Source organism: Lucilia sericata, unplaced genomic scaffold, assembly GCF_015586225.1.
Source record: "Lucilia sericata isolate MDLA Ls3-8-SP2 unplaced genomic scaffold, ASM1558622v1 Contig000005F_arrow, whole genome shotgun sequence".
In the NCBI taxonomy this organism is placed as follows: domain Eukaryota; kingdom Metazoa; phylum Arthropoda; class Insecta; order Diptera; family Calliphoridae; genus Lucilia; species Lucilia sericata.
In genome coordinates, this window is record NW_023994046.1 from 1,041,618 (window position 1) to 1,113,706 (window position 72,089).

The 72,089-nt window shown below is 28.9% G+C and overlaps 1 protein-coding gene across 1 annotated transcript; it reads right to left on the reverse strand.

The window, feature by feature from the left end:
- Positions 1 to 3,953: 3,953 nt before the first annotated feature.
- On the reverse strand, positions 3,954 to 29,040 carry LOC119600688 (structural maintenance of chromosomes protein 5). The gene is made up of 16 exons (XM_037951119.1): positions 28,876 to 29,040; positions 28,436 to 28,817; positions 11,770 to 11,948; positions 11,451 to 11,697; positions 11,257 to 11,355; positions 10,051 to 10,335; positions 9,799 to 9,900; positions 9,533 to 9,741; positions 8,723 to 8,886; positions 8,478 to 8,607; positions 8,207 to 8,412; positions 5,180 to 5,397; positions 4,903 to 5,124; positions 4,608 to 4,832; positions 4,260 to 4,535; positions 3,954 to 4,209 (listed from the first exon to the last, which is right to left on the reverse strand). Exons 1-16 carry the CDS (start codon positions 28,920 to 28,922, stop codon positions 4,111 to 4,113), a joined length of 3,090 nt encoding a protein of 1,029 aa, XP_037807047.1. The 5' UTR covers positions 28,923 to 29,040; the 3' UTR covers positions 3,954 to 4,110.
- Between the last annotated feature and the right edge of the window lie 43,049 nt (positions 29,041 to 72,089).

Sequence of the window (72,089 nt, forward strand, 5' to 3'; positions counted from 1 at the left end):
AATAACGTAGTCAATTGTTAACGGTCTTTTAACAAATTAGAGCAAAGGATGAAAACGAAAAAAAATTAGATATTAAAGTCTATTTCGTTTCTGTGAACTCTGTAGAATATCAATCGATTTTTATAAACCCAAAAATTTATTACCATTTAAAAATCACTTTGAGCACTTTCTTGAACATTTTTAAATATACATAATAATATTTTCAAATGCATTGGCAATATTTTAAGTATTTTATACTTTCTGATTCTGTGTACTCTGAAGGATTTAAATATACAAAATTTGTTCATCAAAGATATTAACAACTTTAAATATTAAAAATATATAAAAAATTAGTTTAAATTTGTTAAACACCTCTTATACACCAATTAGCAGATAACAAAATAGTCTAACCAGCTATAATGTAAACAAGTTAGAGTGCTATATTCGGTTTTGCCGAATCTCAAATACCCTCCACCTTAAACCGGTTTCATAAATTATCAAATTTTATGACTTGATTCTAATTTACCTTAACATTTTATACTTACTTTCATTACGCCTTACAATATGCAATTAAAAACAAGTAAGAAATTATAGTCGGGCGAGGCCGACCATATAGTACCTTACACCTGTTACAAAAATAAAATGTGAATTAGTTTTCATAATAAAGCATTTAAGTTGAATTGTACCTTGCCTCAGATATACTTAAGCCATTTATTGTTGAATAAAATTGTGGACATTTGAGTAAAATTTTGAAGGGGCTAGGGTCAAATGAGGCCCTATAATTATAAAATTCATGCGGGTCATTAAGGCTAGTATAGAACTTGGTTTTACAGCTTTTTGTCGAGATACGAGTATATTAAACACCCAGCAAAAAATAATTGATGTCATACTTTACAAACTACATCTTAATCACATCTTAAAATGCGATTACATATTTTTCACTTTTATAAACCAAATATTTCCTTACAAATGAAACCCCAGTTAAAAGTGAGGAAATAGATGTGGAAAAGTCATTACAAATAACATATTTGAAGTACATCAAGATTTGGTGAAAGAGTAGTGAAATTTACATAAGCGTGTCATTAAGAGAATGTGTTTTATTTTTGACATCCAAATATCGGATTTTTACTGCTTCTAAAAATAAGATCAGATGTAGTTCAAAGCTGCCAAAAATGAACAACATCCCTCCAATGACACGCTAATGTAAAATTCATAGGTTTTACACCCGAATTTGAAGCACTTCGGGTTACTAGTTGTGATGAAAATTCTACATCTTTTTCCACACTTTTTTTGCTGGGCATAATTATGAACTTAAAAGGCCTATTCGGCGGGTTCAGTTGTATGGGGGCTAGGTGAAATAATGGACCGATTTTAACCATTTTCAATAGGCTTCGTCCCTGGGAAAATAGAAGATCATGTACCAAATTGAATTGAAGTATCTTCAAAATTGCGACCTGTAGTTTGATTACAAGGTTTACATGGACGGACGGACATAGCTAAATCGACTCAGAAAATGATTAGTAACCTCAGCCTTATGTAAATGCACTTACCCATCAAAAAAGAACTTCCAAAGAAGCGAAATAGAAGTAGAATTTACTCATTTCACTACTTTAGAAGTCGTTCTCAAGAAGTAATTTTTATGTTATTTTTCGGAAGTTATATGGAATTGATATGGTAGTATTATAGAATATTACTAATTTGATATAAATAATATTTACATTAATGAGAGAAATAGACACATTTTACATAAAAGCTTAAAAGTAATATTTTTTTAACTCACAAAAATGTAAAATCAAAAAATATAATATTTTCGCTTCTTCGAAAGTCATTTAACATCATTTCGACAGAAAAATCTAATTCTTTTGGAACTTCGTTTTATATTTGCTGGGTAGTAACTACATATTTTCCAAAAAATTTCATTTCAAGGACCCATAATATTCATATGTCAATAGCTTGTTGGGTCTGAGATTAATATTTCTCAGTGTTACACTCAGAATAACAAACCTGCTCCAGTGATGGTAGTGGAGGTTATAATAATCGAATTTTGAAAAGATACAGAAGATTTCCTTTCAGAAATCTAATTTTTTGAAGATAAATTACAAAAGTACTTATAAATTTTGCGACAATTAATGTTGTTTCTCAAAAAATTTAAATATTTTTAATAAAAAGATTGAGTTGACCTAGATTCGAACCACTTATGCTCCACTTCTCAATCCACTGTTCTACCCACAACACAACTGCTTTCCTTCACCCCTCAATAACTACCCAGCAAAAAAAGTGTGGAAAAAGATGTAGAATTTTCATCACAACTAGTAACTCGAAGTGCTTCAAATTCAGGTGAAAAACCTATGAATTTTACATTAACGTGTCATTGGAGGGATGTTGTTAATTTTTGACAACTTTGAACTACATTTAATCTTATCTTTAGAAGCTGTAAAAACCCGACATTTGTATGTCAAAAATAAACCACATTCTTTCAAGGAACGCTTAAGTAAATTTCATAGGTTTTTCATCAAAATTTTAAGTACTTCGAATATGATGTTTGTAGTGACTTTTCTACATCTCTTTCCTCATTTTTAACTGTGTTTTCATTTGTAAGGATATGTTTGGTTTATAAAAGCGAAAAGTATGCAATCGCATTTTTAGATGTGATTAAGATGTCGTTTGTAAAGTATGACATCAATTATTTTTTGCTGGGTAATATAATAAGTGAATATTTAAAAGTCCACGTGCTCCACCTGATGAACATCCCAGCAAAAAAAGTGTGGAAAAAGATGTAGAATTTTCATCACAACCCAGCAAAAAAATTTGAAGTTGTTAAAGAAGAAGGGATATTTTCATGATTTCTTTTGTACGTATTCTATTTAATGCGTTTTAAATACATGCCTAAATTCTAATAAATTTGTCATCAGTGAAGGCATGAAAAATGCACCCAAATTCACTCATGTAACTCCACTATAGGAATTGTAATATTTTACTATAATTTGGTATTCTCTTAGGAGATTTAACGAAAACGTGCATTTCATACAATAAATATTAAAAATTACATTAATTTTTTTATTAGATTTTTGTTTTTGTAGTTACCTACCTACCTAGTAATATTAAGTCCATTTTAACATTAATAAGAGAAGGAAAAAACCAAGACTGTTTAACGGATTTTAAAACACAATGGGTATTTTTCCTCTGCATGAATTTAAATCCAATAAAAATCAGTTAGTTATGTTTTATCTTATTTTATTTTTATCAATATCACACAAAAAAATTATTTAAATATTGATAATTAAATCGAAATACCATTATTAATGCATTTTTAAATAAATATAGTGCACCAATGAAAATTCGCTTGAGAATCATCGAATATTCATTGGTTATAAGAACTCATTTAAATGGCGAACTATTTTTCCAAATACGAACACATGCATGCCAATGACACGCTAATGTTAAAATCATGCATGTTTCCCCTAAATATGAACCAGTTCATTATCAGTTCAACCCAGAAGTGCTTCTGGGTTGCTTCTGGCAGTAACCCGAAGTGCTTCAAATTCAGGTGAAAAACCTATGAATTTTACATTAGCGTGTCATTGGAGGGATGTTGTTCATTTTTGACAACTTTGAACTACATCTAATCTTATCTTTAGAAGCTGTAAAAATCCGATATTTGTATGTCAAAAATAAACCACATTCTTTCAATGAAACGCTTATGTAAATTTCATTGGTTTTTCATCAAAATTTGAAGTACTTCGAATATGTTGTTTGTAGTGACTTTTCTACATCTCTTTTCTCATTTTTAACTGTGTTTTAATTTGTAAGTATATGTTTGGTTTATAAAAGCGAAAAGTATGCAATCGCATTTTTAAATGTGATTAAGATGTCGTTTGTAAAGTATGACATCAATTATTTTTTGCTGGGCATTATTAAAAAAATGCGTTGTGTGTTGATGTTATATTCTTTGGTTGATGTGTTTAAGTTACGTTACAAAAATAGACCCAATAGAACGATTTTTTCAAATTAGAGGAATCAAATTCGATTTTTTTTTCTCATTTGTGGTTAAAAAAGATTTATTATTAAAAAATTAAATTAGGAATCAAAGTATTTCAACAGTTTAAATAAATAAATAATACTGGTACGAGTTTACGCCTGAAAAGAAAACACATTTTGGGACTGAACCATTCTTCCATTATATACTACATGTACCGACATTCGTTCATGGGTCTTCAGATTACGCAGAAGCTAAAAATCAAACAATTAAATGAAATCTTAAAAAATACAACTACAAATACCTTTGGAGTGACGAAGAAATATTGAGCTCGTCCTATTTTCGTTGTTTCATCAACCAGCATTTCAAATACTTTTCGTTCGTTTCGAGCGTCCATACCTTGATTAATTTCATCTACACATCGGAAAGGTACATGTGTAATATGTTGCATTGATAACGTATAAACAGCTATAGCCACAGCTCTTTCCCCACCCGATTGCACATTTCGGCTTAGGGGCTGAAGAGCAACATTTTTACGATATTGTACCAATATTTCAATGCCATATGAATCAAAATCAAACTAGATAAATATATGCATATGTATGCGTGTTACAATGGAATGAGGAAATATTAGAAATATTAATTAACGTACCTCTTCTTTTCTTACCAATTTTACTTCACCCACATAATTCATGGACTGCATAAAATCGCTAAAATGGCTATTTATAGTCATAATAACATTGTTGATTTGGGGAAACCATTTATCAAATATTGACTTGATTTCAGTATAGTAATTTTGATCACCTAGTTCATTAGACGATATTTTTTTCTTCAAAGATTCCACATCATTTCTTCTTTCGTCATACTCTCGCACAATCTATTTAATTTAATGAAATCCAATTAATTAATATAATATAAAAATATGAATATTTAATTTGCACAATTACTTCTGCATCCAGGTTGTCCATGCAGTCTAAACGTCCACTAAAATCGTGAATTGATTCACGAAGCTCCTCAAGACTATCTGGTAAACTAAAATAGAAATCCCGATGAGGAAAATTTACATCACTTGGATCCATATTGTTTAATGCTAATTTAGCTTCGTTCAATTTTGTTTTGGAATCACGTTTTATCGCGTTACATTTGTTTTGGATAATTTCAACCCGTTTCTTAAAATAAAATAATAAATTCATAAAATTCTTGAATTTCTTTTATCAATAATACCTCTGCTGAATCCCTTTTTTCCTTTGCAGTCTGTATGAAATTAGTTAGCTCTTCATTCTCCTGTCTAAATATAGACATCTTTAACTTCGAATAGGTTTTATTAGCAATGGCCATCTGAAATGCATTAAATGCATCAATTTTTTTAACTTGCAGATGCGTTATATCCTTAAACAGTTTTAGTCCATTTGTCTTCAACTCTCGTTCCATTTCGGGTATAGCTATTGTCAAAAAACATACATATATATTATAATTATTTATTTCAGTTAATTATAACGTATAGAAACAACTGGCGAATTAAATTATTGAAACTGAAAGCACTGGAATCGAATCCGAAATAAGAAGCATTTTTTACAATCTCTGCAATAATCTGTATTATGGACATTTACGAAATCACTCCACTATTTTAACTACTTGGCTGTTTAAATATCTGTGACCAATATAATTTTTTGCCATTTTCAAATATTAATCCTTCCTTGAAACACAGCATGATTATCCGAATGAAATCTATTTATATCTTGTTCATTCTAGCATTTCTTAAAAATCTATGTGTTGGTTTAACAAATAAAGAATCATTTTACAATGAGATTCGGCGGATTTTCTTCGTATTCATAAATTTTTCAAAAAATAAGTTAATTCTATGAAAATTTCAGGCACACTTTGACACGTGATAACATTCCATATTAGGAAGTAGAAATAATGGCGGTTTCACAAAAAATTGAGTACTATAAATTTTTAAGAAAGTTAGTAATTGTGCCAATAATTTTGTTGGGTATTTTTTATCTCCTTTATTTAATAACAAATATGATAAATTGTAATGCAACAAAGTGAATTTAGAACTTATCACTATATCTAGTAAAATTGTCTCCTTATTAAAAATCTATGCAAAAATGTCATTAAATCAATTGTGAAGTTGTACTAGAATCGTAATTAGCTAAAAACTAATGCTTACGATAATTTTGAGAACAGGTTCCTAGTAAGTTCTACAAAACTTTTAGCCCAAGAACGTAATCTTCAGGAGTTTATTTACACTAAATTTCATTAAAATCATACTAATAATCTACCTCTAATTCCAATCAGTGGTATGAAGAGTATATATTACTTTGTCATTCCGTGTGTAACAACAAGAAATATTCATCTGATATCGTCAGCTGAAACGTAAACGGCCCTAACTAACCAAAAATTCAAAATAGATTTTATTGTTGATTATAAAGTATTGTATCAATACAAATATCCTTACAAATAATTGGACTTCTCCGACCAAAATTAGCGATTTTATTGACAAAAAGCAAAGAGCCCTATCTACAAAAACATTTAAATATTAAAGGTAAAAAGCCCAATTTATCCATTTTTATACAGGCCATTGTCAACTATCATAACAACTGATAGGTTTCACTATTAAACAATTTGTTTATTTACTACAAGTAAATCGCGTTGATAGAAATAATCTTTTCAATTTAAATAGTTTTTTGCTTCTCCTGTAAAATTTTAAATTAGATAGGGCCGTTTGCGTTAGATGACAATATATTCTTGATCCTTATGAAATTATGAGTATATTAGCTATGTCCGTCTTTCCGTCCGTCCGTCTGTCTGTGTAAAACACGCTCACGTTAAAACGAAGCAATGGAATAGATATTCACCTAAAACATTCACTATTATCCGGTACAGTTTGGTATTAAAAATCAGTAAAATCGGTCCAATAGGTTCAGAGATAAGAGTAAAAATTTCAAACAACCTCTAAAAAAATCTTGCTTTTTCAATTGGTTTTTTATATTTTTTACAAAAACTACTGGACATAAACTAATGAATTTTAACATACAAGAATCAGCTATGTGGAAAATCGGACCATACCCAGCAAAAAAAATTTTGCAGTAGTGCAAAGTGAATGCAAGTTTCATGACTTCTTTAATAACAGTGCTAATACAACTCATTCTAAATGCCTTCCAAAATTCAACCTATTCCGCAGTTAAAAAAATTCTTTGAAACTTCAAAAATTAATTCAGATTGTTATTTTAATCAAATGAAATTTATGTGTTATTAGTAATATTTTTGATTATTAATATTATTTTATATATTTCCCCTAATTTATTATAATATTTTCCTTAAAAATATTTAAAATGTCCTCCAAAAATACATACAAAACAAATAGCTTGAATTAATGAAACATCGTTTCCGAATCATTGAAATTGCTTTGCTTCGATTATTCGAAATTCTCGCATAAACACATGATATCCAATAACACGCTAATGTTAAAATCATGCATGTTTCACCTAAATCGAACCACTTCGTCATCACTTGCACCTCTGATTGAACAACATCTTTGTCATGTAATTTTACATACCAACCATAAAATTGGTCAAAAAGGAGGTTTAAAATTTGTTTTATAAAAAAAAAAACTTTATAAGCAGACTAGGTTTGAACCTAGACCCTTATCGTTGCCGATCCTATGTCCTGACCACTGCATCATTAATTACTCTTGCTCTCGTTTGTTAACTGGTGGTTTTTACATAAAAATACAATTTTCACTGCTAACGCGCGATCAAAAAAAACGCAAAATTTTTTAAGAAACAAAATCAATTGTCGCAATTTTATAAGTACTTTTGTAATTCCTCTTCAAAAAATTTGGTTTCTTAAAAACTGGAGGAAAACTTCTGTATCTTTTCAAAATTCGATTATTATAACCTCCACCACCATCACTGGAGCAGTTTTGTTATTCTGAGTGTAACACTGAGAAATATTAATCTCAGACCCAACAAATTTTGAGTCGATTTAGCTATGTACGTTTGAATAAATAGTGTTTAAATTTAGAGAATAAAATTAATTCTTTAAACCATTTTTTCCATACATGGGCCAATTCAGAAATCGCACTTTCTTCAATTTGGGTAATAATTACCACCCAGCAAAAATAAAACGAAGTTCTTCCAAAAGAATAAAATTTTTCTGTGGAAATGACTTCCGAAAAAGCGACGCATAATACCCTTCCCACTATAGTGGTGAAGGGTATAATCAATTAAACAATATCATACATACCAATTATTTCCTTTTTTAGTTCAGAGATTTTATGATGTTGTCGTTTCAGTTGGATAGATTTCTGTTCAAATTCCTTAAGTTTTCCTGTAATTTCTTTTAAAACTTGAATATGCTCCGTAGCACAAACTTCTTTTTTGCGCAATTCTGCTTCAATAGAAGCACGTTTGTTTCGTAGTGAATCACTTATAGGATTAAGTTCAGCCAGTCTTAAATTGTAACAAAACAAATATTTACAAATTTATGTATATTAAATTTAAATAAATATGAATACCTGCGTTTAATGTTATTAATTTCTCGCTCGTCTTTACTTGAGAGAAATCCTTTGCCCTTAATATGAGATTGCATAAGGTACTTTTCCCTATTGCCATATTTGGAAATAGTCAATTGATAACGCATATTACCTAAATATTTACAAATATAATCATTAGAAACATGTGCCTTTTATTAAGAGAAAAAGTATCAAATTGAATTGTTTATATTTGAATTAATGTAATAAAAATATTTTAAATTTTTTACCGCCATAATAGCATTTAATTTCATTTGGTATGTTATCGGTAAAGTTGCTGACATCATTAACACCGTATGGAATATTTTGTAAATTATACAGAGAGCATAAATAACCTAAGAGAGCTGGTGGACCATTTATTAGATCTATTAAATATGCGTTAAATCCATATTGTCTGAAAAAATAATATAAATTTTATGTTAGAGAGTTAAATACGTATTTAATTCAATATTGTATTTTTGTAAAATAAAAACCCCCGAGACAAGTAAATTTAAATTTGGGACGGACAATTCGTTTTGAAATATCAGGCCAAAATAAGGAAATATTGTGTTTAATGTTTGTATTGTCTCAGAAGTGATTTTTGATTATATCTTTAGAATTGTGTATATAGCTCAGGAAAAAAGGTTTTGCTGCGAAATTTTTGGTAGCTAAATAAAAATTGTCACATAGCATCTCCTTAGCATAGTTAGTAAGGGATTAAAAGTCACCGAAAATATCGTGTGCGCTAAACGAGATATCGCAGGTCAAAAGTTAAATTGGCTATGTGCTAATTTTCATTTAGCTATCTGAAATTCCCCAAATTGCTAATTTTTTGTCCAATTTTCCTGGGATATTAAGTAATAATAATTTACACTTTTTTACTTAATGTAAGTGTTTTTGGGGTTTAAATTTAAAAGGAATTCTTGGATTATAAAAACGAAAAATATGTAATCGCATTTTTAGATGTGATTAAGATGTCGTTTGTAAAGTATGATTTCCATTATTTTTTGTTTACATTTTTAGCGATTAAATATATATTTTTATAGTTAAATTATATTTACCGAATTTGTTCAATTCTTAATCTTGGAATAAAAATGGATTCATTAGGTATTGGTGCATGAAATACATTCACCATTAATTTTTTGTTGACACATAGTTCTGAAATAAGCGTCGAAACATCAGATGTCTTTTCGCAGGAGAATGCCAAAAGGTCGCGTAAGTTAATTGTGTTTTCTAAATATTTTGCAAAGTCAGGATTTGATACATTCAACTATAATTGAGTAGAGACATAAATAAATATTAATTTATTAATAATTTAGTTGCTTACCTCTATAATTAAAGGCTTGTAAACACGACCTTCGAACAGTTCCATATGTGAGTCCAACCATTGGATTGCTTCATATACATGTGGATGTTTTATTTTTAAATACTAATATAATAAAAATATATATATATATATATATATATATATATATATATATATATATATATATATATATATATATATATATATATATATATATATATATATAAAAGTGCATAAAAAAACAAAGTTATTTTCGTTAATTAATTATCAAACCTGCATTTTTTGTTCAGTTTCATTTTCTAGATTTCTTAGACGTGTTTTAAGATCCTGTATTTCAGGGATGCTATCGTTTATTTGATTCGATATACTTCTGAGCTCATTATTAAGACGTTTCGTTTCCAATTTATATTCATTTAATTTACTTTCGCTTTCAATTTTTCTCTGAGCGTCTACATCTTTATTTTCCTTTAAGTTTCTTAAATCCTCGGCGTATACTTCCAGCATTTTTGTTTCTTTAATTATTTCACTTTGTCTTTCATTTCTCTCACGTTTACGTTTCTGCAATTGTGGACATAATATGTTGTTAATAAGTTGTTATGGCTCATGTAATACAAGACTGATACAACTCCAAAAATATAATTTTATGAAAAAATCTTAGAATGTTTTATGACAAATCATGGAATTTAAAAAACACATGTTTACATGGAAACATACTTTAATCGTCTCTGAGCCAATTGGTATACTTTATGTTGGGTGTAGGACCAATATTAAACATTAGTACAAACGCATAATACCCACCCCACTATAATAGTGTAGGGTATAATTAAATCAAATTTGTTAAGTTTTTATATTTATTAAATATTCATGAAAACATGGTTTTTAGTTTATTGACATTTACAACAAAAAACGCTAAAACACTATATAAACGCTAAAACACAATATAATATTTTTGGTTTTAAAAAGTGTGTTATCTAAAATTTATAATATTTTATATGAAATAAAATATTGCGAATTTGGATTATGCCAGTCTTGTAATAAATGAACTAGAATCTGAACTCAAAATATCATGCCCGAACTTGACATAAATTTTCGGATTTCAGAAACACTTGCTTTTGATCAAAGATATTTATTAAAAAATGACACATTATATTCAAAATATGCACATTAGGGTCATAACTATTTTTGGGCGGTAAAATACCACAGCGCTACTTTATTTTTACTCAAATAATTTTAATAAATTTCATATAAAGTGGTACTATTGTCTTAAATTTGTAATATTATCGCCATTTAATGAAAATTTCGTAACATATTTGTAAAGAACAATACTCTTTATAAGACAGTGTAAAAAACTTGCAAACTTGTTACGTAAAATATTAATATTGGTCATTTAGAAAAATTTATATTTATACAAAACTTCATCGCTGGAACTTTTTTCATGAAAAATAATATTTAAAATAATAAATTTAATATTTAACAAACCTCAAATTTAGATTTTTCTTCATTTATTCTCTTTTTTAATAATTCTATATTTTTTATAATTTCTGATTTGCTTGCATCGGTAACTCTCAAATTGCGGTCCTAAAATTATAAATTACAAAGAAATTAAATAAATGTTAACTTGTGCAAATAGCTTTTATTTTTTTATAATATTTAAATTTAAATTTTGAACTTACCATTTCCTCAATTTCCTTTTTCAATTTCTCTGTTGTGGAATCAATCATATTCTTCTTATTAATTATTGCTTTATATTCCTTATCGCTTTTTTTGAAATTTGTTTTGGCCATTTGGAGATCATTCTCACATTCCGAAATCTCACTATTTAGCTTTTCTATTTCAAGCATTAGTTTTTTAGCGTTGCAGACATTTAATTTTTCTTCAATATCTTTGCGAGCATTATATCTTTCCAATTGTACTTTAAGCCTTAAAATAAATTGGTTTTAATTATTTTAAATGTTTGTATACATTCAGATGGTTTAATATTAAAATACATACTCTTCAACACGCAGTTTCGTTTCTTCTAATTTTTGAACCAAATTTTTATGCTCCGAAATTCCATTTTTTTGTTGATTTCTTAATTCTTTTAACTTTTTAAAATTTTCAATATCATCCGTTTGGCATACGGAGTTAATTGTATTCTGAAGTATTTCGGGAGGCTCAATTTTGGCAAAATCCTAAAAGAAATATATAATAAAATATTAATTTATAAAATTTTATAGCGAATATTTGCATTATTTATTTACACTAGTGGCCGAAATTAAAGCAAGTAATATTGTATTTAACTGCTTAAGAAATTAACAAAAAGATTCAGCTTAAATATTATGAACCGCTTTTATTGACTAAAGTTAATAATATTTAAGGATAAGATACTAAATTGTACGCTTTTTTCATATTTTTTTTCAAACATACCCAGCAAAAACCATAACCCAGCTAAAAATAATTGATGTCATACTTTACAAACGATATCTTAATCACATCCAAAAATATGATTACACATTTTTCGCTTTTATAAACCAAATAATTACAAATGAAACCCAGTTAAAAGTGAGGAAAGATATGTAGAAAAGTCAGTACAAATAACATATTCGAAGTACATCAAACACATTGGTGAAAACCAATGAAAATTACATAAGCATGTCATTAAAAGAATGTGGTTTATTTTTGACATCTAAATATTGAATTTTTACTGCTTCTAAAAATAAGATTTCGTGTTGGAATACTTAAACATGTTATCAGCGTGTAAAATGTTATAACGGATATAACTGATTGTAAGCAAAGTTGTTTAAAAGGTTGCATCGTGTATGCCTTGCATTACAATCAAGTAGCGTATATTGCACACAAATGTTACAATTTTAAAAACAATATATTACCCAGCAAAAAAAGTGTGGAAAAAGATGTAGTATTTTCATCACAACTAGTAACCCGAAGTGCTTCAAATTCGGGTGAAAAACATATGAATTTTACATTAGCGTCCCAGCAAAAAAAATTTGAAGTTGTTAAAGAAGAAGGGATATTTTCATGATTTCTTTTGTACGTATTCTATTTAATGCGTTTTAAATACATGCCTAAATTCTAATAAATTTGTCATCAGTGAAGGCATGAAAAATGCACCCAAATTCACTCATGTAACTCCACTATAAGAATTGTAATATTTTACTATAATTTGGTATTCTCTTAGGAGATTTAACGAAAACGTGCATTTCATACAATAAATATTAAAAATTACATTAATTTTTTTATTAGATTTTTGTTTTTGTACCTACCTACCTAGTAATATTAAGTCCATTTTAACATTAATAAGAGAAGGAAAAAACCAAGACTGTTTAACGGATTTTAAAACACAATGGGTATTTTTCCTCTGCATGAATTTAAATCCAATAAAAATCAGTTAGTTATGTTTTATCTTATTTTATTTTTATCAATATCACACAAAAAAATTATTTAAATATTGATAATTAAATCGAAATACCATTATTAATGCATTTTTAAATAAATATAGTGCACCAATGAAAATTCGCTTGAGAATCATCGAATATTCATTGGTTATAAGAACACATTTAAATGGCGAACTATTTTTCCAAATACGAACACATGCATGCCAATGACACGCTAATGTTAAAATCATGCATGTTTCCCCTAAATATGAACCAGTTCATTATCAGTTCAACCCATGCATTTACTACTTTTTTTGCACGTCTTTTTTTGCTGGGGTTTTATTGGAGGGATGTTGTTCATTTTTAGCAACTTTGAAACACATCTAATCTTATTTTTAGAAGCAGTAAAAATCCGATATTTTGATGTCAAAAATAAACCACATTCTTTCAATGACACGCTTATGTAAATTTTATTGGTTTTTCACCAAAATTTGATGTACTTCGAATATGTTATTTGTATAACTCTTTCCTCACTTTTAACTGGATTTAATTAGTAAGGAAATATTTGGCTTTTAAAAGCGAAAGTTATGTAATCGCATTTTTAGATATTATTAAGATGTCGTTTGTAAAGTACTAATTTCAAATTTCAGAGAGTGATAAATTTCTATTAACAAACCATTACATTTATTTCACATTTATAATAAATAAAACCACCACCAAAAAACGGAATAGTTTGTTATGATTTCAACATATAATTTTTAAAGTTCATTATAACCAGGCAAAAAAATTTTGCAGTAGTGCAAAGTGAATGTAAGTTTCATGACTTCTTTAATAACATTGCTAATACAACTCATTCTAAATGCCTTCCTAAATTCAACCTATTCTGCAGTTAAAAAATTCCTTTAAAACTTCAAAAATTAATTCAGATTGTTAATTTAATCAAATGAAATTTATGTGTTATTAGAAATATTTTGGATTATTAATATTATTTTATATATTTTTCCATATTTATTATATTTTCCTTAAAAATATTTAAGATATCTTCCAAAAATATATACAAAACAAATAGCTTGAACCAATGAAACATCGTTTTTTGAATCATCGAATTTGCATTGGTCCGATTATTCGAAATTCTCGCATAAACACATGAAACTCCAATGGCATGATAGAATCATGCATGTTTCACCTAAATCAGGGGTCGGCAAACTACGGCACGCGAGCCAAATGCGGCTCTTTGGATGTGGAGGTATGGCTCTTTAGTTTCATACGTAATTTTTTTATTTTATAAAAAAAATATATACATATATTAAAATCTTTCTGAATAGATTAACGAGCAGTGTTTGTTAAAACTCATAAAAAACAATTCGCATACGTTTCTACAATATACACAACATTTCAACTTTGTTTAATCCTTCTGCATGTGAGACAACTAACAAATGAAAGTTTAGAGTCGTTTGTGAAACTTTAAACAACAAGTTATGATCCAAACTTTCTAAAGCTATACAAACCTATCTCTCCTATTGAATTTGTTCCATGTACAAGTTAGTATTGTAAGAAAATGTTTAATTCTTTAAATTTTTAGTTGAAAAGTTCCCTATAAACGATGGGGTATCATGAGCGCTCCTACGAAGTGCCATTAGATAAAATGTAAAACATGATCATACATTCCGAAATTTTCGTGTTTTTCGAATTAAAAAATATTTTTTGGAAATTGAAAATATAGTAATTAAATAATTACTTAATAATGTAGAGAGTTTGGACACAGTTACCCAGGAAAAACTTACATTGAAAAGTAGTGAGTTAAAAAGCTAATAAAACCTATTTTCACTACTTCTTCATTAGCATTTTAAGTCATTATTTTAACATGGTGATGTCATTGGAGGCAAGTACTTCTACGCACGCTTACTAATAGGAAGTTAAAGAAGTAATAGCAATTTCTCTTACAAAACAGTTGTTGAGTAAGTTGTTTTGTTTTTTAATAATAAAAAGAGCCAGCTAGGATACGAACCAGGGACTTCGATTTTTTAGTCAAATGTTCTACACTGCATAGCTATTTTATTGCGCATCAAATAATGGTTTTCACATCAAAATTAATTTTGTTTTATTTTTTGTAAAACACAATACTTAAAACGACAAAAAAAATGGCAATGCCGAAAATAAAGTACTTCTATATCAGATTATAAGAAAGTTATTACTAGAATACTTCTAAGTAATGCAGACGGTAAGTAGTAGTCATTGAAAAGTAAGTGGTTATGGAAGTACAACCCATTACCGAATTTTTGGCTGGGTAAATACTAAAAACTTGTTCTATTTAAAAACTTCAATATTTAAATATTGCGCGTTTTAGAAACGTTTTACAGTGTATTATGGACCGACACATCCTTACAAAATTTGATAATGAGATTTTGGACCCTACTTGTTTGTGTTGATTTTCATCACTATACTTGTATTTTTCGTCGTTTTCGTGGACACTATATGGGTGGGTAGGGTCAATTCTGAATCCATCCTTATTAAATTTGGTATAGATATATTTGTTCCTATAAACTTGTTTATGACGAATTTCACCACTATGCTGGTATTATTAAGCATGTTATGAGCGTTGAAGTCATTTCCTGAAGAGGAATTTATATGGGGGTATGGTCAACAATGAACTGATCCTTACAAAATTTTGGAGAGAGATTTTCGTTCCTATAATACTTGTTTGTGTCGAATTGCGTCGCTATACTAATATGTATTATTAAATCAGTTATGAACGTTAAAGTTATTTTCCGAAGTAGACCTTTTAAAAGGGGATTTGTCAATTATGTTTTGTTTGTGTTGAATTTTGTCATAATATTGCTATTATTAAGACAGTTATGAACGTTAAAATCAAATTTGGAAGATAGATATTTGTTCTTATAAAACTTGTATATTTTGAATTTATATTATATATTTGATCGTTAGTCATTTTCTGAAAATGACCTAATATTGGGGTTGGTAAAATATTTATCTCGATTGCCGCCAAAATAATATATTACTTTATACTGTATTAGCTGCGTCATCAATTTTCGTGATTTTTACATTTCCTGATATGTTTCCAAATGCCTTTTAAATGATAACACTGTCGCCCTACTCTAATAAACTTCTATATTTTTATATAACGAGTGCTTAAAAAATGCATTCGAATGACCCATATAAATTCAAAAAGTATTTGTAGTCAAAAATCTATATGTAAGATTCCTTGCAGAATGTCCTGTAGATAATTAAACCAAGTTTATGTTTTTGAAGTGAATTCATAAAGTATTTGTAAAGTTTTAATAAACAACAATTTTGTGGCTCTTTTAAAACATATGTTTTGTAAACTGTAATTTTTGGCTCTTCCGACTCAAAAGTTTGCCGACCCCTGACCTAAATCGAACCACTTCGTCATCACTTGCACCTCTGATTAAACAACATCTTTGTCATGTTACTTTTTGCTGAGGAATTAAGCAAAATTGTATGAAATTGCACTTGAGGGTCTGAAAAAGTAGTTCGTTTTGTCCCGGGATTCGTAATAAGCGAGATGGTTGTAAGAGATGTTTTTTGTTTTAAAATATCAAATGTAGGGATTTGAGAAATACTACGTAATCAGAACTCTTTTGGACAATTTTTGCTAGGACCAATAGGTGAAAAGTTACACTCATTTAAATAAAACCCTGTATGACCAAAATGTCTAACTTTGACCCCCGCTAAGTCCGGCAGTTCTTGACCTATAGAGCTGACCTACTATCCAATAGTACTAACTATGGTGCAAATTTCATCCAAATCGATTTTTTGATGTATATAGGAAATTTAGTTTTGTAAAATTTGTGGGAGCCACGGTTTCTCTAAATACGAAAGAACATTTTCTTTTTTACAAATATATTGTAAACAACAAATAAATATAAAATGTTGTTTTTGTTTTCAACATGATACAACCATAGGAAGGTAGAATCAGTAGGGAAAGTTGTCAATTCTCTGCCTTGCGATATTTTTTATTCAAATTATTAAATTTTATTTTCTTCACAAAAAAATGTTCAATAATTTTTATTTGATGTTTTTTTATAATTTTTAATTTTCTTTTTTGTGACAATTCAAGGCATGTAAAATTGAGAACGTACTTTTCTACTGATTCTACCTTATTATTGTTTTATTATGGTTTTCAATATACATATTTATAAGAATGAAAATGTAGTTTCGATATTGTGAAACAGGCAGTAAATACAAAAATTCGTTTATCTTGGAAACTTTAACATCCATGTAATCATTTTGGTAACAAATTGGACTACCCATGAGGGGAGCGGCACCTCCCATATTAATTAAATACAAAAATACAAAAATATGATTGAATATAAAAATCCCTATATCTGAGAAACTATTTAAGCTAGAATCCTAAAATTTTATTTGAAGAACTTTGACATTTAGAGTATAACGGGCGGACTTTCAATGGGGGACTTGGCACCTCCCATATGTATTAAATACAAAATTTCCTTTATCTGGAAAACTAATAGAACTAAATTGTTAAAATTTTGCGCAAATTACTTTAATATTCATCTGAACATTTTTGAGAAAAAAGGGCGGAGTTTTATCTGGGGGAATGAACCCCCAAATGAATTAAATAGAAAAATGCATATACCTGAGAAACTATTACACATCCGAAAATCACTTAAATGCGCATAATTCATTGATAAATAAAGCTATCGGGCCAAAATTCGATTTCAATATGTTTTGTATATACATAAATCAATCAGCGAAATTTTTTCCGAATCCACAATTGGTCCTAACTCCCATAACTTCCGAAAATCACTTAAACGTACATATTTCATTAATTAATAAAGCTATTGGGCTAAAATTAATTTTCAATATGTTTTGTGTATATATAACTTATTCAGCGAAAATTTTTCACATATGTCCGTAATTATAGCACCCATATAAGGTCCACTTCCGAAATTACTTATAAGCACAATTTCATTGACAATCAAAGTTATCGGAATAAAATTCGACATGAATGTGTTTTTTGTATATATAAATCATTATACGGAATTTTTTCAGTATCGGTCCATAATTAGCTCCCATATAAGGTTCCCTTTTGAAAATCACTTAATATGACATAATTTATTATTAAATTATTATAGCCGGATTAAACTCAACATGAGTATGTTCTGTGTATAGATAAATAATTTTGCATAATTTTTTCGAATTGTCCCATTATTGGTCATAGTTCCTATATAAGTTAGTTATACGAAATTTTTTAGTATCGCACATAATAGGTCATATAATAAAAGGTCGTTATCTGAAAATCACTTAATACAAATGTTTCTGAACCTAATCAAAATTAGTTACATACAGACGTGCATAAATAAATAACTAAATTATAAATAGCATATTAATTACAGAAACAAAACACTAATTACGGAAGCTAAAACTTTAATAATTTATAAAAAATATTGGATTTTAATAGAAAGTAGCTTGCTGGTGGAAGGTATTTAAGATTCGGCATAGCCGAATATAGCATTCTAACTTGTTTTTTGAGTCTTTTTTATATAAATTAATTTTATTGCTTTGAATTACATTTAACAAGAAGCACGGAGTACATCCCCGAATTATAACCGATTTCATCGGGAGAAACAAATCGAAAAGGAGCAAACGTCCCCGCCAAGATGAATTTATTTCTCTTACACCAACCTTTCTAAATGAAGAAAATCGAATCGAAAGGATCCAAATCGAAAAGGAGCAAACGTCCCCGCCAAGATGAATTTATTTCTCTTACACCAACCTTTCTAAAGGAAGAAAATCTACCTCGAAACCTAGTGGCAACTGCAATGTAGCAATGCAGCAAAAAAAGTGTGGAAAAAGATGTAGAATTTTCATCACAACTTGTAACCCGAAGTGCTTCAAATTCAGGTGAAAAACCTATGAATTTTACATTAGCGTGTCATTGGAGGGATGTTGATCATTTTTGACAACTTTGAACTACATCTAATCTTATCTTTAGAAGCTGTAAAAATCCGATATTTATATGTCAAAATTAAACCACATTCTTTCAATGAAATGCTTATGTAAATTTCATTGGTTTTTCATAAAAATTTGAAGTACTTCGAATATCTTGTTTGTAGTGACTTTTCTACATCTCTTTCCTCATTTTTAAATGTGTTTTCATTTGTAAGGATATGTTTGCGAAAAGTATGCAATCGTATTTTTAGATGTGATTAAGATGTAGTTTGTAAAGTATGACATCAATTATTTTTTGCTGGCACCTTTGTCAGTAAATGGGACAGTAATATACCAGACTATTACAGGTTATGCGAAGATGAGTAGGAAGTAGAGATGATCGAGCATATAATTTGCCACTGTCCTAGGATGCAGAATCTCAGGCTGAAATGACAAGGGAATAGTTTGCATGGCGGACTGGGAAAAATTGCGGGATTTAACCCTCGCAGTCTACTAGGTTTTGTCAAGGCAATTGTTCACTTCTTTGGCTGCGCTTTATAGAGGGACATAGATTTTCTCTCATTTATTTATTCTTTAGGGTAATGACTTAGGAAATAGACCTGTTTTCACTCATCTATACTCTTTACTTATATTCTCAATTCTTTCTTGTCTTGTTGTAGTGCTTTGCTTCTCTGTATTAGAATCTTCACTTTTTGAAGGGAATCATAATGGACCTTATGATTCCATTCCATGATATAAATATGTATATCCTCCTAGTGGATATACATATTTATATTGTGTATAACCTTTCTAAACCTAATCGCCAGTGATGGTGGTGGGGGGTACAATAAAATTTTATATAATAATCAATGAGGGATAAAATAAAAATAAATATAAAAAACCAAATCAAAATTAAAACAAGTTAGAGTGCTATATTCGGCTGAGCCGAATCTTAAATACCCTTTACCATAAACAGGTTATATAAATCATCAAATTTTAACGATGGATTCATGTTAGGTTACGTGGGTTGCTAGCTAGCAAGCGAGTTCAATCGGAGGGCTCGTGGCCCATTGTGATACCCTTAGAATTACCATTCCCTAATATTTAGAGAATGGTTTCCCTCCCTAATTTCGTTGACTACTTGGTTCGTTCGGTCTCCGTGTAAACCAGCCGTTGCTTTTAATAAAACCGATCATGTTTATTATTGACGCATCTCTGAGACAGTCTAGATCATGGAAAAGAGCTCTACCAAGATAGAGAAGTCTGTGCTCTTGTAAAGCTGGGCAGTCACATAGAAGGTGTTGTACTGATTCCACATCTTCTTCGTCCAAGCAGCTTCTACAGTAACTATAATTTGGGTAGCCTATACGTTCCGACATATGTTCAAACATACAGTGCCCATTATACAGTTAGAAGCCTAATCGAGTTCTTACTAAGAGACAAGAGAGTCCTAGTCCTATCTCTTGTCAGAGTGGGCCAGAGCAGTCTCGATATTCTACAAGTGGTGCTATTTGACCACCTAAGTTCTATCTCACTCAAATCCCATTTATCTATCAATTTTGATAGGGTCGACACTCCCCTAGTGTGAATATCCTTTTGCGCAAGTGTTAAGTCTAGGGACGACCCTTTGGTTGCACATTCATTAGATATTTCATACGCCTTCATTACGCCTTAAACTATAACATGTAACACGAACTAACACTTAACAGACTATTACATAATGCACTAAATTTAACAAATGTTAAACTATGATAAATGTTTAACATAATTTGTATGTGTGTGAAAATAGAAATCAGGATGTATCACAAAAGTTTATATATAATTTTGTTTGTAAAAACTTGTGATCGGATTTTTACGATTTTCAACATTTCAGTACCATAATCTACATGTCTTACAAAATTGATCTGCATCACTTTTTGTAAAATACATATTAACAATAAATGGTGAAAAACTATTTTTACCACAGCCTTCTGTACAAGCGCTTACCCAGCCAAAAAAGAACTTCCAAAGAAGCGAAAAAAGTATAATTTTACTGTATGGAAGTTATTTTGAAGTCATTCTCAAGAAGTAATTTTTATGTTATTTTTTGGAAGTTATGTATTTGAAATTGAAATTATAGTATTATAGGATATTACAAATTTGACATAGCATTAATAAGAGAAATATACACGTTTAACACAAATGCCCAAAAATAATATTTTTTAACTAATAAAAATGTAAGACCAAAAAATATAACTTCAACATTGATGAAATAGAATTATTTTCGCTTCTTCGGAAGTCATTTAACATCACTACCACAGAAAAATGTTATTCTTTTGGAAGAACTTAGTTTTATTTTTGATGGGTAGTAATTATTATCCAAATTGTGAAACGGTGATATGCCCAAAGTTCAACTAACTTTTTTCAATAGTTTGGAGAAACTATTCGACCTTAATGAATGTGCTGATTTATGGGATGGTGCTACACTATCTAGTTCGAGTAATTCATAGCAACCTACAAATTAAATTTATATATTTTATGATTTTATGAATTAGTAGTCTTATTTATTTCTTTATTTTAATTAAAATAATTTTAGTTAAGATAATATTCATATGCAATTTTTATTTTACAAGGGATTGTTAAGCAGAATTTATATATAAATTTTGTATTGCAGGCCCTTAAAAAAAAAATATTGTCAATGAATATGTTTAATTTTTTGGTAAAAATTAAAATTTTAATCAATTGTTAACTATTATATAATTTAAATTGCGTTAGATTTGAATTTTAAAATTTATATGTAAATATTTTATTATTATTTTTTTTTAATATGAATGTTAATTTAAATTTAGGTCCAGTTGTCCATGATAACTCTTATTTGCGTTCAAATTTAGGAAACTTAGTTAACGGTTTGAGCTTTGGACATTTTAACTGTCAAAATTTCAAAATAACAGCTTCATCAACAAAGATTGATTGAAGACATATTTTACGGGATTGTCTTTTAGTGTGAGCGAAACATGGCTTCGGCCTTATATTTCTTCTCAGGCAATTGCAATCCCCGGATATGAATTTTATAGGAGTGATAGAATTGGTCAGATTAGAGGTTGTGGTGTAGGTCTTTTTATTTCTAAAAAGTTTAAGGTGAAGGTAGTTTATAAATCAACAGATTTTGGTCTTTTTGAGTCTATTTTTGTTGAGATTAAATTAGGAGGTAACATAATTTTGATTGGTGTTGTTTATCTTCCTGATAGTAGGAATGATAACTTGAGGGTTATGGAGGAAAGGTTAGGTGATTTAGTTGTTAAGTACTCTAATGTTGTTATAATGGGGGATTTTAATATGAACCTATTTAATCCATCTAATTCTTATTTAGTTCATTCTTTACATAGAAGATTGGATGTTCATAATAATATACCTACTCATTTTGATGTTTCGAGGAGTTCTACATCTTTATTAGACTTCTTTTTTGTTAGTCGTCCTACTTCAATACTACTAAGTAATCAAATGCAATGTCCTGTTATTTCTCACCATTCATTTATTTTTCTTAGTGTATCTGTTTTAAATACTCCGCAATATATTGAGTTTAAGAACTCTAATGCTATTGATATAGAAATGTTGCATCAGCAGGTTCTTCAATTTGATTTTTCTGAATTGTATACAAATACGGATGTTAATATTCAACTCTGTAATTTAATGCAATGTGTAGAATATTTACACTCACTTGTTCCTATAAAAAGACGTAAGGTTTTTATTCCTCGAGAGGACTGGTTTGATTCGTCTGACATCAAATACCACCTTTCACTTAGAGACTTGGCATTTAAAGCTTATTTGCTTACACCCTCAAGAGAAAATTGGGAGATATATTGTAGAACTAGGAATAGGGCTAAATCTGTTGTTCGGAATGCAAAAAGGAAAGCGCATTTTACGAAATTTAGAGATCTTGATGCTAAAGGTATGTGGAATCTAATAAAATCCAATGGAGGATTAGATAATGAGACATCTGTTGAGGATTTAGATGCTGAGGAATTGAATAGGGAATTTTTGAGTTGTAGAATTGTGGATACAGTTGATCCTTTTGATTCAAAGCTTAATTTTGTTGATAGTAGGTTTTCTTTTCATGCAATTGATATCAATAAATTAGTGTTAGCATTTTGTAGCATAAAATCGAATGCATCAGGTCCCGATGGTTTGCCTCTAAAGTTTTTTAAGATTATTTTTCCTTTTATTCAAACACATTTTTTATATCTTGTGAATAACATTTTAACTTATTCTGTATTTCCTATGAATTGAAAGGTCGCTAAGGTGGTTCCTATTAGTAAAAATGGAAATGAATGTAGTTTTAGACCGATATCTATAGTTCCCATATTATCTAAGATTGTAGAACATGTTATGAAAACACAAATGCTAGAATATTTAGATAGCAGCAATTTGATTAATTCCCATCAAACTGGTTTTCGTCGTGGTTATAATACCACTTCACTTTTATTAGGTCTGACAGATTCTATACGTAAAATTATGGATAGGAATGATTTGGCTGTTTTAGTTGCGCTTGATTTGTCTAAGGCGTTTGATCGTGTAAGTCATTCAATGTTAATACAAAAACTTTGTAATTTCTTCAAATTTTCTTCAACTGCGTGTAAATTGTTATTTTCCTATCTTTCTAATAGATATCAGTTTGTTCAGTGTGGTCAATGTTGTTCTGTATGTTCTTTGGTCACAAGTGGTGTTCCGCAAGGTTCTGTTATTGGTCCCTTATTATTTTTATTGTATATGAATGATCTTATGTTAACTGTTGAGGGATTTTCTAAATAAATTTATTTAAGATTCATTTTTACAATCAAGCCTATTAGTTTGGCTATATATGATTGCTTAGACTAACAATTAATAATTGTTATTAATTTTAATTATAGAAATTCTAGAAAGATGGGAACAAAGAGATTAAAGATAGTATGGAAAGATTAGATAGTATGGAAAGAATAGAATACAGGGAAAGAATTTATAATAAAATGGAATAGAGAGTTCCTTGAACTTATACACCAGAGACTTCAATTAGGCGATTTAGGATGATCTTTTTAAATTTAGATACAGAGTATGAAAATATCTTGAGTTTGTTCCAAATTCTTCCAATTCTAACCAAAAAGGATTTTTCGTAAGAAGAACATGTTATTCTTGGAAGAATTATCTGTGTATTTCTGGAACTGTGAGAAAAGTTAAATAATTTATATAAATTCAGTGGTTTTCTATATTTGATAATCTTATAAAACAATGTTAACGATCTTATTTTTGCATAATCAGGAAAACTGAAACCGAGAAATCTATTTTCATAAAATGAAGTGTGCTCGTGAACATGTAATTTATAAACATATCTTATTATTCGGCGAGTTACTCTTCTCAATTTTAAGTGTTCGCCTATCGAACATCCTTCAATAACTTCTAAACAATACAAGATGTGTGGCATTAAAATAGTGTGTCCTAATATAACTCTAACATTAGTAGGCAAATATCTACCAATATTATATAATCTCTTCAACATGAAAGTAATTTTCGCAAATATTGTATTTATATGCTTATCGAATCGTAAATATTTATCTAAAGTGACACCCAAACATTTCATGCTGTCCGTTGCTATAATAGAGTCGCCTCCCATTTTTATATCCACGCAATCATTGAAATTGTTAAACACCATTGCCCTAGATTTATTTATATTAACTTTCACATTGTTAGTATTAAACCATGCTTGAGCCCTATTCATATTAAAATTTATATTCGACTGTAGTACGTCATTAAAATACTTATCATGTTTGAACAGAATATAAACATCATCAGCATAAAGGAAAATTTGTGATTCTGGAACAGTTAAAGTTTTGATAAAATCATTAAGAAATACCATGAATAAGGTGGGACTAAGAATGGAACCCTGTGGAACTCCACCTATAACATTTTTAATATTGCTCAGATTTTTTTTGCAGTCCACGTATTGGGCCCGTTCCGATAAGAATGAGTATACAAGTTTACTAGCTGTTGAAGAAAATGAAAATGAATTTTGTAATTTCCGAATTAAAAGATTTTCTTGTCAATTGTTTATTTTTGCAGATGATATTCAGTTACTATTTGCAGGAGAATGTCAGTTTGTTGATACCTTTGAGTGTTTAGTTAATACGGCGTTGTATTCTGTTTCTAGTTGGATGTCAAGTTGTGGACTATGTATTAATCGTGAGAAGACGAAGGCTATGATTTTTAAGTCACCTAGAACTGATGTTAATCTGTCTATTATGATTGACAATGTTAGTATTGAGTTTGTAGAGTATGTTAAATGTCTTGGAGTTTATATTGATTGTCACCTTAGTTTTGAACATCATATTGATTGGCTATGTAAGAGAATAAATTATACACTTCGTAGATTGTATTCTTTGAATCTTTATTTGCCTACATATGTTAAGAAGAACATTGCTTATGCTTTATTAATGTCTAACATGTTGTATTGTGCTGAGGTTTTTACTGGATTTTGTGGTCGCTTAATGCGTAGATATAATCTTCTCTTCAATAGAATTGTACGATATGTTTATAATCTTAGAATTAGATCTCATGTCACTGCTTATGTGATTGACTTTTTAGGGTGTAAATTTAGGAGTTTTATTGATATTAGGGTAATGTTGCAATTTTATAAAATTATTGTAGAAGGTTTTCCAAAGTACTTGGTACAATTATTTGAATTTACGAGATCTGTTAGAAATCTACAAATAATATATCCTCGTATTAACAGTTCTATCTACTACAAGGATTTGGAATTCTCTACCCAGGAGCTTAAGGAGTTTTAATTTCCCAATTAATATATTTAAAAACAAACTTGTAGAATATTATAATAGCTGTGAAATTACTTAACTATTAACAAGTTTCCAATTTGAATGAACATTTTGGTTTAAGCTTTTTATATTATTAAATTTGTTAAATTTTTATGTTTAATAGCTCATAATATTGTATTTGAATATATGTATGTTAGTAGTTTTTTAGCCATATTTGGCCCTATGGGCTTGGTTATAAAATTGTCCCAGCAAAAAATAATTGATGTCATACTTTACAAACGACATCTTAATCACATCTAAAAATGCGATTGCATACCTTTCGCTTTTATAAACCAAACATATACTTACAAATTAAAAAGAGATGTAGAAAAGTCACTACAAACAACATATTCGAAGTACTTCAAATTTTGATGAAAAACCAATGAAATTTACATAAGCGTTTCATTGAAAGAATGTGGTTTATTTTTGACATACAAATATCGGATTTTTACAGCTTCTAAAGATAAGATTAGATGTAGTTCAAAGTTGTCAAAAATGAACAACATCTCTCCAATGACACGCTAATGTAAAATTCATAGGTTTTTCACCTGAATTTGAAGCACTTCGGGTTACTAGTTGTGATGAAAATTCTACATCTGTTTCCACACTTTTTTTGCTGGGGTATTAAATAAATAAATAAAATAAATTGAAGAAAGTGCGATTTGTATGGCCCATGTATGGACAAAATACTTTAAAGAATTAATTTGATTCTTTAAATTTATACACTATTTATTTAAACGTACATAGCTAAATCCACTCAAGAGGACACCCAATATTCATATGTCTATACCTCGTTATATCTTATATTAATATTTCTGAGTGTTACACACAGAATAACAAACCTATATTGTTTGTTTGTAAAGATACAGAAGTTTTCCTTTCAGAAATCAAATTTTTTGAAGAAGAATTACAAAAGTAACTTATAAATTTTCGACAATTAATTTTGTTTCTTAAAAAAATGTAAATATTTTTAATAAAAAGATTGACTTGACCAAGATTCGAACCACTGATGATCCACTTCTCATTCTACTGTTCTACCCATAACACCACTGCCTTACATATAAAAATACTACATATTTTCTTTTCTCTGTGTACAAAAAAAACAGTTGCTGAATACCTTTCGTCAAGACTGATCTCGCTGAATTGCATAAAAAATTAAACAGTTAAGTTTTCTCGACGTGCGCATTTCTTTGATCGCAGAGAAAACCGTATTTTTACGTAAAAACCACCAGTTAACAAACAAAATCAAGAGTAATTAATTGTTTGTATTTTTACGTAAAAACCACCAGTTAACAAAATCAAGAGTAATTAATTGTTCAGTGGTCCTAGAACCCGGCAACTGTAGAAATTTTTACTCGTATCTCTGAACCTATTGGATGGATTTTGCTGATTTTCAATGTTTTGAATTTCGTGAATTTTCATTGCTTCGTTTTTTCGACAGACGGACAAGCTATATCGACACAGAATTTTATAAGGATCAAGAATATACATTTGTTGGGTGTCAGATGAATGTTTTTTGATGTTACACAAGTAATGACAAAGTTATATACATATACCCTCTATCACCACTGATGGTGATAAATTAAAGTAGTGTATCAATGTTACACTCTGTAATAAGATTAATTAAATCATGAATATCTTTTGGATTTTAAAAGCGGAAAATGTGTAATCACATTTTTAGATGTGATTAAGATGTCATTTTCACAGTATGACATGCGTTATTTTTAGCTGGGAACATCTAAATTTTTAGCATATTTTCCATAAGGGCAGTGTCACACGTTCAATATATACCTATCGTGATATTTGCTGTATTGTGATATGTATTGAACGTGTAGCATGTAATATTGATGGATCGTGTTCCATATGGGCAGTGTCACACGTTCAGTATATATCGTGATATTTGCTGTATTGTGATATGTATTGAACGTGTAGCATGTAATATTGATGGATCGTGTTCCATATCACAGAAAACCCCAATTTTCTGAAATCCAAAATTCGTATCAATATTTATAATGAATCACGTGATAAATATTGAATGTGTAGCATGTTTTGTGATATCAATCACGATAAATTTTTAAAATTTGGAAAAAAATAAAATAAAGCAAATAAAAATGAAATATTGTTTTAAAAATTGTTAAAAAAATATAAAAGAAAATTACTTTTTTCAAAATTTTTGTTATTTCGGTATTTTCGCGGTATTCGTTTAATCATCCGCCGACTCGTATACCATAAAATATAGCAAATACTGAAAAAAAAATATTGAACGTGTAGCATACCCGAGTTATTCATCAGTATATTAAAATGGGTCTTGATCCATATTGATCAATATATATTGAACGTGTGCCAGTGCCCTAAGGGAAAGATGGCTGCACGTTATGATTTATGAAAAAATATTTTGTTTCATGTTTCAAAGTCAATTTTTTTTTAAAAAATCTGAAAATTAACAATTCGCAGATTTTTTCCTAAAATATTCCAGCTCGCATTAACCTTATTCATACATGAATTAAAAATTCATAAAGTTCCATTCAAAATATGATGTACCTGTACTTTGTCCTGAGGTAAAAATTGGCAAAGATTACTTATTTGAATATTATATCTCGAAACAACTTCAAGAAAATTCTTCTTAGACATCGTTTGTCCGTTTACAAAAAACTGGGACTTGTTATTTATATCGAAAGATCGCTGAAACGTTGTAGTTTTGGTATCAATGGTGTCATCATTATCGTATACTTCAACAGAAACTGTTGCCGACTCGCAACCATTTTTAACATAGTCACCAATAGAATTTGATCTAGCAAGTAATATCGGTTCACCTCCCAAGCTAAGGACAATGGCTGACACTAATGTAGATTTCCCTGTCCCATTTGGACCAATAATAACATTAAGATATTCCGATGGGTTAAATACACATTTGCTATAAGTACTGAAAATAAATTAAGTGTTAATCAAGTGCAAAATGATTCTGCTACATGCTTATTTACACAAAGTTCTTGCAGCATACAGTTTTAATTTTTCCAATTCTCGACATTTTTATAAAAATATTTGTGTACTGTTTTTTTTAAATCCTTCTGTAAATCGAAAGTTTCATCGCGCTGTTTTTAAACCATGTCAAAATATTTAATAGAAATCCGCCCAGAGCCCTGTGCCGACAAATATTAACGGCGGCGGCGAGTGACACCAAATATGTCGGCGGCGGCTGAAAATCGACTGTAAGCCGGCTAAGTTTTCAACTACGTTTAGTTTTTTAATTTTCTACAAATTCAAATATAAAGGGAATCCGAGAGATCAGAAAGTGGGATTTTGGAAGCAAATATATTGTTTATAACAACAAAACAGAGCAACCACAAAAATTGTGTGAGAAATTATGCAGGGATGGATAAAAAATTCTTAAAAATTAAAAGTTTTACGAGGATAGGCCTATATTTGACCCTATCCTCAATATAAAACTTCTTGCAGAAAATCAGTTTCTAAAAAATTTTGCATTAAGAAAATGATCAATAGCGTAAAAACAAAGATATTTTATTTATTTATTTATTTATTTATTCAGTTAAGGCCCAAATAGACTACACAAGCGGCTTATCAAACATACTTTTTTCATTCGCACACACACTACACAAACATTGCTCGTACAAACACCGATTTTTTCACGTTTTTGTGGACTTGCAAAGATACAGATGTCAATTTTTCTTAGAAATGGAAATTTTGTGAAAATTTTGTTGTTAATGAATATAAACAATACAAACGGTTTGACAAAAATTCAATATGTTTGTGTAGAAATCAATTTTTTTTAATTTTTGTACAAACGAACAGCAAGCATTTGTACAAACACGAAACACCCTCATACACTACACAACAGGCTTGCACAAACGTAAAATATTGGTATGTTTGTCAAGCGGCTTATAAAAAAGCCAATTTAGCCAAAATAATATTACACAGTCCTGTTCTGTAAACCGAATCCGAGTAAATTTCTCGTTTAAAAACGAATTCGCATAATTTTTCTCGTTTTAAAACTGAGTACACAAATCTAGTGGAAAGTAAATCGAATGTAATTTTATTCTAATAAATTAAATAATTATTTTTCTGCGTTTTTTAATACAATTGTAACTAAATATAAATGCTATGGGCATTTTAAACTATTTTTCATATAAAAGCTGTGTTCCTTTACTTGTCATGTTTTGCAGGTTTTTACCAGAAATTGTAAAAGAAATAATCTTGAAAATAATAATAGTTTCTCTTTGCCAGAACTTGTCGGTTTTAGCCAGAAAATTTTTTCCAGGCAAATAGAAAAAAATTTACAAATAAATTATTTGTTTAAAAAGTACATTGAAAACAAAAAATGTTTGAAATTTTTTATTTATTGAAATTTTGTTTTTTCTGTTCTCGTACTTTTTACAAGTACGAAGAGAAAATTCATTAATTTTGTTTAGCCAGAAAAGTTCTGGAACACAGCTAAAATATGAGTGTATGAAAACTCGCAACTCTAAAGGCAGATTATTCCTATTTTAGCGGTAATTTCTTTATGATTAAAATAATTAAGAAGTTTTTCTCTTTTCCAAACTATCCCCCTAAAGAGTCGGAAAATAGTCCAATAGTCGGCACCAGTGTTCCTAAGTTCGGCAAAAAATGTCCCTATGGTCGGCAGTAGATTTTTTGTTTGAAAAAAGCATAATTATTTATAGAAAAAAGTAATATATACACAATTTTCCAAAGAAAATATTTAATTAAATTTTTTCCATAGAAATAACTGTAATAATATCGTTTTTTCTGTAGAAAAATATGTTATAAACATACATAATTATAATTGTAATAAGTATACATAATAACATTTTTCTATTTTTCTATAGAAAAAGAGTTATACATGCAATTTTCTATACAAAATTATAATTTAAAAAAAATAAATAATAAAAAAGTAATTTTTTATAGGGATAAGTGTTATATGTACTGTTTTTTAAAGAAAATCTTTTATAAAAATATGCAATTACCTATAGGAAAAAAAATAAACATAAGTTTCGTAGAGGATATTATAATAAGAACACTCATAATTTTTTGTAAAAAAACAGTTAAGAAGCAATTTTTGGTAGAAAAATCTCAGTATGCAAAAGTTTTAATAGAAAAAACTGTTATACACATATTTTTTGTATATAAAATTATATTCTGTAGAGAAAATTGTTATCTTCTTTAGAAAAAGCTATTATAGCAGTAATTTTCTATAGAAAAAACGAGTATGCACACAATTTTTCATAGAGAAAACTGATATACACATATTTTTTTGTAACCTAAAATTTTCTATAGAAAAAAATGTATACACATAATTCCCTATAGAAACAAATGTTGTATAATCAATTTGCTATAGAGGAAATTGTAATACACATAAATTTTAATAGAAAAGTGTTATACATAAATTTTTTACAAAAATAACTGTTATACATATAACTTTTGAAGAGAAAATTGTTATATACAAATTTTTCATAGTAATATACCCAATTTTCTATAGAGAAATAATATTTACATTTTTATTTATAAGATGCCGACTACTGGGTGATGCCGACATTAGGTGCATTTACCATACCTATTCGGCAAATCATATGTCGTAAAAAAGCAAATTTCGGAAGTGTTCATATACATATGTATATGGACTTTGATCATTAGATTAATAAGAACGTCAGCGTGATTTTCGGAATAGGGACTTAAATGTGGGATTGGGTCAATTATGGACCAAGTTCTTCATAATTTAAAGTCTTTTTTTAATTCTATCATAGTGATAACTTTTTATTTATTTATTAATTACAATATACAAGCTGCAACGGCTATCGACTCTGAATTTTCAAAAATAATTATAAATTAGATTACAATTTATTGATTAGTTTTGTTCTCAAAAGAAATTTGTGGAGTAATTCGATATTGTCCTCAGATAAATTTTTTAGGCAAATGGTGGGTTGCATGTATCCAAAAATGTTTGCTCTTGTATCCTGTAAAGAAGGACACTCATCAAGTATGTGTGTAGTGTTGAGTTGGATATTGCATGTGGAACAAACTAGTGGTGACGATTTATCCAGAAGATGTTTTTGTGTTAATTTTGTATGACCAATTCTCATTCGAGAAATTATATTTGTAATATTTCTTGGGCAAGATTTTGGGTATTTTGCTTGGGCACCCAAAGGATTAATGATTTTGTACGGGTGTTGATAATTTGACCAATTACAACTTATATAATTATCATAATAAGAATATATAAGATTCAAAATATCGCGAGTTTCACAGGTATAAAAAGTATACAGTGGTCTATTTTTGGCTTCAGCTGCAGCTATATCAGCTAATGTTGAGTTGGATATTGCATATGGAACAAACTAGCGGTGACGATTTATCCAGAAGATGTTTATGTGTTAATTTTGTATGACCAATTCTCATTCGAGAAATTATATTTGTAATATCCATTGGGCAAGATTTTGGGTATTTTGCTTGGGCACACAAAGGATTAATGATTTTGTACGGGTGTTGATAATTTGACCAATTACAACTTATATAATTATCACAATAAGAATATATAAGATTCAAAATATCGCGAGGTTCACATATATTTGCTGATATAGCTGCAGCTATATCAGCAAATACATTGCCTGGAATACCGACGTGTGAAGGAATCCATAAGAAATTGATTTTGTTGGGGTTTTTAATGCAGATGTTTCTTATTTTGGTAATCAGGGGAGAATCATACAGTGTATTTTTTATGGCCATTAGAGAAGAAAGACTGTCAGAACAAATAACGGATTTTGACGGATAATGAGAAGCATACTCAACTGCCATGTATATGGCATATGCTTCAGCTGTAAAGTTGGAGTAGTGATTATCAACAAAGCCACTGTATATACACAAACCATCGTTCTGAACAACTGCAAATGTTGTAAAGTGGGATAATTTTGAACCATCGGTGAATATTAGTTTACAGCAATGTTGTTGGAAATTATATTTAATGTCGTTAAAGACTTGTTTATAAATCGTTGGTGAAGTAGAGGATTTCGGAAATGATTTGATTGATTCAATAAAGATTGTGTTATCTAACAGTCAGGGTGGTTCGGAAGGGGTTCCAAGATAACATGGACGACATTTTAAACCTATGATCTTTGAATAATCAAGGCATTTAATCAAAGTGGATTTATATTTTGGTGTTCTTGTGCGGTTAAGTGTTTTAGTTATTTCTTGGAATAGGATTTTATTTCGACATACCATAATTTTAGGAATTAGTTTGTTAGTATGTAGTAAAATGCGGTCTACAATTGAAGGCATACCATATGTTCTTATTTGGGCTGGTACGAAAAGCACCGATGCTCCGTCTGATTGCTGCATGATAAGGTGCTGTAATACTTTTTAAATTTGAATTAGAAAAACATCCATAAATAGGAAGAGCAAAGTCGATTTTAGAGCGTATGATCGAGCGAGTAATATTTAACATTGTTGTTATATGAATCCTAAAATGTTCAGATGCTAAAAATGTAATAATATTTTTTCCAAGTTGAAGGAGGTGCTCTTTGAAGGTAAAATTTTTCTCTATAATTACTCCCAAAATCTTAAGATGACTGACTTGTTTAATAGTTAGATTATTAAATGTAATGTCAGTGAAGTTACAACTGTGTTTCCTGCAAATATGAAGAGTTTTACATTTATCAACTGATAGTTTGGCTCCAGATAACAAACCCCAATTGTAGATTTCTTGTAAAAAACCTTGTGGAATGCCATTGTGAAGTGGATATGTGGAAGAGTTTTTGATTCTAACTTTAAATTTGCGGTTAGTTAAAAAACTTTTAATAAAAGAATACATTTTTGTACATATTTTCCAATCTTTTAATTGTTGCAGTATTACATGTAAACCAGTGCTGCCCATACACATACTGTTACACATTAATTTGTATTGGTAAAGCAGCAGAGAACAAAATGTAACCCAAAATAAAACTGTACTAATAAAATGACTGCTAACTAAAAAGTATATTCTAACTGTCAAATTGATATTATGGATTTTGACGGACAGCGTACATTAAAGTTCATATATAAAAAACTATCAGCTGTGCTCTCTTATTCATCTACATAAATTCGGCTTTCTCAAAATTTTGTTGTTGTATTTCTGTGTGGATATTAAAAAAGTTGCGTACAGATCTTACTTCGACAAATGCTGATCAGCAACTGAGTTGATTTTGTTTTGCAAGTTGAGAGATAATCAACTAACACATGCTCAAATAAGAAAATACACAAGTAAGCTTATAGTGTAGGTGAGTCAACGCAACGTCAGCAGAAATTTCTTGCCCTATCTCGCGTGATAGGGAATCTTGATTTTGGGCAACATTGATGTAAACCGATCCTATCAAAAGCTCTTTCGAAGTCTGTAGACAGAATATTGACGTGGTTTTTGCTGGACAGGGCGTTGAAGATAAAATGTTGAAGATATAAATGGATGTCATCTGTGCCTTGGTTTTTCATAAATGCTACTTGATTAGGTGAAATAAACTTGTTTGTTTTCAAAAACCACATAAGACGTTTTGTAATAATTTTTTCCAGTATTTTGCTAATACATGGTAGAAGTGAAATAGGTCTGTGGCCCTCAACAACAAAATGATTTTTATTTGGTTTTTGAATTGGGATAACAGTTGCAATTTTCCATGCTTGCGGATAAGTACCAGTAGTGAAAATGTTATTATATATGTAGATTTAGTAAATGTTGTTTGTATGAAAAACTAAGGTTTCGAAGATTGTAGGGCGTTCTCTAGTTCTGTTATGTTTATAGGAGATTGTATTTTATGAGAAAAAGTGTTGAATTGGCAAGGGTTGTATATACTGTTTATTGACAATGATTTTTTGGAAGACTGGAGAAAAATGATTGTCGGCGGATTCGTCAGACCAATGTTTGGCGAAGTGATTTGCGATATCTAAAGATGACGTTAACATAATAGAGCCATTTTTAATATAATTGAAATTATAGGATGATATAGCGCCTGTGACTCGTTTAATATCGTTCCAAATTTGTTGGGGGATGGAGTTAGGATTGATGTTAGAGGTGAATTTTTGCATACATTCAGCTTTACATTGTTTAACTGTTTTTCTAAAGAGTGCATCACATTTTTTGTATAGAATTAGGTCGTCATCTGTTCTAAAGCGTGGGAAATTATGCCAGAGATGTTGTTTTTTGTTTCTTAACATTTTAAGATGGGGATTCCACCAGGCGACATGATGCTTGTATTTATTACAATTTTTTTTGAGGAATACAGAGATTTGCTGCAGATCTTATGGCTTTGGTGAGAGATGCGGCTTGTTGGTTTATATTATTGGAAATTTTGATCTTTGCAATATTGATGTCACATATTCAGTCCAATTGGCATGTTCAATTTTAAATTTAAGTTTTGGTTTAGTTGTAGTATTTATTACAATTTTTTTTGAGGAATACAGAGATTTGCTACAGATCTTATGGCTTTGGTGAGAGATGCGGCTTGTTGGTTTATATTATTGGAAATTTTGATCTTTGCAATATTGATGTCACAGATATTTGTATATTCAGTCCAATTGGCATGTTCAATTTTAAATTTAAGTTTTGGTTTAGTTGTAGTATTATTGTAGTTTTTCTTAATGTCTATAAATATGGGGAAGTGGTCGCTTTCATGAAGGTTTTGGAGTATCTTCCAAGAACAGAGTGGGTAAAATATAGCAGAGCAAAAAGTAATGTCAAGTAATGTGAAAAAGTATTGTGGGTGGAGAAATGGGTTGGAGATCCAGAATTGAGTATAATTAAGTCTTCGTTAATTATAAAGTCTTCAATAATTTTTCCACGGGATTTGGTAAATGACGAACCCCATGAAGTACTCCATGAATTAAAGTCGCCAGTAATATCCCATTTACACTTACACGAAATTTAGTACTTATGAAATTTCGAGCCAAATCTAGTTGATTTTAACTACATTTCCCATACAAAACAAAATCTACTTCGTAACTAGATTTCGTTAAAATCTACTCAAAATCTAATAGATTTTAGTGATGCAACTCTGTTTTTTCCTAAATAATACTAAAAAATACGACGCTACACAAGAAAAACAAAATAAACCAAAAAAAATTAAAAAACATGAATGAAAAGTTTATTAAAAATAGAAGGTAATGTTTTTTAAATATCTAATTTTTTATTATAAATAAAATGGTAATAAATATCCCATTTTTCCTTCTTATATTCCGTATCAGACACAATTTCAAGAAATATTAGAAAAAATTAATTCTTTCTAAATGCCAAAAATAGTAAGTGTAAACGGTCTAGATTTTTAAAAAGATTTTAAATGAAATCTACTAGATTTCGTGTATGTGTAAATGGGGTATAACAATTATTGGAGAATGAATATTAATTGTTAAGGATTTTAGTGTGTGTGTTGTAAAATTTACATGTGGAGGAATATATGTATTAATTAGTGTAAATTTTATGTCTATATCGATGGTGATGGTTATAGAGTTTGTATATTGGTCTAGATTGGGGGGAATGGTTTTTTAATTAAAATACCATCACCTTGTTTGGCAGTAGAATTGAGATTGTGAAAGTAAGCGTAGTAGGAATTTAAGTAAGTTATGTTTTTAGCATTCATTGGTATATGGATTTCTTGAATAGAAATTATATCGGAATTATAGTCTTTCAAAATGAGTTGTAATTCGTGATAGTTATTAATAAAGTCGTTAATGTTCCACTGGATGATTTTTAAATCCATTATGAAAATCTTATTATTATCTATCTATTATTTGTTGTTTTTTGTTTAGGTAAATCAAGGATATGTTTTGTGACAAGTCGAGTATTTCTTTTGTATTTTTAACGTTGGTTTTTGTTGCTGCGTTTGTTTGCGTTAGCCATTGAACGCGTAAATACAGAATGTATTGGTTTTAAATTTGTTGTTGATTTTTGGGGTTTTTAATCTGTGGAAATTGTTTTTGTTGAAGTAGATTTTTCAGTTATATTTTTTGTTTCATCAGTACTGTTGGTTAGCCGGTTGGTTGTTGTTATAATTTGTGAATTGGATGATTTATTTGTTACTTTTGGAGTTACATTTGTCGTTGTATTACTTACAAGTTGCATTTTTTAATGTGGTGCTGTTTGCAATTTCAGAGTATAATTGTTCAAGAGGCTTTGTTAAAGTTTGTGAGTGATATTTTTCTTTTGCAATCTTCAAAGAGCATTTTTCTTTAGTTTTTATTTTTAATATTTATTTTTGTTGTTTAAATACTTTGCATTCTTTTTCAGAAGAAGGTGTTCTTCGGAACAGTTAACGCATAAAATTCGCGTACAATCATCTGGTATATGTGGAGACAATGCACAATTAACACATTTAGGTGTATTTTTGCACCATTTATGAGTGTGGCCAAGCATTTGACAATTTTTGCAACGCATTGGATTGGGGTAGTATTGTCTTACTTTGACTTTATGTCAAGATATTTCCAATTTATCAGGGGTAGAATACCGATCGAAAGTTAAAAGCATAACGCCAGATGGAACCATATTACCTTCTGGATTTTTTCTTTGATATTTGTATATATCATTTACACCTTGAGATTTCAATTCTAGAATAATTTCACTTTCGGGGATGTTTCTTAAGTAGGGAGCATATATTGTGCCTTTGGAGATATTAAGGTTGGAGTGATGTTCACATTTAATACTGTAGATACCTGGCAGATTTTTCATTGCAATACGCCTTTCAGCGTTTGTTTTGTTCCCAATCAGAAGAAGTAAATTTCCATCTCTCAATTCCGATACAGAAAGGATATCAGAACATATACGTTTTAACGATCGGTGTACAAAAAAACACGAATATTGTTGCATAGTTTTATCACCAGACGCGGCTGATAACACTACATATTTGGGATTTTTGGACAACTGAAAGTTCCGGAAAAACGTCTATTATATTTTGGTTAAGTCGTTTCTTTTTGGCGCGAGGGGCATCGCTAACAAAGAGAAGCGGTTGTCCCCCAAATTGGGCGGACCGGACATAATCACTATCTACTAGGAAAAATTATTTAGAAATAACACTCAGGCTGAAAACTGTTTGTATTCACTGTGATTTATAAATTGTATAAGCAAAAACAAAGTTTTTTGGGAAAAATAACTGAGTTGTGTTTAAAGAAAAACAACCGTACAACCGTTAGTCGATTACTGAGTGATAACATTTGGAATGATGTATTAACTATAAGTTGATTTTCTGTAAGAGGGTTATATTGGCGGACCGATCCTCATAATTTTAGGTTTCATTTTTTGTCGAATTCCATTATTACATCTACATTTGAAAGCCATTTTTGTGCGTTTTAGTCATTTTTTGGAGAACCTCTCATATGGGTTTAGGGTGAATTATACTTCGATTTCATAAATTTTGGTAGACATATTTCGTTTCAACAAAACTTATTTTATTATCGTATTATTAAGGCTGTGTGCCAAACGGTAGCAAAGTTCTTTGGTAAAATAAAATTTTCTTATGTTGGAAAATATTATCACTTTTGATGTGCCAAACGAAATCTTTTTGATTACATGAAATATTGACAATTGTCACCAATTTCACAAGAAAATCTTCATTTATTTTAATAAAAGAAACACTTTTTTTGATTTTTTTTTATTATTAAAATGATTTTCTACAATCACGAATGTATTATAAACTAAAATTATAAAATATTTTATTTTTTGGATTTTCAAATTTATTTTTTGGATTTAAAATTTTATTCACCTCATATCTATCAAAAATTTACATTTTCAAGTAAATTGTTACCGATTGGCACACACTCTTAGCAGAGATACAAGCCGATGCGAAATGATCGACGGCGGCGGCGCAACCATTTTTGGTCGGCGGCGGCGGCTTATTACAGAAAATATCGGCGGCGGCTAAATTGTCGGCTCAATGTAACTTTTTCTTTAGAAATTGACCTTATAAGGTTTATTATATTGAAAAATCTTTGTATAATAGTCTGTTACATAGAAACCTGTCTCTATATAAGTTTTATTCTGCAGAAAATGGACATTTATAGTAGTTTTCACTATTTTAATATTAGCACAATATTGTGTGGCAACACTTTTCAATTTGCCATAAGAATTTAAAATAGTGGCAACTCCGTTCAAATTGGTGAAATTATGTTCTGAAATACATGTGCGATTCTAATCTTTATCAGCGGCTACGTTTAAGCCGGCTTAGCTTTTGAGTCGAAAGAAGTCGGCGGCGGCGCGGCTTGCAAAATATTACCGGCGGCCAGCCGCCGCCGTTTTGAACCGTCTCGGCTTGTATCTCTGACTCTTAGTCCGTAAAAAACGTTAAAATCAATTATTGAAGGTGACCTTATATGGGGACAGGGTCTATTATGGCATATAGAAATTTCGATTGATATAAAACTCGATCACATTATATTTTATTGCTACACTGGCATTTTTATGTTAATTATGCACGTTAGTCATTATCTGTAGGCGACCTTACAACAAACCTGCAAACAAAGCAACTGTAATAGGCGTCACAGCAGTATTACATTGTACACCATTACAATTGGAACTATTTGTTTCTTTTCCGTACACCATCCAGGTTGAACCAAAATTCAACGAACCCATCATAGTCCAAATTCAATGGCCGCAAAACAGAATTTGGATGTAAAACCATTTCTTTTCTGCAGGGTGATTTAATATGATTAACCTTAGAATCCAATACACAAACGCCATCATAAACACATCGCATTATTGTTGTCTTGTGCAGGCCTTTAATGTACATACATATATTAGGATACATCCCATCAACAAGGGCGGCTTTAATGATAGAACAAATATTTGAGATTCATATGATCTTTGCTATTAATTGCGATTGTGATGAACCAATTGAGTTCGCATATTGCAGACCTGTTCCAACAGGCCATTCGAAATGAAATGATATTCATTCAAATCCAAACACATTTCCTTATTTCTTCTAAGTGATCGGATGCTATGTTTCCACTGGCTAGAACTCTACTAGATTTGCCTTCAAGGTGTTTCCACTGAAGTTACTCGTTTTTGATATTCGAATTTTCGAAGAAATTTTGTCATTTTATTTTAATATTTACAAAAAAAAAGTTATTTTGAAATTAACCATTACAAATATATAATAAAGGTTGTAAATGTATAGATTTATTTCTTAAATGCCACCAATTTAAAATTTATTTTTCTATTTCGAAAATAAATGTAATTTTTCGAAAAAACATTCAATTTAAATGGATAGCCTATAATTGTATTTCTTTATCCGAGACACAACACAGTGTTGCATATAAATGAAATCTAGTAGATTATACCCCATTTACACTACATCGAAATCTTTCTTCAAATCTATACCGTTTAAATGCCCTTCAGACGGTCACACTTTACGTACGACAAGTCTAATGAAAAAGTAATATGAAATTCCACCCGTATGACAAAAAAGGGAATAAAAGTCGTATGATTTATATTTTTTGTGTTTACACGATTGGTATAAAACAATAACAAAGTAAGATGGAAACAGCTGTTTAACTTTTTTGTATGTGTTTACATAAAAATACTTCCCTGATCTAATGCTAATTGCTTGTTTTTTGAATCATTTCAAAAAATGAAGAGAGCCATACGACTGTCAAATTTTCCATCCGTATTTTCTCTCAATGTGTGATGGTTTCATTACATATTGCGTTTAGACGATCCCATCCGATCTCTTCTGCACAAAACTTTGACAGATCATATTACTTGTGTGCTCGTGTGAAGGGGGCTTAATGAAGAAGATTTTGTTTTGAATGGGAAATCTAGTTAAAATCAACTAGATTTGTTCAAAATCTCATAAGTACTAAATTTCGCTGTAGTGTAAGTGGGGCATTAAGTAGATTTGGATATGTCGGAAATGTATGGCAAATCTACATAATTTCAACTAGTTTTGCCCAAATCCACATTACCCCATGTCAATATTCGACAAATCTATGTGTTTTGAGCAAATCTAGTGGTTTTTAGTAGTGCAGCTCTGTTTTTTTCTAAATAATTCTTAAAAAATACGACGCTTTACAAGAAAAAAGACAAAAATCAAAATATCGACAAAATTTAATAATAGGAAAACATTAATGAAAAGTTGATTTAAAAAAAGTTAATGCAATTATTTAATATAAATTAAATATATCTCATATTTTTTTTCTACAGTGTTATATTCGGCTGCGCCGAATCTTATATACCCTTCACCTAGTGTATTTAAAAAATACCAATTTTATAAAATTTAAATTTATTTTATTTTCCCGACTATATCATTATTATAGCAATAGCAAAACAAAATGAACAACAACAACGCTAAACGAAATAAACACACAAAAAACAAAATACACAAGGCAGTAAAACCAACAGACATCCAAACATACGAAACTGAATACCCCAAGAAAACAAAAACAATATATACAAGGCAATGAAACTCACAGACATCCAAACATACGGAACGAAATACTCAAAAAAAAAAAAAAAACAAAATACACAACGCAATGAATAAGCAGTCTTGTTGTTGTTGCTTATTTATCAAAGCATGAAAAAAATTGTCTTTTTTAGACATTTTCAGAGGTTGTCTCGGGTTTTTGTTTATGGACGGATTTTGCTGAATTGAAAAAGGAAACTTCTCGAAAGCATGTCTGATAGAATTATTGAAGATTTGGATCCAGTTTGGAAATTACAAACGGAATGACAAACTTATATATACCCTTCTCGCGAAGGTGAAGGGCATAATTAAACCTTCTTTAATGTTAAAAAATATTAATTGTAATAGCCCATTTACACCACTATGAAATCTAGCACTTATGAGATTTCGAGTCTAATCTATTTGATTTTAACTAGATTTCCCATACCAAACAAAATATATGTACTTCGTAAGTAGATTTCGGCAAAAATCTACTCAAAATCTAATTGGTTTTAGTGATGCAACTCTGTTTTTTCTTAGCTAATACTAAAAAATACGACGCTGCAACTTCCATAATTAAAATAAAACATCGACTTTCCACCTTCCCAAGTATCTAGTCCATTGGTGGCCAAACATGCCCCTGCGGCCATTGTGTTATTCTCACTCATACACATGCAATACGAATGTTCTCAGCAACAAAACAAACTATACACAAAACAAAAAAAATTTAATTTAGTTGCTCTCTTTATGAAATGATACACAGATAATATTTTCAAAAGCCGCCACAAATAAATGTTTGTATAAATACTTTTGATAGATAGATTTATTTTGTAAATAAATGTTTACAATTATATTTGTATTGTCATTTATTCAAGCAATTAATCGCCAAAATTTTATCGATTAACAGTTAATCATTTGAACACTTATAGACGGACATACATACATAAATACATCAACATATGCATTAATTGATGTAAGAATATCAATATATGCATCAATACATCGTTTCGTCAACACATACAGTGTCTCACATAAATATTCGAATTTATTATTTTTTATGAATTACTGTGTTATTTTATGATGCTACTTTAAAAATAATAATGGTATTTAAAATTTTTTAATGGACTTTTATTAATTTATAATATTTTTACGAAATACAAGAAAGAAGTAATAAAAACTCATTAATGGTTTCCAAGAAAATGGAAAAAACCCAAAAAGGGTCATTTCAGGTACTGCGCAAAAATATTCGAATTTTTTCTAAGAACTTTTTTAGAATCCTTGAACACGTGTTTTATTGCCCATTAATTAACCCATTATGCAGGTAGTGGTTATATGGAATATTTAACATTATATTTTTTGGAAATTTGCATAATTATGTTGTAAATCCTTCCTGTGTAAGCGCTTAAAATGTTCAAAGAAAAAGAGTTGATCAATTCAAATTAAAAAATTAATTTATATCTGTATAATCAAGGCCGATCAATTAAATACATATAGGGAATGTTTGATAGATTCCCATCGACAATATATTTTGTCTTTAGACGCATGGAACAAAGAATTCCATCGAGTATTTACCATTATCAAGTCATCCAAAACTGCTGTCAATACAGGACGACAGAGAAATACTGAGGAAATACCGAAGGAACCTTCATCTATCAGCTCCAAAAATTAACAACGAACTCAGGACAGTCCTGTGAATAAAAATTAATGTCGAAATTGTGCGCAAAGTACTAGGGAGCAATAATTTGCATGGTCAAGTACCAAGGTGGAAATCGCTCATATCGAAGTTAATCGATGTTAAGTGTCTTGACTCCGCAAATAGGCTCATAAGTAAGAATATTGGATTCTGGAAGGAGTTTATTTTCGACGATTAGAACAAATATAATATTTTTGGCTCAGATGGTCGTCAAATGATATGGCGAAAGCTTGGAGATGCCTTGGAATTATCTAACTTAAAACGAACTGTAAAGGACCCAAGTTTATCTGCCATATTTTGAGGTTCTGTGTCCGTCCACGGTGTTGGACTGCAAAAATTTATTATTGTAATTATAGACTAGAAGGTCCACTTGTCAATTTTAGAGCAGAATTTGCATGCTAGTACCACCAAAATGGGACTACAACCCATTCAATTTATTTTTCAACAGAAAAGCGATCCAAAATACACGACCTGGTACGTGAAAATGTTGATCATTTACAACACTAAGTATCTTCTTTCATCAAATTTTCAATGGAGTTAATGTCTGGACTTAAACTCCATTGAAAATTTGTGGTTATATTTACAAGAACAATTTTTAAATCACTCATTATCCTCTAAAACCACCATACGGTTGCTTTGCATGAAGAATGGGACATAATAACGCCAGAACTATTCCATAAATTGGTAGAAACGGTCCCACGACTCTAGGAAGTTGTTTTTAAAAATAAAGGCTACTATACAAAACACTAATTTCATTTTAATTATTTATTTTTACTTCATAATGCTAATCTAAATATGATTTATACAAAAAATTCGAATACTTTTGTGAAGCTATTTTTTGCACTTCTTTTAAAAAAAGTTAAATTAGTTTAAGTAAATTATTTTTTTTTTTTTAATTTTTAAAATGTGGTATAAAATTTAAGGACTGTCTGGACAACATAATAAATTTATTTATTTATTTTTCCCACAAAATCTATTATAAAATGATGTCTGTTTTCATAATATATTAAATTCGAATACTTATGAGAGACACTGTACATACATCGATGTATACATTCCTTTTGTTGTTCATTTATAATACAAATAATATGAATAACACAAATAAGCACAAACATATAATTTTTTTCACTGCAAAGCATACATATTTTTATTTATGTTCTCTTTCATATTTTACACTACAGCATATGCATTTTAAAAACTCTCTTTCTGGCAACCAATGGTCTAGAACAGACGTCGGCGCTAGTATTGTTCTGACAACGAAGATTTTCGGCAAATTACATGTACACAACACGATCGCATACGAATTTCTAAACAAGAGCATCAAAAATACAAATATTTTATTTAATTGCTTGACAGCATTCAACAAAGCAGGTTGATGTGGCTTTGTTAAAGAAATTGCAAACACAACTTGAAAAAACAAAAACAACTTGCAAAAGCAAGAGCATAATTTACAAAAACAACGTACACCCTAAATAATTTTCTAGAATACATAACAATGAAAGTAAATAAGTTCATCTTGTTTCATATTTTTTTTACATTTTAATTTGAAATGTTGTTTCTATGTGAAGAAATTATCATTCTTATGTACATTGATTACATTTTGTTTATAAATATTCGCATTTTACAGTAATGCAATTTAATCTTCAAAATTAAAAATAACCAAATATTTTTTTCAGTGCGATTTCATTGAAGAAATGCCAATAGTGTGTGTGTAGTGGTGATTTTTTTATATGCCTCTCTATACGCCGGTATATGGTCTAGAAGGAACTATAGGCTACTTTTTATTTTAAAATTTCATGTGCGCAAAGTGCCACGCTCACATACATAATAAGTATTTTAAATCACATATCTCAGAAACAGCAACAGATAGAGTTCTCTAATTTTGTATGGACAAATTTGACATCAACATGAACATATGGGCGCAAAATGGGCGGACTAGCTATAGTAGGCATGGCCCCTCCCATATGAATTAAATAAAAAATTCGTTTTTCTGGGAAACTATTAAATTTAGAATCTTAAAATTAACATAAAAGTGAACATTTGGAGGTAAAATGTGCGGGCTTTCATTTGGGGATCTTGGAACCTCTCATATGAATTAAATACAAAAAAATTTCATATCTGAGAAACTATTAGAGCTAAAATCCTTAAAGTTTTCGCTCTGACATGTGAATATTTGAATCTAGAATCCTAACATTTTGCACAAAGAATTTTCACATTCATGTGAACATGGGAGGTACCATACCCCTATTGTGGATTATCAAAAGGGGCTACAGTACTTCCATATGCATTAAAAAAATTCGTACAACTGGGAAACTAATAGAACTACAATCTTCAGAAATCGTAAAGTGCGGTTTTTATTTATACTGTTTTAAGGGTAGCAAAGTACACTAGGTATAGCTAGTTATGTATATGTATATTATTTACTAATGAATATTGTGCATTTCAGTGATTTTCTGCAGGGGACCTAGTATGAGAGCTATGACCAAATATGGACCGATCGTAAAACAGTTTTATAGTGTAATTTATGTATATAAGAGCAATATTTGTGCTAAATGTATGGTTATCAATATTTTGTAATGAGTTATGTGCGTTTAAGTGATTTTCGGGAGGGAACCTTGCATGGGAGCTATGACCAAGGATGGACCGATCGGAAAAAAATTTCACAGTAATATTTCTGTGCATATGAGCAATACTTGCGGCAAATTTTATATGGATATCTTAATTTAGTAATGAGTTATGCGCGTTTAAGTGATTTTTGGGAGGGGACCTTGTATGAGAGCTATGTCCAATTATGGACCCATCCAAAAAATTTTTTCTCTCAATGAATTCTATTGACATAAGATTTTAAGTTGTAAAATTTTGTGAAGATATCAGCATTCTGACGGAAGTTATTAACAAACAACTCATTTCCGGGAATATGTACTTTTGTATGGGAGGTATATGAAATTATGGACCGATTCTGGCAATTTTCAGCAGAAATCAAGATCTTTTGTAGAAACGAATGTATGATGACTTTCATGAAATTATCTTGCATAGTTTTCGAGAAAATTACATCAGAATGTATAAAAAATGCTTATTTTGTATAAAAAATGCTTATTTTGATTCAGAACTTTTCCCGATGTGAACCGATTTTCATTTTCAATACCAAACTGTACCGGATAATAATGAATATTTTTACTGAATTTCGTTAATTTCCATTGCTTCGTTTTAACGGACGGACAAAGCTAAATCGACTCAGAATTTCATAAGGACCCAGAATATATATACTTTGTTGGGTCTCAGATGAATATTTCTTAGCGTTACACACGGAATGACAAACTTATATATACCCTCTATCACCACTGATGGTGATGGAGGGTATAAAAATTTGACAATCGTACGGTTGCTCTCAACTGCTGATAATTGCTAAAAATCTTGCAAAATTGCAAAAACAGGGTGTTATAATGCGCATTTTCGCCATGTGTTATTATTAACAGAAGATATTAAATGAAAATAATAAAAATTAAAATTCGAAAACATATTGTTTTGTTTCTTTTATTTTATTCTGAATAATTGTTTAACCATTCCAATTTATTTCTTAAAAAATAATTCTAATTTAAAAAAAAACAATAATTTTTTATAAATCGCTAAAAGTCAACTATAGAACTCTATATAAAATTGGTGTATGCATACCAATTATGCCATTATTTTTTTAACTGTAATTTGGGTTCTATATAGGATTTCCAAATTCCCTACCTATTTGAATCGGGAACCCGGGAATTCCCGATAAAATAAAAAATAATTAAAAAAGCGTTTACACGTTATTGAATTTTTAACATATTAGGTAACTTAGAAATAAAATCGGGGTTGGTAATAGTTTTGAAGCAGTGTATTTGGATCATTTCGGTAACGCTATTTTAGCGGTAATGAGATAAAAGGGTATTTTAAATAATATAAAATAACGGTAACGATATTTTAAAGTAGAAGTACACAACATGCGTTGTACGAGGCAACTTGTAAAGCGTAAAACACGGTGTCGCCTCAACGCGTGTTGTGTACTTCCATCTTTAGAGATAACGGTACTAGAGGTGAGGAAGCGATAGCCAAGCTCTATTTGAATAAAGTAAATAAAATACTTTATTATTTTCTTTTTAAATATATACATATGAGAATGTCTGTATTGAAGTATTCCGCGGGAAACTTTTTAAAGGAACTACAGTACATATACCTGTACATTTTTGTTGTATAAAATGTGTTAAAGTAAGCATGGTTGTATTTTTCCCGAGAATCGGTAACGAAACCCTAGTTATATAGTTGAATTTTTGATTTTTATTAGATTTCCCATACAGTACTTTTAGATACCCAATAATAACGTAGTACTCCCGTCTCATTTTTAGTACATTTTACTAATTTTCCAAATAATACTGATCGACAAAATTTAAGTTTTTCGTGTCACATGAACGTCTTTTATATTTTTTGTAAATCAAAACATGCAGTTTTTTTGTGTAATTCTTTATAACACCGGGCAACATTAGTATTAACTCTGTGTTTCATAATCAGCTCTTATGCCCCTGTAAAAGGAACACGAAGTTTAAAGGACATAAGACATAAAAAAGAAATGGAAGCTTAAAGAAAATTTGTCACAAAAAAGTAGTTAAAAATTTTTGTTTCGAAAATGAGACCTTTTTTAAATTTAATTTCTTTTTCGAGTGAGTCAAATATGTAGAAACATTTCCCCAGCTTTAATTTGATACTAATATTGGCAGCATACAACACATACATACCTATAAATATTTCCAATATTCGTTTGAAATTGTAAGTCCTGTAAACTTTGAAGTCCTTTTTTAAGGACATAAGAGCTGATTATAAAAAATGGAGTATGCAGAATTGCTCTAAATGGACTCTAGTTTCACATGCATCACAGAAAAAATTAATTTAAAAAAATTTTCAATTAAACGATTAATCAAAAATTTTAAAAGGGTTCAATTCATTTTGTATTTAATTCATAAAAATGTATAATCAAATACGTATTTAACAACAACAAAAATAGAAAAAATAAAAATTTTGTGTACGAAATCAATTATAAGTAGTAATTGAATATACAATTTTTGTTATAGGTTGAACTTCAAAAAATAAAATAATTGAAAACGAAGTTTTGGTAATTGAAATCGTTTTTCAGTTTTTTCTGTGATATCAACTTTTCTATATGTGAAATCTTTTTTCAAAATTGTTACATTATAAAAATTATATATGATTTATATATCGAGCCCTTTTTGCAAAATGGACGTAAGCGACTTGATTTTCGATTTTCGTTTTTTTATAGAAATCGATAATTTAGGTCTATTAGCATCATCTCTAAAAATTTCGTAGCTATAGACCCAATGGTTTCAACTTTACAAAAAAAAGAAAAAAGACGTAAGTACACATTAATTTTCTGTTTATGAATTTTTTAACAGCAAAGTGTCGGTTACGTCTAAATTTTCTTTTAAAATATATTAAATTTATAGACAAATTTTGAACAAATTAACGTATTAAATTTGTTTCTGAATGAAATGCCACATATCTGAGTATAATTGTAATAAATTCATGTAATTATCACTATGCCATTGCAATTTATGTGCTAAAATTTATAATTTTCTATAACTTTTTATGAATTTAGTTCATTCTAATTACTAATTACATTGCATTTATATTATTACCATTTAACCCACTCTTATATTTGGTTGTAAATTTGTAGATTTCGGAAGGCGGACCTGTATATGGACTCTCAATGAATCAATACTCCCAGAATTTACTTATTTATTCGATATAAGACGAATTGTACTACCATGTATGGATATTAATGTAAACATCAGGGTGAATTTCAGAATACGGCCTTTAATGAGGGATTAGGTCAATTGTGGACCGAGGTCTATAGAATTTAAACGCGTGATTAGTTTTGAAAACAAATTTTTTTTTTGTAGAATTTCATCATACTTTCTTAATTTTTGAAAGATTTATTAACTGTAAACTTATTTTCTGTATGAGGGACATAGGAAACCATCCTAAAACATCATCATACATCAAATTTCGTCGCTATACTGGTATTTTTAAGACTGCTATGGTCATAAAATCATTGTCTTACAGGGTCCATATATGCAGGCTAGGGTTAAATATTGCCTGTCATTTGTCATACTTCCCAACATAATTTACAGGTATATATAACCGACTTCTGCAAAATTTTATAGCGATTGCTACATAAACAACATATTTATTAATGTTTTAACTATAATCCGGGAGTACTTGTATGGGGGCTAAGTAAAATCAAGAACCGATTTTGCCCATTATTAACACAAAACAATATTTGTCATAACGGTCGGAACCTATCCGGTTTTCAACAAAAAGACTGACATGCAGACATCCCTAGATGATCTTAAAATCTTATAAAAAATATTTATTACACTCTTAAATTTCAGATTTATACGAATTATATAAAGATATACACCAAAAAAAATTTTTTTTAGACAGAGAATTTAGACGTAACCGCCTCAACATTGTTTATATCATAAAAATTTGTCTCGGCAAAAAAGACGTAAGCGACAAAAAAAATCGGATATAGCGTCAATATAAAATCGAAACAAACTACATCCCATATTTTAGATGTAATAATATTTATTAACGGAGTTTTGGAGTAATGCTATGTCCTACTTCGAAGATAATTAAAAAATGCTCTCCTGTAAAATTTAGTTTTTGCTGGTAACGTCTTTTGTGCGAAAAGGGCTCGATATACATATTATACATATTTTTCAGATGCCCTTAAAATGTCCCAAAGAAACCATTATCCATTCCTATCGCACGTAGCTTACAAATTCTTCCGAAAATGTTAAATTTTGAATAAATCTGGTCATATTGAGGGCAAAGAATAAACAAGATCACTAGATTTCGTTTATACCCCGTTTACACATACACGAAATCTAGTGCTTATGAGATTTCGAGCCAAATCTAGTTGATTTTAACTAGATTTCCCATACAAAACAAAATCTACTTCGTAACTAGATTTCGTTAAAATCTACTCAAAATCTAATAGTTTTTAGTGATGCAACTCTGTTTTTTCCTAAATAATACTAAAAAAATACGACGCTTCACAAGAAAAATAAAACAAACAAAAAAAATTAAAATGTCAACAAAATTTTAATAAATTGAAAAAGATGAATGAAAAGTTTATTTAAAATAGAAGCTAATGTTATTTTTAAATATCTAATTTTTTATTATAAATAAAATGTTAGTAAGTATCCCATTTTTTCTTCTTATTTTCCAAATTCAAGAAATATAAAAAAAAATGAAATCTTCCTAAATGCCAAAAATGGTAAGTGTAAACGGTCTAGATTAAAAAAAAAACTCAAATACCTGAGTTTGTAATTCTGGAATAAATTGTAAATAATATTTTCAAAATTATTTTTTTTTAATTCGCAACTTTTCAGTTTTTACACATTTGGTGTTTATTTCAGGGATCGTAAATAATTATCTTTGAATTTTTAAAGAAAAAAATCAAATATGAGAAATTATAGGAGAACAACTTTAAAGATACCATTTTTATTGTTTTGAGCTATATTTTTATAAAACACTATGCTTTTTAAATTTTTGATTTTTATTTTTTTGGCAAAAAATAATAATTATTTTCTGATTTTTATTTTTTTGGGCAGAAATAAAAATCAAAAAATGATTTTTATTTTTTTTTTTGCAGAAATAATTATTTTTTGATTTTTATATTTTTGGCAGAAATAAAAATCATTGTTCGTTCGTCAGTGTCTTTGTTTGTTTAATTGTTTGTTCGTTAGTCTGTCTGTTTGTTTATTTGTTTGTTCATTATTTTATTTTAAGATCAAATAATATAAAATGCAGATTTATTTAGTTATACATTTTATTATTTATAAAATTGTTTGTTTATTTTTTTTTGTTATAAGTACACAAAATATAAAATACATGTTTATTTTAGGACACATTGTCTTATTTAGCTAATTGAAAATGTATAATTACAAAAAAAAATAAGTATAGCTCTTCTTCTTTATACGTAATTCGTATTTTTGCTTGATACAAAAAAACAATTAAGAAACAATTTTATAAATAATAAAATGTATAACTAAATATATCTATATTTTATATTAAAATAAAATAATGAACAAACAAATAAACAAACAGACAGACAGACTAACGAACAAACAATTAAACGGACAAACAAAGACACTGACGAACGAACAAATAAACTAACGAACAAACAAAGAAACTATCTAAGATCAAATAAACAAATAAGCAAAGAAAAATATCAAGCGAATTAACAAACAAATGAATAAACAAAAATGATATTACCTTACTGATTTTTATTTCTGCCAAAAATATAAAAATCAAAAAATTTTAAATGTTTTTACATGTACAATGTACATACACAGAAAAAATTAATACATAACTTGAATGAATTTTGTAATAAATTGAATGAATCGAACATGACTTTTTTTTCCCAAACCATTTTCATTCAGAATATTAAAAGTTCATAAAATGTATGAATTTGTACATTAAAGATTTTTTTGTTTTTTTTTACTCATTTTTTTTTTTTTTTGATTTTCATAAAAAATTGGAATAAATATCCGCGTTACCTATTAATATCTTCCATTTTTTAGAAAATAATCACATATTAGCGAATTTTTATGATAAATAAATAAAATGTTGGAAAACAAAATATGAAATAAAAAAACATCAGCATATAGCTAAACATCCATTCTTCAGAAAATGCTGCATGTTACGCGCATATTTCATTGTTTTCAATCTAAAAATCATAAAGAAATAACAAATTTTCCAAAGAAAATTTCAAACATTTTTTAACAAATAGAAAAATATAAAGAAAATTTTTAATATTTTAAGTCAAGGCTTCTAGATTATGTTTAAAAATATAAAAATGAAAAAATTCATACAATTTAGGAACTTATTCTTAAATATTATTAACTTTAGTCAATGAAAGCAGTTCATAATATTTATGCTGTAACTTTTTTCTGTGTACACACATTTTTATTTTATGTGTATATTTTAATTTTTAATAATTAAAAAAAAAGTGTTTGTAAGATATTAACCTTTTTAACATGTATGTCACCAAATTCTAAACAAAATAACTCTCTTTTAGCTTACTTTTGCAAGCATTTGTTACAATTATTGCTTAATAAAGATATTTACATACATATACATATAGGTCAAATCATGGACCAATTTTAAATACACCTTTGCATTTTTCTCATTACACATCTGATTGAATTATGGTAAAAATTGTGACCTGTACATTACGCCTTAGTTTTAGCTTGACAGCCAGCCGCACAGGGCTTAATCGACTTTTAAAAAGTTAATTTGAATTTAAAACTTTTTTCAACGAATTTGCACTTTTTTGACAGACATTTTGCACTTTTTTCTGAGGAAATTCTGTCAACACTGAACACGGGCATTTCTTATGGGTAGCTTTTGGCTGCGCCATCTATGTTTCATTAAAAAAAATAAATGTACGCTTATCAAAGACAATTTTTATTCGTTTAATTTTACACTGATTACCAGATGACGCAGTGTATGAGACATGTCTCAGCTAGATTCAATTATGTTGTTTTTAATGAAACGTAGATGGCGTAATATAACATAATATTGTTCTTTGTGACAATATTTTGTTCATTTGCTGCGTTTAACAAAGTATTGTCAGAAAATTTTGACTCATGTCCGGCGTTGCCACTGACCAAATTTTAATCCTAACAAATTCTTTGCATAAATACGAAGTTTAAAGTTCTTCAAAATTTCCAAATTCATACGATAAAATTATCGAGGTTCAAAGTTCACATTTTTTAAGATTTTTTTAAACAAGCATTACTTTTGAGCATATGCCTGTAGTTTGACATATGCCTTGTGGTTTGACAATATTTTATTCAACATCAAAAAACGTTATTTAGTCAAGGATATCTCAAAAAGGTACCTTCGATTTTCTTTATTCCTTCACATAAGACGTTGTTTGATGTCATCATCCTTACGTTAAAACTGTCATATTTTAAATAAAATATTGTCGAACTACAAGACATACGGCTGTATTTATAAAAACTTATTTTAGGTTTATTAAACAATTTTAGGCAAAATTTAAGAAAATCGTATTTATAAACGTGAAATAGCTTAAAACACCTTCAATAAACCATTGACAATTAGAAGAATTTTATTGTAGGCTCGACCCTTATTTAAGCCAACAATAAGTTGATTTTTAACAATTTTTTTCTCAGATAAAGATTTTTCCGGTAATTTTAGGTTGATTGCGAAAACTAATTATGGTTTCTTTTAAAATAAAATCTAAAAATTCTAATTTTAACGTTTACAAATTTGTAAATAAAATCCCAGAAATTTTTTAAACGATTATATTTTGAGGAAAAAACTCAAATCTAGGCATTATTGGATTAATGCATGAATATTTGACAATATTGCAATTGTCCAGCACTAGGCAATTTGGAAATGCCCGTCTGTCAACCAAATGATGGACAAAATCATTTGATTTGGCTTTTTCAAAGTTTGTTGGTTAAATATAATGCCATAAAGTAATTAACCATGTAAATTATATTGATTAGTGTTATACTAATGCAAAATATATTCGCCGGCATTAAAATTAGTCAAATATCAAAGAAATTTATCAATATTTGCAAAATTTTTTCAAAAATTACAAGGAAAATAAGTAAAAATAAGAAAATGTGTCATAGTGATGTATATTTTGTCGCAAAATATCCGTTATTCGGATACTTTTAATAATAATTAGAAATTATATGTTATATTTATACATCTGAACTAAATAGACATTTATTAAAGCCATATATATATTTATTTTTCTTAAAAGTTTGTTTTTATTGTCAAAAATCTATTATAAACAAAAATATGAAATTAAGAAAACCGAATCAACGAATATTTTATCCTAATTGTACGCAACACTAACACATAAAATGACAGCCATATTGTACAGTGCTGCCAACTTAAACATAAATCAGCACAATAGTTAATATACGTTTATTATTTGTTTATGAATATCACAATTTTATTAATGGTTTTTAAGGCTAAAGTGTGCTTTAACTATTGAGTGCATTAAAAGCAAAATAAGATTTTTTTATAAATACAAGCGATAGGCTTTAATTAAGGATTTTTTTTATAAATACAAGCGATAGGCTTTAATTAAGGACTAACGCTTGTATTTATAAAAAAATCTTATTTTGCTTTTAATGCACTCAATAGTTAAAGCACACTTTAGCCTTAAAAACCATTAATAAAATTGTGATATTCATAAACAAATAATAAACGTATATTAACTATTGTGCTGATTTATGTTTAAGTTGGCAGCACTGTACAATATGGCTGTCATTTTATGTGTTAGTGTTGCGTACAATTAGGATAAAATATTCGTTGATTCGGTTTTCTTAATTTCATATTTTTGTTTATAATAGATTTTTGACAATAAAAACAAACTTTTAAGAAAAATAAATATATATATGGCTTTAATAAATGTCTATTTAGTTCAGATGTATAAATATAACATATAATTTCTAATTATTATTAAAAGTATCCGAATAACGGATATTTTGCGACAAAATATACATCACTATGACACATTTTCTTATTTTTACTTATTTTCCTTGTAATTTTTGAAAATTTTTTGCAAATATTGATAAATTTCTTTGATATTTGACTAATTTTAATGCCGGCGAATATATTTTGCATTAGTATAACACTAATCAATATAATTTACATGGTTAATTACTTTATGGCATTATATTTAACCAACAAACTTTGAAAAAGCCAAATCAAATGATTTTGTCCATCATTTGGTTGACAGACGGGCATTTCCAAATTGCCTAGTGCTGGACAATTGCAATATTGTCAAATATTCATGCATTAATCCAATAATGCCTAGATTTGAGTTTTTTCCTCAAAATATAATCGTTTAAAAAATTTCTGGGATTTTATTTACAAATTTGTAAACGTTAAAATTAGAATTTTTAGATTTTATTTTAAAAGAAACCATAATTAGTTTTCGCAATCAACCTAAAATTACCGGAAAAATCTTTATCTGAGAAAAAAATTGTTAAAAATCAACTTATTGTTGGCTTAAATAAGGGTCGAGCCTACAATAAAATTCTTCTAATTGTCAATGGTTTATTGAAGGTGTTTTAAGCTATTTCACGTTTATAAATACGATTTTCTTAAATTTTGCCTAAAATTGTTTAATAAACCTAAAATAAGTTTTTATAAATACAGCCGTAAAACGATTAAAATCGGATAAATAGTTTAGAAAATGCTTGTTGAAAAAAATCCTAAAAAAATATTAACTTTGAACCGTAACAAATTTAGAAATTTTGAAGATCTTTAAATTCCGTATTTGTATGAAGAATGTGTGCACCGAATATTAAAAATCCTACTTTTTTGTTTGAATTTTTTTTTTTAAATTACCCTATACATACATAAATTTTCATATTTTAATACAGTAAATAAGCAATGTTGTTTTTGCTTCTTTGTCAAAGCTTGCAAAAATTTTCTTTTTTGATGAAATATTAAGAGGTTGCCTCTGATTTTTGCTCATATCTCCGTTATTTATGGACGGATTTTGTTGATTTTAAATAAGAAACTTCTCGAAATCATGTCTGATAGAATTATTGAATTATTTGGATACCGAAGATATCTGGGGTCTTCAGAAAATTTCAACAGACACACAGACGTACATGGCAAAGATAACATTTAACAAAAATGATTTATTCTAGGAAATTAATCACTCTTTTAAATATCGGGCCTTAATTAATCCAAATCCTCATTAAAGGACCTATTCCTAAAATCTTCCTGATGTTTACATCAATATGGGTAATAATTGCATTTTTTCAAACAAAAAATGCAATTTCGAACATACGTTCTTTGCATTAAGTTATCCAAAATTCTAAAATTCGTTACATTTTGTCGAAGTCCAAAATTTATATTTTTTAAGAATGAAGTTTAATATCGCATATTTTCGAAACTACTTATCCGATTTTATTATTCTTGGTTTTAAATTAATGGTTATGTTTCTATTTTGGCAATTCTTATAATATTTTATTGTTACACCGTGATACAATTTTAAATCTTAGAAAATTTCATGCTTACATATCCTTGGGAATTTCCATTGTAAATAGAGGTTAAATTTTGTTTTTATAGCTTTATCATTTAAGCCGAAAAATTAAATTATTACTCTAATATGAAAAAAAAAAAAAATAATTTCTTGGTACATAAGGAAATAAATGTGAGTAAAATATTGGACATTACTTTACATTACTGGAACAAATCCAAATGCGAGTGAAAGTAGAAAAAAAATATATAATCAGTTTTCAATTTTCTGATCTAAAGGACTTTTAACTTTCAAAGATATAAAATTTTCTTATATAAAAAGAAATAAATTTTTTAATATTAGAGTAGTAATATATTTTTTTAGCGACTTAACTAATAGTAATACTAATATATCTCAAATTTTGAATTTATTATGCTAATTTAAAAACAATACTATTTTTTCATAAAAATTGTGAAGCTAGAACACATAACCATTGAGACCAAGATTAATAAAATCGAACAATACGATATTAAACTTCTTGCCTTTGAGAAAAAATTAGAAATAATTTAAAAATTAACGATTTTGAAAATTCTTTAAAACTTCGTATTTTGTATTTATTTAAAGAGAATGTGTACCAAATTTCTCCAAATCGGAGAGGGTGAGGTGCGAACCCTATTTGAAATATTTTAAAACGACCCTTATATAAATAAACTAAACTAGAAAGAAAATAAATTTTAATATTTATAAAACAAATATAAAAACAGCGCAAAAATTATAAAAAATCCCTCCCCACGAAAGTCTGTCCCAAAATAAAAGTTGAAATCCCCACATCTGGCGACACTAGATGGAACAGTGTTGTCAGAAAAATGTTGACTCATGTCCCCAAAAATTCCCATTTTTAAATTGAAATCCCCATAGATTTCCCCAAAATAAAACATCATGATTGATTGCTAGACATGTTTCACAAACTGCGTCATCAGGTAGTCCAGTTTTTAAATTAAGTTATAATGTCAACGACAACATATACAAAAATCTGATCATCGGGATATTTAGAAAATTAATTTCCAGTTTAAAATTTTTGTCTATAAAATGTATGAAAATACTGTTGATTACTTCACTAAAAAATGTTCTTGAAATCCCCTAATGGTCCCATTCTTTACATGTGATCGCTGAGATTATATTCTAATTTTAGTGTTAGTATTAGAAAAATCGAAGATACCTTTTCTTGAGATATACATACATACATGGCTCAAATGTTTTTGAATTTATTATCCTTATTTAAAAATAATCCATTTTTTCCCCAAAATTGTCAAGTTAGAACACATAACCATTAATTTGAGACCAAGATTAATAAAATCGAACAATTTATACATGGCTCAAATATGTTTTTGAATTTATTATCCTTATTTAAAAATAATCCATTTTTTCCCCAAAATTGTCAAGTTAGAACACATAACCATTAATTTGAGACCAAGATTAATAAAATCGAACAATTTATTTAGAAATTTGCTATAATCTAAAAATTAACGATTTTGAAAATTCTTTAGACTATTTATCTAAGTCAGAGAGGGTAAGGTGCGAACCCTATTTGAAATATTATAAAACGACCCTTATATAAAAAAACTAAACTAGAATGAAAATAATTATTAATATTTATAAGAAAATGTAAAAATCCCCAAAAATAGGGCAAAAATTATAAAAACTCACCAAATTTTACGAAAATCCCCAAATCCCTCCCAACGAAAATCTGTCCCCAAATAAAACTTGAAATCCCCAAATCCCAACATCTGGAACTGTCTGTGACAATATTTTGCTCATTTGCTGCGTTCAACACACAAATAGGTATATTTTATTCATAGCTGTAAAATTTCGATTACTTTTAAAGCAACATTCACAATGCTAGCAATAATTTAGTTTTTTAAGCCGCATTCACAATGGTAGCAACATTTTCAGGGGGTGTTCACAATGCTAGCAACCAATTCTTTTTAAAACTCGCGATTATCTTGCGGCCGCAATATCACTATTTGATCTTGTACACATTTTTATTAATTTTCTAATAGTTTTTTATATAATTTGTATAAATTATAATTGATAATTTTTGATTTTAAAATTATTATAAAATAAACGTCAACAAATTTTTCATACAAAATGAAACTGAAGTTCAAGTATGTTCAACTTTTTCACAGAACTTGAGTTACATTTTTGTACTAAAGATGAAAGGAAAATATATGAAAAACTATAAACAAGAAAGGGATGGATAAAAAACAAAATTGTTGCTAGCATTGTGAACGTTGCTTTATCCATCCCTTTCTTGTTTATAGTTTTTCATATATTTGCCTTTAATTTTTAGTACAAAAATAGGTCTGCGTACTGGATAATTCATAACAATTTGTAACAATTGTTACTAGATTCCGTTCGCGTACTTTTGAAAACATGCAACGAGAGATCAAAACAAGTAAGAAATTAGAGTAAAAAGGTGAACATGAAGTGATCAACATTTCTGAAATAATTTGCTAGGAGCACACTAGTGCTGTAATATTCTACTACTTTTGATTACTCAATACTACTCAATACTTTTCGTTTGGGTACTCAATACTACTCGATACTTTTAACGGTTTTATTTTAAATTAAAAACGAGAAATTTTTCCTTTTTTTTAAGAAAAGTTAAACCAGACATCAATAAATATTTGTAACTTTTTAACTATTATTGCAGTTTTTAAATTATTTTTAGATTGATTTGATATTGCTAAGAGTTGCATTTCTAATAATGATATGATCTGTATTAGTTGTAGAGCTGTATTTTTTCACATCATAGCCGTTAAATTTAAATAAGTTAAGTCCATATACAAGTTTGAAAGTATTGAGTAACTACTTTTTAGTATTGAGTACCCAAAAAATAGGGCAAATACTCGATACTCGATACCCACTACTCAATACTTTAACAGCACTAGAGCACACTACACTGTACAAAATCGTTTTTTATTTTACGGATAATATTTTGAGAAAACAAAACTTCGATCGGACTTATGTCTTACGAGTAATATTAACTAAAAATAGTAAATGATTTTATGGAAATTAAGTAGATCTATTTATGAATGTACCGGGAACAATGCATCTTTTAACTGTATTATGTAGAACGAATTTTTTAAGTAAGTTTTCTAATAATAATTATTTTGTTGAAAAACTCTTTTATAAATGGGGTATATACATATGTATCTCAAAAACTGTAGAAGCATTTCTGAGGGTAACAATTTTGAATTAAAATTATCAATTAAAGGACATCGGTCTATAGAAGTCCTGAAAATAATGCAATATTTCTTTTTGTTGTGTTAATTATGAATTATACATATATTAAAAAGCTTGTTTTAAAACTTAAACCCCTGTATACAGGGGTTTTTTTTGATTAATTGTTATTTTAATTAAAATGATTTTTTGTTGGAATAAAATGATTCCTTTAAATATTTGATGTTATTGATGGGGATAATATAATGGTAAATTAAAGAACAAATTATGGTAAAATTAAAAATATATTATGATTGTAGTGACCATTTTATAGTAAAATTTTTCCAAAACTTTAATCATATTATTATTGTAGGAATCATATTATAATTGTTATAGGAACAATAATATGTTAACTTATGACAACCTACAAGAATCATATTATGATCTCCAAAGGGAAATATTTTATATGGTTGTCCTAATTATAATTCCAAACATTAATGATAACCATATTTCTTTTTTGCGTGTAGTAAGCTTGGGCAGATGTTACTAAATCTTGTAATCAAATTAAAGGTAGAACTGCTCAAGACAGTTTGATGAATTCTATTATAAATGGTAGAAATCGGTCTATTATTTCACCTAGCTCCATCAAATTGTTGGTCCCGAATAGGGCTTTGGTGCTCATAATTATTTTAAATCTTCTAGTATTTCTGCAAAAATCTTCTGATATAGCCTAAATGACACTGTCGGTTTGCTTTTGTCACACTTTCTTAATTTTGGTAGTTGCTTTATTTCTATTCTGCTCTCACAGCATAAAGATCGTGTGCGATTACTATCATACATGTTAAGTGTTGCCACTTTCAAAAATTTTATTTTATTCGAAAGTAATTGATTTCTTCAAATGTTAACTTATTAAAATTAAATTATTTCGTTAATAAAAAATAAATTACTACAAAAAGATCTAGAATTTACAGCTATGGTAAAAAATTATGTAATTTAATATATTTAAGTAATGTTTTCTATAAATTTAGAAGGTAGATAGGTAGGTAGGTTGATAGGAGGATGTATACTACATCAAATCCGAAGAAATACACCTAATCCACTATCGGGCCTGTTGTGCGCTCCTTATCATGAAAAAAAGGGGGAACTGAAAGAATTATTTTTCAGTGTTCAGAAACTCAGTTTCCTGAACGTAATTCCAAAGAATCTTCCAATCAGTGTTAGTCAGGAATGTTATTTCCGGAATAACATCACTTCCAAGATACTTGGATCTAACTTCGATGAATGCCTGGCAGTGGCAAAGAAAGTGCTCCAGAGTTTCACTGTCCTCTCCACATGCTCTACATTCGTCTGAAACCGCACGTCCAATTTTGCATAGATGTGCTCGTAGTCCTGTGTGTCCACTCAGAATACGTACCACCATACTAACTTCAGACTTGCTCATTTTGAGGAGATTTTTCGTCTTGCTCTCATCAGGGTCACCCCATAGGATCTTCGTGGTTCTACCCACTGTTTCATTATTCCAAGAGGTCTTATGAGATTCTCTCACCCATATTTTTAGTTCAGCTTTTGTTGCGTCGAATGGTTTTGCGTTTGTCAGGTTAACTGCCTCGAGCTCCCTTCACTTTAAAGCTATTACATTCGCCCTTTCGTTACCGACTACTACCTCTGGGAGAGTATTTAGTTAAAGCTTTCTTACAATCCAATACGGTCTTAGATTTAGTTCTATCGCTTGATATCGCCCTAATTGCCTTCTGGCTGTCGGTAAATATATTAAGCGCTGTGGGCGCCATATTTATTCTAATTCAATTTACGCATTCCGTTATTGCTCGTACTTCTGCCTGGAAGCTTGTGTTATGATTAGGTAAACGGTGGTATATTGTCTCTATTGTTCCGCTTGACCAAGACATTCTATCTGAGATTAGCGTTTCAAAGTTTCCGACATATTCTGTGTCTGGTATACGATCAGGCACCTCCGATGATTGTGTATAACCTTCCAATGTGTCCAGTATACATTGATGACGTGTCCTATAACCGCTTTTGGTCAGTTCGCCTAAAGTAAAGAGCCGTTCGGCTGTAAGCGCCGCCTCATATCTTAAATATGTTTCAATGGGTGGAATATCTAGCAACGTTTCCAGAGCCTTAGTTGAAGTAGTACACATGGCACCACTTATACCCAAGCAGCATGTACGCTGCTTGGGTATACTTAAAAAAATTAACACGATATTTAGTTTAACAAATATTTAAAAAGATAATAATTCGTTTAAAAAATATTTAAAACAATACATTAAGAATTATGGCAGCTCTTACACTCATTAGCAGACATGCGTTAAAAGTAACAATGTAAACATTCATGATTTTACGAAGGGCATTTAAAAGAAAATAGAAAAAAGGCATGCCTGAAAAGTCACAATCTAAAACAGGACTAACTCTATCAGCTGTTTTTCATTTATCAAAAGTTACAAAATCAAAACAAACCAAAAAGAAAAGTTGTATGAATTATATTAATTTTTTTATAAATTATGGAAAAAGTGTTGAAAAATAATTGATGTGTACAATTGGGGACAATGAAAATGATTTTGGTATTATTGAAGATTTGCGTGAAGGAAGAAAGTCTAAGTTGTATAAGGAAAGATTTTGCCCATTTGAGCTGTGCACTGACGAGTTTTTTCGCGATATGGGGTTGATCAAATAGCAACGCTTTTTTATAAGTTAATTTTCTTTAAAATGTTCAAATAACAATTTACATTTTGTTTATTTTTTTATCTCTTTTATTGCATCAGCTGCAGAGATGCCACTTATACAGTATTTATACCAGATTTTATGCAAAATTTTAAACATTTTACTAATCACCTACTTAAAGCTGATTCAACTTAAAACTATTATTAATTTTCACTATAGTTAAGAAACAGTTAGTAACAGGTTTAAATATTAAAGTTGATTTTAAAAAGAACCGACTGTAGTGTTTGACTATGATTATGGGCCAAAGGGTTTAAAAAGTTATCAACAAGACGATTATGTCAAGATAATTTTTTGGTCAAATTCGTAGGGGATCTCCCATAGATAGTGTTTAAAAAAAACCGACTTTTGGAAAAACCGGTTTTTCGGTTAACAGAAAATTGACCATTTCTAGTTAACAGAGTATAAAAAAACCGGTTAACCGAAATGTTTGGAAATCTTTAAAACAAAGTATAACAACCCAGCGGGAAAAAGAGGCAGTAAAGAGGCCTTACTAAAGGCATTATTTTGCAGACACAAGCACACCCCTCTGCATTGCAAAATCATTTCAATTTTACACGGCGTGTCATTGTCAGCCAAGTGCTTGCCTTCTCGCTTCTATTAAAGGGCTGATAGAAGGCTTACTTAAAAAGGCCTATTAAACGGTCTTCCGTTGTAGGCCTATTAGAATATCTTTCGCTGAACGCTTATAAGAAGACCTATAACGTAATGTATATAAGATGGTCTTCCGTTAAAGTCATATTAGAAGATCTTCAGTCAAAGGCTTTGTAAAAAGTCTGTATAGGAAATTATTATAAAAGTTTTAGGGATATATTCATAGGAGTTTATCAAAGTTTTATAAAACAAATTTTCATAAAAAAATTGATAATTTCTTATCCTAAGACTTTTAATATAATTACCTAAGCAAACATTCTACAAAGCATGCGGAAGCATGGGTTATTAGGGAAGACATTATTAATAAATTCGACATTAAACATAAGAAATTGGCACATGCGTATTTTTAATTATAAAAGCCTACTTTATGAGAACCATAGACTACTCATAGACTGGAATCAGCTGATTTTAGCAATATGGCGGAGGCAAACAAAAAAAATTTTACGAAAAATCAACAAAAGAAAATGTAAAATGAACCACGGAAGATTTAAAAGAGGGACAAATATATAAAGATATATTTCCATCTCTCTTCACCTTACACTTAATTTTTTTTTTTTCAAATATAAAAAACAAATTGCATTACAGTCAAACCCATTTATAACTTTTTCTTGCTCTTTACGAACTCATCTTAATTACCGGAATTTTGATAACTACTTTGATATAAAAACATATTTTATAAAGAATTCTTGGTTAAAACGAATTACTATTTAGTCCCATGAATAATATTTTATACATTTATCCTTTTTTATATCGAACTTCAAAAAATATGCGTTGAATCAAATAAACGGGTTTTACTGTACATGCAAGTCAAAAAATTTGTTTGTGGTGTTGATAGTGTATTGAAAAGTGTTTTATAATGAAAGAACATTAAGGAATAATTAAAAAACAAATCCAGTACACTTTTAATTAGAATCTAAGCAAATATTTAATAAAATAATTGTTTTCTTTTTAATCTTATTTTTTTGCACTTCTTCTTCACATACAATTTCTTCGATGTTTACATTTTTTGCTATTTTTTTCAAACGAGCGATGAAAACAATCATACAGCTCATCTCACACACTCATCGATTTTTTAATACATTTTATTTTTTCTTTTGCTCTAAAATTTTACCTAATGGCGGAACTCAAAAATGGTAAAAAAAATGTAAACAAAACCATACGGTTCGAATTTACTTTTTTGACAGCTGTCAATGGTTTCTTATCTGGTTATCTGTGATGAGAACTTTACAACATAAAGTTTTGCAAAAGACTAAATTTTATTTGTAATGTAAAAAAATACATTCTTCTGTTTTCAGGTAGCGGTTTATAAAAAAGAGGGCAAAATAAATTTTATAGAGTCGATTTTAGAGAGCCAATATATAAAAATAATTGCAAACCCAATCATGTTTGAATTTTGATAATTGTTTGTTTGGCATTGTTTTGCAATGCAACTTGTAATGTGCATGAATCCTACAAGAAGGGGAAGCTATGTGCTTGTGGAATATCTTCCGCGAGAAGGCAATGAGGAATGAGTATCGCATCTTTTAGAATGAGTAAATATGTCTCTTAGAAGGCCTAAAAATCGAAGTCCTACCATTTTTTCCCGCTGGGAAGTAGTCCGACTCTCACATATAGGAAATTACTCTCTCACATCTACAAGTGCCGTGTGAATTCGACTCTCTTTTGAGAAATTGAAACTTGTCAAAACACTCAAATGTTTAACTTACTTTTTGGCCACTTTCAAGGATCGTACGCGAAATTGCAGTTATCCACAAAAAAACTGCAATTTTTTTAAATAGTTTTAACGCACTTTTGATTTGGAATTTTGTTTAATTTTCTTGAACTGTAAAAATTTTTTTGTTTAATTATTGACATTTCTTTTTTGTTGTTGTTGAATTTTAGTTTACAAACAGAGTTTCAATTTTTGGTATTGAAAATTCAAACAAATTTAAAATTGTAATTTTTTATAAAACTCTGTGTATTTAGAATGCACCAATAGAAATACATTTTTGTTACTAACACATATTTAGACCCTACAAACATTTTCTATTGCGGAAGTTACCCGTATGAAACTTCCAAACGTGCTAAAAGCTCGCCAGCGATGTTGCGGAAGTATAAGAATTCTTCTCACCAGTCGGGAAGAACTGATGCCGAGCTGGGGAACGTCTAAGAGTGACGTGGAAGACCCGCAGAAGAAACTTCTAGATGACTCTTGGAAGTAAGGTATTGCCAAAGACTCTTCTAGATGTAACTAGGAAGTCACTTCTTGAAGTGACTACTTAGTATCATCTAGAAGTGTTCCTATCTTATCTTCTAGAAGATGAGTTTTCTCTTCTTCTATTTGTATACTCACCAAAATAAAATCTGTAAAAATAAATCTAAATAAAATGAAATTTTATAGTTTTTATTGAAATAACTGAAATTAAAATAGTAGAAAAAATAATAGATTTAACAACTAATGTAAAAAAAGTAATATATGTACATTAGACCGACTCACAAAAAATGGTGCTTGAGTTATCCACCTCAAAATATTCGCTGTTATGTAATATGATGTTACCCAAAATATTTTCGGTTAAGTGTTGTCCATTCATGAGCTGGACAGTGTTAAAGAAAAAATCCAATATTTCTAGTCTATCGATGGCCGTTCGTGAGCTGAACCGGTTATAAAAAAGTCCCTTTTTAGTTATTATTTTTTTAAATTTTTAATTTGCAAAATTGTGCATACATTTTATTTTTCTTAGTGAAAAACCTAACAATTTTAAATATTTTGGAATATGACAATTATAAGCAGACGGTTATTTATGATTAATACATCATTGGACGCTGCTTTAAAATACCTTTTAAACGATACCCCGTATTGGATATTTTGTTTCAAAACAAACAAAAATTAAAAAAAAAAATAATTCCAAAATACCTTTTTTTAATTTGGTCCAGCTCACGAACGGTCATCGCTATACTTAAAATACTTTGGGAATCATCATAAAACAAAGCAAGGTAAATTTTGAGAGGGGTAACAAAAACACGTTTTTGCTTTCTACACAGAGTGAGTCGGTCTAATGTACATATGTATCAAAAATTTAGAATTATTACCTTATAATAAGATAATTTTCAGGAAATCTGTATTAATATTGACTGGTATACTTCCAAAAATTGTAAAACGTTGGACTCTAAAATATTTTTGTAGTTCTTCATAAATTTTATGATCAATCCATCAAATTGTAAGAGTTATATTTTGGAACGCATTAATCCTTCAACGAAATAAAGAAAAATAATGTTATAATTAATATTGAATATACATACTTTTGTATTTATTGAAATTACCTGTTATACTTTAGGAAGCAATAAAAATAGGATTCTCTTATGATCAATACATTTGCCACCGAAATTTAAACGTTCAGATCCATTTTTTACATTTTCTGCAAATAATCGACATTTTTAATGGATGAAATAAGACATATATAACTTACCAGATCCCTTTTTTATATTTTAATTCGGTTAGAAGTATTTTAATAGGGGGTACAATATTAGCTACTGCTTTCTAAAAAAATAAAATAATTAAAAATTAATTAATTAATTAATTTATTGTTTTGAATCAATAAAAACATTACCTTTCATGAACATTTTTTAAATAACTTGGAATTAAACCGTCTATAAAGATCTGAAATTACTAAGTCATGGATTATTTTTAAAATTATTTACAGTCACTAACGATAGAAACACCTTAACGACCCTAAACGGGATATTGCTTTTGACACTAATACTGCAATACTATTTTTTGCTCTCTTCTAATTAAGGAGTTATACACTTTCAAAAACTTAAGAATATTAGTAAAGCCCTATAATTAGAATAATTAAATCCAAAGCTATATGAAAATTAATAAAATTGTATTTAAAAAAGGTGGTTTTAAAAATATTTGATTTTAATATTAAATATCTCATATGGGCAATTTTGTGTGAGTGACCCAAGTCAAAAAATAATTTATGTATAAAACAGTAGTATTAATTTGAACATAATGATTACGGCTAGCGTTTAAATACTTAAGTAAAATTTTAATGTATTTTTTTTGTTACGATAATAAAATACAAATAAAATTTTAGCTCAAAGTGATCATACGTAATCTAGAAACAGGACCTAAACGCGCAAATAGTTTAAAAAATATTGAAAGTTAAGATTTAACTCAAATAAATCTAAATGGGTTAAAAATGCAATATTCATCAAATGAAAGCCGAAACGTACAACTTGAAAAAGTCTTTAAATGCTTATAACTCCTAAGCCAATTAAGAGAGAGACGAAATTTAATATAAAATCATTTTTAATTAAACATATTAGACTTCGTTAAAAAATAATGGAAATGGAAGCCGTTTAGAGTTGTTAACTTATTCCTAAAATAGTATTTTAATGTAAAATATGACAACTTACTTTTTAATTTTATTTATATAATCCTTTAAGAGATAATTACTTTTTGGTATATATTTAATATACTTCACCATATGTACATTAATATATCATAAGAAAACAAACTTATATTGATCTGAAGATATTATTGATTCGTTAGGTATATGGAAGTTGCCATACGAGGGATAAATTAAAGTAGTGCATCCTGAATTTTATCATCAAAGTTATTTATTCGTCTTAATAAATAACACATTTCTTCATATCGTGACCCTATTTTCAAAAAGTGCGAACTCAATTTTGGGCAAAGTGAGTTTTTGATGCGAAAGGATTCCTCAATGCATGATCCACGTCTGGTATAAATTTGACACCAAAAAAGTAATTTTTGCACTTTTAACAACAATTTTTGTTAATATGCTATCTCAAAGTTAAATTTTTATTGAAGAAAATAAGTGCTAACTTCCATACAAATTTTACAACATTTTTTAAAACTTTAAATTTATTTAAAATTTATTTTGTATATTAACAAGATGAACATGCTGAACACAAAACAGGTGAAGATTAATAAATTGAATGTATAGTTTTTAAGATATGATCATTTATATATTTGTATATAAAACCAGTTTTAGACTTTAAATAATGTTTTTCCGAAAAAAATCTTATTTCAGAAATCATTTATAACACTAAGATCTATAATATTCTATTATTCAAAAAATATTGGTACTTTTTATATTCAAAAACCTTTCATAATTTAAAATATTTGTACTGACAATAAGGAATAGTAAACAAGCAGATATGCCATGAATTATTCTACTTAAATGGTGTAAATGCATTTTATTGGACTTACTGGTTTGACTTATATCCCTTTAAAAAAACACATTTCATAAAATTATAAAATAACGCATATTATTAGAAGAAATTTTTGTTCTATTCTTTGAACAAAATATGCTAACTTAGAACAAATATTTGTTTTTTTTTGTCGACCAAAAAGTGCTATCTTAAATAAGTCGCTAAAATGTGCAAAATATTAAAATTTTTTCATAGGTAAGAATTAGTAAGGATGTTAAAAACGTATTATGGAAGATATATTGTCTTTTAGTGCAATATTTCACGAATTAATTAGTTTTTTTGCTTTCCTGAAAACTAGACTTTATTGATTTAGCACTTTTTGAATATAGGGTATCGATATAATGGTTGGAATTTGTTTAAATAGTTAATTTTTTATTGGTTTAAATTCCAACTTTTTACTAATTTCCTGATTGTGTGAAATTGTAAATCTCCATTTTATATACATAACATTTGTTAAACAATCTTAGGTCTGTTTTCATATGCACAAACGGAAAATAATGTTTAGAATTATCTATCCAAAATTTTTAAAAATCACAATAAAAAATCAAAGAAAACATACATACAAAAATTAAAGTCATAAAATTCAAAAAGTTTTCCAAAAATTTATTTAGAATAATATTTAGTTAAATAATAAGAATGGTTCAACCACTTTCGCATTGTCATGAACAAAAAGCTGTTTTTTATGGTTGCAGGATTAAGACGACTTCTTATTTCCGTTACACATTAGCCACTGAAAAAGCTTGTTCCTAAGATGCCGAAGTTGCAGGAACGCCAAAAAAAAACATTTGCGAGTTTTGATATGTTAGGAAAAGTCTAAATAATTGAAAATTAAATATTAGGCAAAATAATATAACATATGTATGTATATTTATTAGGCTTCACGCAATATTTTTGAATATTTCTTAAAGGTTTTTGATAAACGCTAATATTGGCGTAATTATTTTTTAAAATTTCAACTCCTTCATCTGCATATCTGCGGCCAAAATACCGATTTTAGGCGACATTTTTTGATAGACCGAAAACTGCTAAACATATTTCAAATTCGACTTAAATATACTATTCTACAGGAAAATTTAAGATATATAAACTTAATTTGACAGAATTTAGATGCACTATAAATGCATAAGAGCAAAAGGAAAAAAATTCAAAACCTGATTTTATCATTCGTAAATATAATATTCAATGCCCTTAAAAAAATAGTGTTAAAATTTTTAATTTATTGTAATCCGTTTAGGAATTATGATGGTTATAATGTTAGCTTGTGGTTTAATAATTTTCCATCAAACGATGGTATTTTTCATCATCATCTCCGAATTTAATTAATGTTCCATATATGACTTGTATAATGACAAATTTTGGGTCCTATAACTTTCGTGGTTTTCGAAATATGGCGTTGTAAAGTTTAAAATCTGAAAATTTAAAGTCTCATCACATCTAAAGGGTTAATGATAAAATTTTTGTTTTTGCACCATTTGTCTCAACAAAAAGCATACTTTGATTATGCACAAAGAAAAAAATGTTTGAAATATTTTTTGAAAAAAGTGCATCTTTGGATAATACTAAATGCACTTTTGAAGCGTTATTGATTTTTCCTATACAATCAATTATTAGAACATGATTTCCTATAAATTCTGTAGTTTCTGCTCTGTAAAAAATGTCGCTCAAAATCAGTGGTTTCCGCCTCAGATATGCAGAGGAAGGAGTAGGAATTTTGAAAAAATTATTACAGCATAGTGAACAAAAACCTTCTGAAAAGTTGTGATATCACAAAAAACGGGAAATATTTTGTTTTTTGAAACGAAGCCTAATATTTATATTACATCTTTATTTTGATGCCACCAATCAATACTTTCGATTTCTTCCACTTCGACAGCAAAATATTTTTGAACCTCAATTTTAATAGAGTCTTTTGTGCTAGCGGTATTAGAATTTGATACAAATGCCAGCATTTGTTGACGAGAATCTGACAGTTTTTACAAAGATTATTGAAAATACATAAATTTCATTTTTTAAAGAAGTTTTGCAGACTTACATTTCGCTTTCGGCAAGGTTCTATACTGGAACTACTGCATGGCCTTTCATCATCGGATTTCATTCTTTTAATTTCATTGATAAGTAAGTCTTCTTTTGAAATAGGGAAATCTGAATCTTCGTGCAGAACAACCGTATTTTGTACATAATTAAATTTTGACATTTTTTTACATAATTGTCTAAAACTGGCCAATTTTTTTGACAAGGATCCAAAATCGCCGCTATTAAGTGAATTTTCATTAGCTTAAATCGATTTCTAAGATTTACTTTTAAAAATCTGCACAATTTAATTGTTAAGTCGAAACATGAATCTTCTTCAACTTCTTCCAATGAGGATATTATACTTTCATAAAAATATATGCACGCCGATACCGTGGGATATTTCTGGCCTTGAAGATATTTGGTGCCATCCTCAAAAATTTGTAAATAGTTACAAAATTCTTTTATTATTTCTTTGTCTATCTCCGGAATTATCAATGGATCCCTTTTTACACGCAGTAATGCAATATTAATATCAATTTTTTTCAAAAAACGCTTCAACATTTCCAATAACGAATTCCAACGTGTTGGTACCGAATTTTTGAGAGATGAGTGTTGGTTAAACATGAGGGCTTTTTCGACTTCGTTGTCAAAATTGTCATCGCCGACAGCAAACCGCTCCTCATATTCGAAATTTTGAGCTATATATTGAGTCTAAATTAAAATTTTGGTAAGTTCGTCCTGCTCATTTAAATTATGAAGTTTTCCGATTTTCCCGGAACTATACATGAGACTTCGGAATGTGCCCTCAAGTTTTTGAATTATTGCATTAATATGTTTAAATTAATCTTCATTTAAAACATCGCGCATTATCGAACGATATTTTCCATTTTTTAGGCGGCAATAATATTTGTACCACCATCAGTAACTGCACATAATTCCTTCTTTTCCAAACCAAATTCTATGATTGTTTCTTGAATTTTGGTAGGAACGGCCGAACTTGTGTGAGGTCTTGGGAAAATTTCGGTTTTAAGCGTAATTACCTGCATTTCAAAATTTTGGCAGAAGTGAACTTTGAATTTAATGTATGATAGACGCTTATACCTATCAAACCATATTTAATTTTTGATATTCTTTTGACTCATTTCTACTTAAAACTTTGCACACTTTTTAAAATAATAACGGAGTTTTTTTTTTTTTTTTGCAAATACATAAATGGAGTTGCATTTTTCTGTCGTTACCATATAGTATAATTTAAACTGAAAGATACCAGAATATGAAAATTTGATTTTGTGTATACATATTAGGGTGATCGACTCGATTTTTCAACCGGTTTTAAAACTGTTTTTTTCTGCTTTACCAGTGGCGGTTTTTTCTTAATGTTGATTTTTCGAATATCGCATAACCCGGTTTTTTCACTTTTTTTCGAATAATTTTATTTGCTTTGTATTCAAAGATTATTTAAATGAAATTTTTAAGTAAATAATAATACAGCCTGTCTAAATTTTAAAAATATTCGAGCCGAAGAACTATCGTATATTTTTCTAAAGCTCCTTAATACATATATATAAATTTTATACTTTTTAAATAAATTTTATTAAACCAAAATTTAAAGTTTTGTTAAACCACATTTAAAATTTTGTAAAAACAAAATTTAAAATTTTATTAAACCAAAATATAAAATGTTTGTTAAATAAATACGGCGGCTGAAAATCATGAAAAAAGCGGTGGCGTCTAGCCGGCTTTGAGCCACTCGAATTGGACCTCTGATTATATTATACCATCAATAAACACCTTTGAATAAAATGTGACCCCCAGATATTGTCTAGCGTGTTTCTTTTTAGGATATTCTGACTTTTGAAAATGACTAATTTGTTGTTACGCCCTTTTGAATTAACCTTCAATCGGTTAATAGATAAAATGTTTCGGTTAATCGTTCGATTAAAAGAAAATTGCCGAATAATTTCTATCAATTAACCGATTAATAAAAATTTACTATTTAACAGTAAAATTAATATGTGGAATTTCTTATCAAGTGACCCAACTCAAAAAATCGATTTTGAAGAAATTTGCACCAAGGTTAGTACTATTAGATAGTAGGCCATGCACAAATTATCGTTTTTTTCAAATGAGTGAAACTTTACACCTATTGGTGCTAGCAAAAATTGTCCAAAGGAGCTCAGATAGGTATTT

What these genes read in the sequence shown, in the direction of transcription:
- LOC119600688 (XM_037951119.1), bottom strand. Translation starts at nt 28,922, where the DNA reads ATGTCGAGAATTGGAAAAATTAAAACTGTATGCTGCAAGAACTTTGT. An exon ending in AAGAAAAATCTAAATTTGAG is followed by an intron (nt 10,336 to 11,256) that starts GTTTGTTAAATA and finishes CCACAATTGCAG; the next exon opens with AAACGTAAACGTGAGAGAAA. An exon ending in ACAAGCCTTTAATTATAGAG is followed by an intron (nt 9,742 to 9,798) that starts GTAAGCAACTAA and finishes ACTCAATTATAG; the next exon opens with TTGAATGTATCAAATCCTGA.